Raw genomic sequence first — 72,089 nt, 5'->3', positions numbered from 1 at the left:
CCAATCTAATGGTCCATGGCAATAATAAACCTGTGGAATGAACCCAACCCCACGACACCCTAGCAATAATGAACTTATGAGATGAACCCAACTTTACAGTACCGTAGCAAACCATGCACTATAATATAATAGTGATCTGAAACACTGGTACTATATGATACAGCAATTAAAAATAACCAATACAGTATCCTTAAAACAATCTTCTAAGATCATATATATTTTTCCAAACAATACTGCATCATAAATCTTAATTTAGTATTCAAATTCAACAGCCTATTTAAATATTTTAAAATTTTCAAATCATCATTTCATGCTAAACCAGAAATACCACAGTAAAATATATTCACCATAAACCAATTTTAAACGCATGAAATTATAAAATATTTGAACATACTTAAAATCATATAATTTTCAATTTGCTTCTCAAATTAGCTATTTTCCAAAATGATTTAAAATCTCAATTCAAATTCCAAGATATTTAAATACCACAAGTCCATTTATGAACTCATTAGAATATAAAATCGTTTAAAATATTGTCAAACGTCACATAAAATGATGGCACATATATGTGAAATCAAATATTTATATATGCATAAACCAAATATTTCAATCAAATAGTTTATACATAAAATATTTGAAGCACATATATACTATACTATATACTCCAAACATTTTAAAATGATGTAATTACTCACAGTACTAAAGATGCTCACTCTTGCTTTTTTGCAGGATCGCCTCCAGGCTCAACTCGAAAGCCTATAATATAATAAAATATTTTTTAGGCTTCAATAACTAAATCAAAGACACTTGTATGACCTAAATGTCTTAAACTGATCTATACCACCATAAAACTACATAAATTGGACACCAAGCAGTCTAATTATACTGTGTATCCTTAGGACCCGGTATCCAAAATTGGGGCTTTTCACCCAAAAGCTAATCTTTCAAACTTGAACCTCCTAATAGGTCCTAATTATATCTAATTTCACTAATCCATCTTCAATTTTGTCCAATTTAACCAATTTTGTCTAAACACAGTCTCAATTTATCCGATATTTAACTAATTGACTCAAAAATAGAAAAATTATCAAACAACATCCAAAATTCACAAACTTTATATATACGGAAAGCCTAAGAGATAAGAAATACAATTGTGTGCTCACCTCCTCCAAAAGTTCCTCCGGTGGCTAGAAAATTTGGTGGAAATCTCGGCCTAACTCCCCATTCTTGTGTCTCTCAAACGGTGAAGAATTTGGGCAAAAGGAGTATGGAAATGAGTTTCGAAGGTCCAAAAAAATTGGAATAGGTGTATGGACCGGCCTAGAATGACCCAAAAACATGAAAATCCGATGACCCACATCGTCAACCGCCGTGAGCTTAGCCAGCCCGATCTGGGCATGTGTATCCACAGTTCACAGTGAAATTTCATGGCCAAGCTTGCCTCCATATGGGCTTCCTCCTAGGGTGGTGCGTGTATATAGTCGGTGGCCGGATTGAGAAAAAACGGCGATGACTCGGTTGGACGGTAAACGGGGTCAATATGACCCAGTTCGGACCCAGGAGTCTGGGGAGGAATTTTTTAGGGTTTGGGGGACAAAACTGATATTTTGGACTTCTGTCCTGTTTGACAAGCTTCCTAAGGCTTATATAGAGCATTGGCCCACTAACAGATAAAAACTTGGGACTATTTTGGACACTGATATAAACTGATGTTTAAAACTTCTCAGAATCATATTTTTATCCGTAACTCGGAATTTGATGTGTCCCCAGTCTATGAACTCGTATCGACGAACTCTACACAATGGTACCTCAATGAAACAAAAAGTATTGGCCATTGAAAAAGTCAACTTAGGATCCACATATAATTCACTTAGTCAAATTTGGTCAAACATATACAATAGGGTACTTTGGTAAGGGTTGTTACATCAAAACTATGTTTATTTGTTTTGTTTGCATTTTTTTTATTTTTATTTTTTTTTAGGTTTTTAATTTCATTTTAGTGGAATTTGGGTAAAACTTTTCATTTTTTTTTTTTGGTTGGTAATATGATAGCATATGATGAGAATATGGTTGATATAAAATTGAATTTTTAATAGTGGAATTGTTCTTATGTATGCTTAAGATACATTCAAATGTTGTTACTTCCAAAATTATTTGAGCAATTATCAATTTAGCATGATTTATATTGTACTCTGGAAAAGATTTGCATGAAATTATAGTACTTTAATTAAGTTGAAGTCTTATACTTGCATAATTGATGTTGGAGGTGAAATCCTAGAGTATCATTGCTAAGAATATGAATTAGTCCTTTTATTTTTCTTTTCTTTTTTTTTTTTAAAAAAAAATTGAGTTTGTGTCTTTCTAACTTACCTAAATCATTATTATGTCTTTAGGTACCCTTTTGAGCTTTATTAGGATGCATATAAGATGCAGATTTAGAGCTTTTTATTCATTTAATCTTATTTACCTTTTATATGAGCCTAAATTTTGATTTTTCTACCCTTTAATGAGAGCTTAAAGTTTAATGTATATGACTATATACTTTTTGATATGTATTATGTGGAATAATGTGGGAAATAAAGTTGGAAGATATGTTTTATGTATGGTTTTGGGCTTTGATGTGCATTCTTTGATGTATTCGAAAGTTTGATATAATATGGAAAATTAAAAGTTTAAGATACTAGTGATCATCATCATTAAAAAAAAAAAAAAAAAAAAAAAAAAAAAAAACAAACCAATTAAAAAAAGAAAAAAGAAAGAAAGAAGGAAAAAAAAAAAAAAAAAAAGAGTAATGAGCAAAAAAATGATGATGATGATCCAACAAAAAACTAAGGACTTGTTTGGCCATTAGGTTTTAAACAGTTTTCTGTTTTAAACAGAAAACCATTTCCAAAATAAAAGATTACCTATTTGGCCATCAATTTTCATAAACAGTTTTAGAAAACAAATTAAAAAAAAAATTAGAAAATATTAAATTGATGTTTTCTGTTTTCTATTTTTTAGTTTTGAAAATCGTTTTCAAACATCATTGACGAAACACCTTTATTTTCAAAAAACAAATAAAAATAATTTATTTTTTTTATTTTTAAAATAATATTTTAAAAATTGAAAACAGAAAACATGATCAAACAGGGCCTAAACTTTTGTGTTTTCGAAAAAACATGCGTTGCATTGAAAAATAAAGTGTGGAAGAAAGGTTGTATGAAAAAAAAAAAAAAGGTGATGCGGGGTTGACAAATGGAAGAAAAGAAATTTTCAATGAAAAAAACATAATGATTTTTTAAGCATATATTCGTTGCTATTTAATTGTGTTTTTTTTCTTTTTTTTTTCCTTAACTTTTTATTTATTTTTGCTTTTATATTTTGACTTTTATATTACAAGTTCAATAAATTCCTATTGCTTGAAGGTGATGTATTACTCTACATTAGTTGAGAGTAATTAATTATGTCAAGCATATGAACCTTATACTACAATTTTTAAATTATAATTGATGTAAATTTACTCAATTGCATGATATTAATTGCTAACGTTAATTTCATGCATATTTTGGAAGTAATAATTATATAATATGAAATATAAACTGTTAAATTGCATAATTACTAGGAAACTATTGTTGAATTGATAACGTAGGTAATCTTTGAGGCAAAATTATCATATTGTTAGCTTTGTTTTTAATGGTTTTTAATGTTTTGAAAAATTGTTTTCTAGTTTTAGTCTTTTTTTTGGTTTGCTAGGGACTCAAATATTAAGTTGGGGGTGTTGTTACGCATAAAATACGTCTATTTTATTTTTTATACTTAATATTTGTTATTTTCTTTGTGATTTGTTACTAATTGGAATAATAATCTATTGATTTCATATTTTTCTTATTTTTTAGATGAAAGGACGATTTTGCACTAATTTGGACTCTTTTTAAGAAATAAGGTATGGAAACATACATTTTATGGAGTTTAAATGGAGTTGAGTTGATGAATATATATTCCGGACAATGATTTCAAAAGCTTGAAAATTCGAAGATTAATTCTCTACTACATTATAAGTTTTATTTTTTTTTTACCTTTAACACTAGTCACTATTTTGATTAAATTTGAAGCTACTAGTGGAGTTTTTCAGCAATTCTTGTTGGAAAATTTTCTTGAGACATTAATGATTATCTCTATAAAATTCCATTGCATGCGAACCAAGGAATCAACACTAATTTTCATTTGAAGTAAACAAATTTTGCACAATATTTTTAGTGGCTTAGAAGATTTACTACTGAAATTAATTGAACCCAGAAGATTTACTGCTGAAATTAATTGAAGTAAAAATTGAAAATACAGTGGGCCCTGGGACTTACAATATGCTACCGGAGGAAGGATTTGGGTGAGAAATTGAAGCCCAAAACATGAAGACAATTGGAGCTCCATCACGAATTCAACCGACCTAGTTAGATAATTAAAGCCCATGGTCTACTTGGTGACCAAGTAACTGTAATTTCCACCTATTTTTGTATTCATTTATTATTTGGATAATAGTGGACATTCCCATAATTTAGGAGCTGGGATATTTAAAAATCCAATAGGATTTTTAATATTTTATTTTGTATTTTAGAAATAATAAAAAAGAAGAGGAAACCTTAGATCTATAATAAATGGTTGAAATTTACGCCACAAACAACACTGGTACTTCTTTATTTCACGCTACCATCATCACTCCCTTTACCATTGCTGACTTTTAAAGACCAATCTTCAATTGAAATGATTTTGAAGAAGTTTTGGAAAACTAAGGAGGAAGCAAGAAGAAGGAATTTTGAAGGATGCAATCACCATCTACACTAAAGCTATCGGAATTCAAGCTTGGAATTTTTATGTTTGCCTTCTAATTCTTCTTTGTCTTTTTATTTTTTTTAATGAATTCTATGATTATGGACGTGTTTTCTAGTTTAGTTATGAACTAAATTCATAACTAGGACTTGGATGAAACTTTAGTTTTGATGAATTTTGATATTATATTGGAATTTAATTTCTAATTGATTTTAATACAAGTTTATAATTCATCAGTGAGTTTCACGCTTCATTCTTGACCTCTTGAATGTATGATTTATGCCTTTTATTTCTATGTGAAAGCTAGGTTATTAGGTAGATTAATTATGATGAATTACATATTATGGCTAGCCAGTTCAGTTCTTGGTCACTATTAAGTGAGTAATATGCCATGTGAGGCCTAATCTTGGATTTAAGGGATTGCACAATTCTTAACTAGGTCAATGGGTATGTGAAAGCTAGTTAAACCTTGTCTAATTGCTTCTATATTAATGTGAAAGCTATTCAAGATGCATATGAATGAGGTGGGGTGAACTTATATTTATTTAAATTCCAAACATGCAAGCTTAGTCTGGTTTCCAGATTAATTAGTGGTGACATCCTATGTTCTAGTGTTTCCGTACGTTGGTCTTCTTCAGTTTTCAATTCATTTGTTTTCTTTAGTTTTAAGTGATTAATTTAATTGTTTTAGTTGCCAACAATGACATAGCTTTAATTTAGTTAATATAATAATTGAATCAAAACTAGTACAATTATTCCTTATTCCCGGTGGGTTTGAAACTTTGTTATCACCATAATTATTTTATAATCATATACTTCCAGGTGAAAATTGCACAGTATCCACTTTTTAAAGGCCATCCTAAAGTTACGAATCTTCATGCCGTTGCAGACGATATTCTAAATCAATTTTAAGGTTGGCAAGATAAACTTCTCTCATTTGTAGGTAGATTATGTTTAATCAATTTGGCGATCACTTCAAAGTTCGTGCAGTCGTTCATGGTTTATTGATGGCCTTTTTTACAATACTTTAAACATATGCAACTTTTTATAGACAAGTTGTATTCATAATAAAAAAGGCATCATGATGAAATCCAAGTCATGCTGTAACTATCTGAAAGTGGGATGCCTTAGTATTAAAAATTCAAATTTGTTCAAGTTTGCATGTAAAATCATGACCTTTCAAGCTTTTTGTCTTTGAATTTATTCAATAATAGTCAATCATATTAAAGACTTACAGTCCAAGATTTTTAAAAATTGTTTTTGGTATCATATGAAATCATTCTAGGGTTTGTTTTTTACATTAAAATCGGTTGGGTAGGCCTTTGCAGAGTTCGGGACCCTAATTTATCAGTTTTATCTTTTCTATAAAGTGATGGTTAGTGGGTATTACTTTTGTTCTTCAAAGTTGCTTTTTCCAAGTTATCTAGTTTTATTAAGGAAATATAGGTAGATATGAATAACATGGAAGCCCTTTGGCCACTATGCTTCCTTTGAAGCTCTTAATCTGTGGCAATCTCAAACCTAGCCTCAAATCTTATCCACACCATCGACAAGCTGGTTTGGATGGATTCCTCATATGGTGCAGTTACCATGACATATAAAATTTTTTGATGCACCCCCATTGGTCTCTGGATTATCCTCGCTTCCTACTAATGAATCATATTGTTGGAAATTCTTCTTGCCTCTAAATGTTGCCTTTGTTATAAAAGTTGTGAGACTTTTGATCACTTATTTTTGTCCAATACGCCATAGCAATATAGGATTTTATCAGCTAACATTTCAGCCTACACCTGGATTCATCCATACCACTCGAGCTTTTTTGAAGTGCATTGAAAGCCAATCTTAGTTAGCAAGTTTATGATATTTGGATAGCTTCCATTGTTGCGGGTTTTGTTTCTATTTGGTATGTAAAGAACCAATGTTTACATGCTAACTCTTTTATTCTTGTATCTAGAGCTTTTATATTCATTTGTAGGTCATTGAATGAAGCAAATAATTGAATTTCCAATTCTATGAAAAACTTAGTTTCACGCTCATTTCTTTTAAGGAAACTTAGGTTTGAAGCTCACCTGACTAAAGCTTCTAAAATTTTGTCGATGGTATAGTGACAAGATTACCCCTAAGGTCTTCCTTGGACACCTAAAATGATCCATTCTAAGGAAGCTCACCAAATTTTATACAAAAATCAAGCAGAACCTTTTATAATTTTGATGTAAATGAACAGTGTAAGAAAAAATATCATAAACACTTCTAGTAGATTTCCACAAATCAAAAACATCAAATCAAGGATTCCAAACATAAGTCCTGCAAAAGAAAAATAAAACAAGGAGTCATGTATATTAAGTTAACCCACCAGAATAATCTAAAAGAAGTATAGGGGTTTAAGCTAAATAGAAACACCACAATTAATAAGAGTATTCAAAAAAGAAAAATCCATCAAGTAAAGATATACAATAGTGATGAATACATCCAGTAAAGATATACGAAAGTGATGAAGATACAAAGATACTGATAATGAAGAATGCCTAGATGTAGTGTGGACCTGTTAGTTGAAGCATAGGATAACAATTTAAAACCAATCTATGAAACAAGCTTAATGAGTAGAATAAAATAATAACATGAAAGTAATGATTTGTCAAAAAAAAATTTTTTCCCAAAATCTCACTTTCACTATTTGAAAGTCCCTTGTTTTAGAAAGCAACTTTTACAAAACCTCTGAATTTCTCCAAATATGTCGGAAATATCATTTGAAAATATTTGTAACTATGATACTTGCCGTAAACTTATGTACTTAAATAAATGAATTTTATATCAAAAAATATACCATAAAGAAAAATAATAGTTCCATAATCACAGTTCATAAAACTCTCAGTGTCTCACAGATATTACAGTGCTAGAATCTCTCAACTAGCTTCTTCATCATGTGATAATAGCAGAGAATTTAATAATATATATATATATATATATTTATTTATAATCATAACTAGATCTATAATCGTATCTATATTATATTTGTAACTATGGTATTGTTTGGCATACACTATCACAAATCCACATGTCACATGTACCATAGCAAAAAAAGCATTTATTCATTTGTTTCCATATACTCAAAGTAAAACTTTATATCAAAAATCTTTTATACATCAAATTGTTCAAATCCATAAACAAATAACTTAACTACAAATACATTTAGACTTAGAAACATCAAAAGTTCTTATTAGTGCAAAAAGTTTCAAAACTATACTAAAAACTACTCATCTGATAGAATACCAAGAAACTTGTAGATTCCATTAGGAATATTGGAAACTTTTTGATTCCATAGAACATCAAGAACCTGTTGATTCCATGTAATACCAAGAAACATATTGATTTTGCAAATCAAACCATGAGATTCAAAAACCCATTTATCTAATAGTCATTTTAAAGCATAAAAAATCCTTAATATTCAATATTCAAATTCTCAAAACAATTTAAATGCCAAGGTTTATAATCACTCCATAGCAAATTAAAATTTAGAAACATTTAAAACCTTGCTAAAAATCATTGGAAATTATAACTTTTATATATATATACATATATGTAAACATATATAATTATGCAACCATAATTCATCAAAATTTCCATAAAACTTTAAAACCATGAAAGATTAATATAACATGCACAAAATATTTATGAAAAGAAAAATCCTCTCACAGATAATGGTGCAATCATGATTTGCAGTCCTATTGCCTCAAGTCTCCATCCTAATGCCTAAAATATTTCTGAAGATCCAAAAATTAAACCAAAGACTTTAGAGCCTACCAAGTGTCCTAAAATTAACTTTTACAATGTTAAGATTATCAAAATTGGATACTAAAAGGTCAAATTATATTGTCAACCCTCAGGATATTGTCAACCCTCAGGATTCACTATCCAAAATTAAAGTTTTCCACCTTAAGACCAATTTTATTAAATCAAATCTTTTGTTGGGTCCTAGTAACATCTTGAAACATAATTTGAACTTCAGTTTAGTTCTAGATTGTCCAAATACAATTTAATTTTATATGATGTTTCATGAATTTACTCAAAAATAAAAATTTATCAAATGACGTTCAAAATTCCTAAATTATATATCAATAGAAAGCTCATGAGATAGGGATCATATTAGTATATTCACTTGGTTCAAAAATGTCATTGGTGATCAAAAAACTCACCAAAATATTCGATCAAACGTCATATTGATGCATCTATCAAACCGTTAGGAATTTCATTGAATAGAGGTCGAAAATGAATTCAAAGGGTTTGAAATAGGAAGATGAGGCGTATGGATCAAATAGAGTTAGTCAGAAAATGGAAGAATTTTGGCAACCTAATCGAACCACCATTACCAACTTCGTCAACCTGATTTGAGCTTATCCATTGGCGGATTGGTTGGAAATTGAGTGGGTAATTGGCTAGGCTAGGTTGTGTAGCTTTACGGTGGCTGAAAAATGGTCAAATTCGGAAAAACCCAAATTGTAGTGTATAGATAGGTATGTTGGTTGACCTGATTATAGTGTGAGTCCTGTACTCATGTGTTTATTAGGATTTTGAAAATTTCTTGGTATTTTTCAAATTGTTTACTATGAGGCATGCTCCTCAATATATATATAGACCCTTAGGTCCATTAAGCGACAAAAGCTTTTACTAGTTTTAACATAGATAAAAATACTAATCCTCATAAATTTTTAAAACCATAACTTTTTAACTCATAATTAGGTGTGCCATCAATCTACAATCTATGCAATGGTACATGAGTCAAAGTTGAATTCCATTTTTAAAGAAAATTCAAACTTAGTCCCAAGTAAAAGTCCAAACTTGGTTTACCCTAGTCAAACCGCTAAAAGAAATATTAAATTTAAGGTGTTTTCTTGGAACAGGTTGTTATGAATGAAATTTTCCTTTTTCGAGTTGTATCAAAGCAAACACTAATAGCACTTCTAAAGGTTGTCTTGGTCTCACCTAGGATGGTGGTATTTTCAAAGGTTATTATGGTTTTGTCTTTGGTTACTACATCATTCTACTTGGTATTTCCATGGCATTTAAGGATGAGTTACTATCATTGTTGCTTGCTTTAGATATTGTAAAATCTAATTTTTGGACTTAGCACTGATTGGAATGTGATTCAACTTACATAGTTCATCTGTTGAAGATTATTTCAACTTTGGTGCATTGAAAGTTTAAAGCTAGGTGATTAGCCTATTTAAATTTTGTTGCCAATATCAATTTCAAAATATCTCATACATTTTGTGAAGGGAACTCTTTAGTAGATTTACTATCTAGAGCATCTACTGGTTCCTTTTTTAAGCTTGGATTCACTCCTTTCTAAATTATTGTTTAGATGCTTATGCTAGGATTTGGCAAGGACTATAGGGGTGGCAATTTAGGTCATGATCACAATAACACAATTAAAAAATGACATGAAGTTAGCAGATTTTAGTTTACTATAAATTCGTTGAGGTCAAATTCGAATCAACTCGTTTAACAATATTATTAAACTAGTTAATTTTAGGTTAACTTGCTTAGCCCAAAGTTAACCTAAATTGACCCATTTAACTAAATATGTCAATAAACGTGTCAACCTAACTTAACACGATTATAATCCTGTTTAAGTTATAACTTGAATATATTAGATTTACCATTAATAAAAATTTAATTAATACTTTTTAATTACTAAATTACAAAATTATTTAGAGTGGTATTATTAATTTTCTTTTATTAATTAAGAAAACAAAGCATAAAATTTATTAAAATAATATTCAGTTACTTAATTATAATATGTTTCATACATATATGGATTTATGGACACCGAAAAAATAAAACTTAATATGTCTAAGAGTAATGGAGAGGTAGAAAATTAATAACATGATTATTGATAAAGTTTTTTTGTATTATTTTTGTAGAAGTAGTATTAGGTTTATTATATATATATTTAACTATTACATAAGATTGCCATATTATCATATCATATATTATATTAGTGTAAATTTGTATATATAATTATATGTTGATCCAAATTGACCCATTTAATAAATGGGTTAGATGAGTTGTGTTAGGTTACCTATTTATTAGATGGATCGAGCTGGGGTTAAAGGTTCCTGACGATTAATAAACGGGTTGACCTGAACATGACTCACCAACATGAATGCCTCCCTAGCAAGGAGTTGTTCTTTTAGATTTTTTACATAATTTTCTGTTTGTTTAATGTTAGTACTCTTTTTCCTACCAGGTGATGTGAAATTTTCACAAGTATATGAATTGTTCATAATAATATATAAATTATTATCCCATAGAGATTGGTTACCACTAATTACTAACATAGTCTAACTCTTAGGGTTATTAAGGAAACCCAATAAAGAAGAACTTAAATTAAATTAAATCAACCTATGAAGTAATAAAGCTAAATTAAACAAGTTCTACACCAATTTGAAGAAGAACTAGGACTTTATATGCCATCGATATTTCTCTAGTTTGAATTAGTTTGCTTAATTTCAATTGTGGCTATCCTAAGTTTGCCATCATAATTATCAAATATGCTACTTATCTCTCTCTAGCTTAAATAATCTATTGAATATTTACCATATTAACAAATCTCTTTGTCTAAATTGTTTAATGAACAATCCTAATAAGCTCCAGTTATTTAAATGGCAAAAACTTAGTTTGTACCTCTCAGTCTCAATCTAGTTTAACATTTTATTAATAAACATGTGAACAAATTTATATTTCTCAATGCCAAACTCATGCAATCAAATTATTCACAAAGTTGGCCAATCTAAGTAAAAGCATTAAGAATAGAACTAAAATTGAACTAATAGATAACAAATCAAATAATCATCCATAAAATAATTAAAACTAGTTCCACACGACTACATCGAAGCCACAGTTAATTGTTTAGTTACATATGATTGAAAGAAGCATAAACATGTCTATAATGTAATCAGCCATTCTAACTAACAAATGAAAATAAAATTCAATGTTCAACAAGCATTTCATAAGAAAGGAAAACAAGAATACTAAGATTGAAGAAAAAAGCTTGAAGTTGTAATCCTTTCGAATGTCTAAACTCCTTCACACTGAATGCTTGCAATTGTTCTCTTTGTCTACGTGTATTCTTCTTCAAAATGTTTAGGATGATCTCCAATGATGACCTTTCTCTTTTCTAGGGTTCTCTCATGAATTATCAGACAAAAAAGCTACTAACAATTGAAGTAATACTATAGTTCTAACGATGGTGTCACACACTCTTGCTTTGAAAAATTACTGTGCACAAAAAAGGACTAGCCCTATAGCTATTTTGTTTAAGTGTTGTGGCACTCTAGCCTTAGGAAAAATAATGTTGTTTACTTCTTATAGAGTGCTACAGTTTTGACAAGGGTGATGTGGATCTCTACTAGTTTGTCTAATGATGAACATTTTTCTAGCTAAACGAGTGCATAAAACTTGAAAATAAAACATAACACACATCAAAATAATAAAATACACTCAGGAACATGCAAATTACGTAGTTTATGTCAGGACCGGTCCAAGATCTCTTATCAGAATCCTAGACAAATCCTGATCTCAAAGAAATCGTACCGAACCTCCCTATGGAAAATACAGCAAAATCTCCCTTATGGGTTAGACTTACCATTCCCAGCACAAAAAACACTCCTAATGACAACACCTTATTCCTCCCACCTTACTATAATCTAAATCCACAATTTCTAGCATTTTAAATAACCAACAGGGAAAAAGTGCAATATTAATTAAATAAATCAAGTACAGTATACAGAACATCACATTATCTACGATTAAGAATAAAATTCTTTACAAAACAATATAGAAAATTTACAAGATCAAAGGAAAAGAAAGAAAATTTTCTTAGAGTGCAGCAGCGAACGAAGACGTCGAACTCGCCCCGGACGATCAACATCTATTAATCTGAGTTTAGATGAACGAATTTAAAAACATAAGACACTAACCATCTCAGTGGGCGACTATCTACTATAACAATAATAGTCATATAATACTATAATAAATTTGACTAATTAATATATAAATGATTCATAAATATTAGGAAATAGCATTTTCCCTCAAATCCTTACGATTCGCTCAGTTGAAAATGTTCCTGTTTTAAAACCTTTTCACAAAACCCCATAAGTTGTACCCGAAGAATTTAGGAAATCCATAAATAAATAAATGCAAATAGAATACAAATATTTAGAATTTAAGATTAACATTGTGAATAATTTAATAACAAATTATTAAATCTAGAATGAAATATCGTTAAGCAAAATACAATCATGAATAAATAATAGTATTCACACTAAAAGAATTTAGCACAAATCAATTAACCAATCAAAATTTAGCCCAACATTTAGTTCATCCTATAATTATCAAATTTATTAATTAAATCAAGGAAATAATTAAAGAAATATTAATAAATACAATAGAAATAATATGCAATGAATCAATTTAGAAATAAAGGGGTTTAACGAAAAACAAAATTTATTCCAATAAGTAATTTATAATAGTTGCTCAATAAATTAATAAGCTAATGAGAGATGCCATAGGAATTTTTTTATAAATCTTAAATTTATATAAACCTTGAAAACATGATAAAATATATTTTTGGACACCAATTTAAATAAATAATAAAAACACAATTAAATACTTTTAAATTTAAAATACAATTTTGAAAACATTTAATTTTGATAATCGGGTCGGAAAAATAACTTGAGCACACACTATATACCAGTGATGTCCGATGGTGTCTAGCGTCCTAAAGCACCGTCTAACGGAGAGGTTATAGAGAGAAACCTACATCCAGGCTGCTCTGACGTCCCAGCGGCACCGATGCTATAACCTTCAATCCTGGCCATGGAAGAGGACAGCTATGGTCAATATCAAACTTGCATGCCTTAGATTCAATGGCAACCATGAGAGAGTATAAACCTGCGCGCTCATAACAATCCGCCCACGCTCTAATCACATCCACAACTACAAAGCACCGGTACTGCATAGTACATCTTAAAAACCATATATATATATATATATATATACCATTTCAAATTTTCATAAAACAAGGGCTAACGCCCATCAATTCCAATTCATTAATTAATCCATCATCTTAAATCCAACGGTGTATATATATATACATATATATACAAAATTTTCCAATACCATAAAATAATTTTCAAAATTCATCTCGATGCGTAATAAATTTATTTATTTATTTTTCTTCAAATCAATAAAATCAATCCACTCAAAAATAATATTTAAGGCCCATGAAATTTACATATTCTTAAAACCATGCAACAAATTTATTATGCATCAAAATGCCAAAATTTTCTCAACAATAATTTAATAAAAATTTTCTGCACATCCTCCAAATTTCAATACAATTGAAATTGCATTAAAATTCACATTAAAATCCACATATTCATAAATTCATATAAATATTTTTTTATCAAACATAAATGTCCAATACATAAAACATATCTTTAAATTAATCAATTAATACAAATATACATAATTTAATGCTCGAAAATAAATTTGAAGGTGAGTCACTCACTTCAAGTAGGCATATTAATCTAGATCCTCAACGGGATCGGTCCCATGACTTACACATGCTTCTTTCTACGATAGAACCTTTGGTGGCCAGAATCTCCCTGAAATCTCTCGGACTTAATATCCTTGAATCTCGCAAACCATCACGAATTGAAGGAAACAAATTCAGATTTGGATTCAGGGAGGTTCAATTAATGGGAAATGGTGAGAGGTGTCATCAGAAACTCGTCGGAGGTGGGTTTGCCAGCGAGCTACCGTGGTCACCGGAATACGCCACACCGTCGACAACACATCTGGCAGCCACTAGATGTGGTTTTTGGTGGGGAGGTAGATCGGAGGATGGATAAGCCAATGGGATCAGTGGTGTTGAAAATGGGTAGCTGGTTTGGGAGAAATCGGTCAGAGAAGGAAACGGGTCACTCAATAGAAAAACAACCGATCTGGGCGCATCACTGGTGAGTTTTCCATGAAACTCAGATGGTCGGATGGAAATGAAGGGTGGTTTTTCGTGGTCTAGCACGTGTAATGGTCAGGTGTCCGAAAATGGGTGAATGGCGAAAGATCGGTTCCTCCCTCTCTCTCTTTCTCCTTCTTTCTCCTCTCTTCTCCCCCTTTCTCCCCCCTTCTTAACCAATCAAAATGCCTCCTGTGGGTGCCACTATGCACTCAAGGGTTGGCCAGATTTTGACACGTGGCGACACTATGCACACACTCACACAGCTCGATGAACAGTAAATGTTATCTCGGAAAAATTTATGAGTCCGTAACTTTCAAACCACATGTCCAAATTAGGTGTGCCCCTAGTCAATGAACTCGTATCATCGAGTGCTTTACAACCATATAAGAGTCAAATCCAAATTTCACAGGAATAAAAAGCCAATCCCGATACTCTCGAACAGTTCGAACCTCAAATTGTTTTACTCATAACTTTCAAAGCATAGTTCTTTTTTCAATGTGCTACTAGTCTACGAACTTGGATCGATGCGTACTTCACAACTGTGCCTCGATCAACCCAGAATTCTATCCGAATCACAAAGTCAAAGTTTGACCCTTCTTAGTCAACGATGATCAAACCAGTCAACCTCGATCAACGAGAGAAAATTCCGATGTACTTTGGGATGGGGTGTTACAATTTAGAAGGTTAGTTGAGTTAATATAAAATCAACTCATCAAACTCCTCCAAACTTAGCATTTTGCTTGCCCTCGAGTAAAACAAAACACTAATCAAAACTAATAAGACAAAAAAATTTCAAAAATTCCAAAGCACCTTTTCATGCTAAAACATAAATACCAACAGTGAAATATATATCACCATAAATCATTTTTAAACACTTAAAAAGATAAAACACTTAAACATGCTTAAAAATAAATAATTTTTTATCCTCATTTCTCAAATCAAATATTTTCCAAAATGATTAAACCATCAATTTAATTGTCAAAATATTTAAATACCAAGATCCATAAGTTCACTATGAAGTCATCCAATTTAAAATATTTTAAACTCTTATCAAAAGTCACATGAAATGATAACATATATATGTGAAAGCCAATATTCATATATGCATAGAATAAACATTTAAATCAAATCATATATAAATATTTAAATCAAATCATGTATAAATATATAAAATATCAAGATCATATATTATACTAGCATGCCCAAAATTATTTAAAAATATAACCACCCATAAGTATCGTTGATGCTCATTCCTGCTTCTCCGTAGGTTCGCCTCGAGGCTCAATACTAGTGCTTGTAATATAACAAAATATTTTTTAGGTTTCAACAACTAAACCAATGGTCCATACTATATGTCATGAAATAATTTGTACAACTATAAAATTATGTAAATTAGACACCGAATGGTCCAATTATACCGTGAACCTTTGAACCCAATACCCAAAATCGGAGTTTTCCACCCGAAGGCCAATTTTATGAAATTGAACCTTCCAATGAGCCATGTTAATATGTAATTACACTAATTCAGCTTCAATTTTGTCCGATTTATCCAATTTAACAAAATTCAATTTTATCTGATATTTAACTAATTGATCCAAAAATTTAAAAATTAATAAACAATGTCGAAAATTTAAAAAATTTATGTCAATAGAATGCTCAAGAGATAAGGAATACATTGGTGTGCTTATCTCAGTCTAAAAGTGTCATGATTGCTGAAAAGTTCCTCAAAATGTTTAGACCAACTTCCTTTTAATCAATCTCTCAAACCGTTGGAGGATGCTAATTGATTCAGAGAGTCCAAAAGTAGTGACTAATGGGTATGGGCTAAGCTAGAATGGCCATACACTAAAAATGCCAAACGGTCAGCGCTGCTTCAAAAGGGTGATCGAAAAGCATCAACCAATGGTTCAGCCTAAAAATGTGACAACATGGTTGATGGTAGATGGGCTTCCACAATGATTGGTGCATGTGTCTTTAGGGTGGCTTAAAAATGATCAAACAACTTGACCTGGTTGGTGCTCAGACAGGTTTAGATCAACCCAGTTTAGGGACTCTCTTGGGTTTGCTGGGTTTTTTACAGATTTCAGGTCTTTTTGGAAACTTTTACTATTGTTTGATGAAGGCATGTTTCCCCATGCCTATATCGGACTTTGGATCACTAGCAAACAAAAATTTGGAACTAGTTTGGACATTGATATAGTACCAATACTCAAAACTTCTCAGAACAATAATTTTTAACTGTAACTTAACGACATACTCTACACATGTTGCCAATCAATAAACTTGTATCGACATGCTCTATCTAAAGGTATATTGGTCAAACCAAAATATTGATACGAACCTATGACGACTCGCACCTAAACTCCGTATTATATTAGTCTGGATCTCAATTAAGTTCAAATTCTTATGGAAACCTTAACCCCTAACCAACCTCTGATTAAAAACCTTGGTGTAAAGAAGACGCCACAATAGGTGATGGTTATCCTATTGATAAGTTAAAACTAAAACACTCACTCTCTAATGGTGTTTTAGGTGTTCAAAGAGAACAAAACGAATTCTATCTTACAATTAATTTTCTGAATAATATTGAAGGTGCATTCTCGTTAAAAAATAACCCTTAAATAGGTTAAAGTCACAAAGCAATAAACCCTAGAAATCTAAGAGAAAACCAGCCATACAATGTCAATTTCCTAATATGGTTGAAATTTCATTAATTTTCTAATTCTAATTTTGATTAATAATTTCTTTATTTTGAATTAAAAATTAATTAATTTACAATGAAAATAATAAAATAATAACTTTTTTAAGTTGATTTGTCCAGCAAATAAATAAATAAAAACCAAATAAAAAACTAATTTCCTAAAACAAAAAGTCAAAATCAAATTAGAAAACTAGTTGACTAGTTTGACCACTAAACTAACTTTGACCAAATTTCAGCTTGCAAAGGTTCCAAATCAACTCCCATATGCCATGTAGGATGCCAAATACAGTAAAAACGGCCAACTATTCCCTCTATGCACAAATGCCCATTGTGGTTGTTTTTTATTTTGCCGTGACTTGATTATATAACCTCTTAATGATATTCACTGAATCTATGAAGTGTTGGATCCAATTCATACTACCCGAAGTTCATATTTACACGAAAACAGCTACTCAGGTCTGTATCGGCCTCTACCACTTGGATGCTTAAAACAGACTTCGTATCTTCGGATATTGATAAGCCTTTTGAGAATTGATAACTTCCTGTATAAAGGCAGCTAGGTTATCCTTAAATCTCTTGATTTGAGCCCTAGTGATCGGCTAGGGATGTCAATGGGGCGGGGCGGGGCAGGTTTTTAAAATCCCGTCCCCATCCCCATAGGGGATTTTTCATCCCATCCCCGCAATTTTCCCCGTTTTTTTAGAAGCGGGGCGGGGACGGGGATTCCCCAATCGGTGGCGGTGCGGGGACGGTTTCCCCATTTGTTTTTTTTCATATAATTGATATAATTTTTTTTGATAAATTTATATTAAAAAAATTTCTTCTATAAGCAAAATATAAATAAAATGACCAAAAATATAATAAAAATACAATAAAAGATATCAAAGTTCAAATTTATAATTTTAATAACATACATTCTCAAAAAATACAATATAATATAATCCAAATACATAAACATAAAATTTATAAAAATACACATGCACACATAATAAAGTTTTACTTCTCATTTCCTTAAGTCTCCATGAAAGAATGTTCCGTAAGAGTTGATTGCTACAAAAATAGACAAAAATATTAAATAATATCAAAAAATTTTAAACAATTTAATATAAACATTTTTTGTAATAAATAAATTCAATTTACCTCCTCGTCAATTTCTATGTCACTCATAGTAAAAGAACAAGCTCCAACATACGGTGAAGAAGATGAAGCTAACAAAAATGAGATTAATTAGTTAACAATAAATAAGCTCTTAAATCATAGACTTATGTACCGCATACTCTTAAATCCTAATCTAAAAGCCTAACTCATAATAGTTTTTATATGATATGACTACAAAAAGCTTGAATAAAAGTTGGTTCTTCCAAATACTTAATATGCTAAAACATACATACCCTCTAATTCCCTAGCAGCGCAACTAATCTTTAGCAATTGAACTTATATGTATCTTCAACACTAGGAATTTTTTTCCCCCTTTTTTTTTTTTTTTTTTGTTTTTTGAGAAAGAATTTAATGAAAATACTGAAAGCAGATTTCCATTTTTATTTCTTTCGTTCTTCTTTTTTCCCAATTATAAAATCATAGACTTCCTAGGTATTAAGCTGCGTTAAAGTAACAAGCCACTTAAGCAAGTTTGAGGGAAAAATTTTGCATCAATCCAAACAAAGGCTTTAGCAATGCAATTTCACCTTCTAAAATCACATCCATAACCAGCAAAAAGAAAATGGAAAAACCCATTGCAATTCATATCAGTTTCGACCTTTCCTCAATATTTCTCAGCAATCAAACAACACGTAAGGAAGCAAAAAGAAAAAAATGGCAAACCTTCGGTGGTGGCCACGGCTGTGAAGAAGAATCGGCTGAGAGAGCTGAGGGAGACCGGAGATGGTGGTGGCGGCACTGCTGGAGCTGACTGCTAAGGGAGATCGAAGATGGACTGTCGGCAGCACTACAACTACTGGAGCTGGACTAACTAAGCAGAGAGATGAGAGAGCTGAGGGAGATGGTGGTGGATGCTCGAGCTGAGTTTGTGTGAGATAGTGAGAGGAATGTGTTTGTGTGTGTTTAGGGTCGGCTCGGGCTAGGAGAACGGAAGGAATAATCAAATAAGTTTAATTTTAATTTTCAAAATATTAAAAAAAAAAAAAAAGGTAATATATACGGGCCGGGGTCTTTAATACCTGGTCCTGGCCCATCCCCGCTTCAGGTCTAAAAGAGTAAGCCCAAGCCCGCCCCGTCACCTCGTTTTTGCGGGGAAAAACCGCCCCGTTAGTGGCGGTGCACCGCGGTTTTTGGGATGGGCGGGACAAATTGACATCCCTATGATCGGCCCATACTTCATCTATATTGGATCAGTACCCAACAGGTAATCGATTATGCGGGCGTGAGTAGATTCTCATCAAATATTGACCATATAAAAATCAAACTTGAGACCCAAAAATGGTCTAATTGGTCAAACTTGATCAAAATTCATAATTTTGGGGCATTTTTCGTGATGAGATGTTACACTAGTAAAAGGAATCAACTAATCAATCATAGGATTCCAAAGCACTCATACCCTCTTGCATAATGGAATGATTAAACTCTAGAAATACAAACCACTATCGTGCTAAACCAGGCCTAATGCTCACTGCTAAGTTGAATTATGTTACCTATATCAATTGATTTAGCCTGCTTAATTGCATAAATCAACATAGCTCAATTTCTGGTCACGTCACTCACACTGGTAGTCAATATCAATCTAGTAGCCACAAAATAATACCATGCCTTAGTGTAATGATGCCCAATAGCTTCAGTATGAAAACTAATAACTCCATCCTTTGAACCATTCAATTTTGTCCCTGGAACAGTTAGACAAGTTATACCCATTCCAAGATCTAACTCATTCTCCAAATAAGCATTATACTCCTCATTAGGTATCTCTGCCAAGTCAGAAGATGGTTAACACTGGTTCTATCATATGCACATACTTCCCACGCCCAAAACACCTTATTATCTTGATGCTTCAGGAAGTCTCTCATTGAAGGTAACATACCAACCTCAAGCTACTTATTGAATTTTTGGCAACCATAGTTTTTTAAAAATTTGACTAAATGTGATAATTTGCTTATCTAAGACACTTCTAAAAAAAGCCTTTCAGTGACTATTGGTTTTGGTTGTAGAAATCCATATATTGGTTATTAAAAGTTTTTAGCAACCAAAAAAACATGATCACTGCATGGTCGCTTAAACATTGTAACTAATTGTTTTTAGTTACCAATAAATATTGGTCGTTAAAATTAAAAAATTTTAGCAACTATATTTTGTTGTTTTGATGACTAAATTTTAGTCTCTGAAGATCTTTAAAAAAATAACATTTTGACCAAATTTAGTAACATAAAACTATATAAGTGACCAATATTATAGTCACTAAAAACTACATTTTGAGACCAAATTGTTTAGTCATTGACGATCACTTAAAGCAACCAACATGTTGGTCACTTAATGACTTTACGTATTTAAAATATATTTTTTTTTTAACCACAAAAAATTTGTCATTGATACTCTTATTTAGCAACCAAACATTAATAGCTAATAAAATTGACTTTTACTAAGACTTTCGGCAATCAAAATTTGGTCAATAGAAGCCCATTTTTTAGTTTAATCATTTTAAAATTAATATTAATAAATCTTAAATTAATCAACTACTGATAATGCAAAAATAGACAATATGTAAAGTAAATTATTAATTTTTTACAATTCAAGATATTTAAATAATATTTATAAAAACTATAATTGACTTTGATCGAAATAATTGTTGTCACATGATACAATGATTTAAACGTATACAAATATATATATAATAAAATCTATCAACAAGTGTGGTAAACAATATAGATGGTAGTGGCGAGAAGAAATGTAGGTAGAACCATGGACGCAAATGTTGCATTGAACTTGTAACTGCAATAATTTTAACCACATGTACTCCATTGCATCAAACTTGAGCATCATCCTTACATTTTTGAAATCTAAAAAAATAATAACTTAAATTAAATGAAACCAACCTAGTATAACAATTGGCTAACAATTATAAGGTAACTAAAAAACTCTAACTATGTTACAGTGTCTAAACTAAATGAATATACATTATGAAAACTAAAACCTTAAATATATAATTCCAACTATCTTATGAAAAACCCTCTAAACACACATGAAAAAATGCTAATTACTGTTGACGTTACAAAAAAAAAACTAATGTCAAATAAAAAAGTGACATAAAATTTGAAATTCAAACCAATATAACATATATATAGAGAGAGAGAGAGAGAGAAATATAAAGACAATGTGAAAAGCTATAAAATTATCATTTAATTATCCAAAAGTCTTTCTCTACCCATCAATCCTAAATCTCCATTATCTCATAGGTGCACCTGGAAACATTGTGAAGTTTGACAAAAAACTCTGCATACCTGCACACCTGCATACGGGAATAGGGTAAGTATTTAACGCAGCTCAAACCTCCATAATAACTTAAAAGAAACCTTAGAAATGATATAATGCTTTGGTCATTTCCCACTTTTCTATAAGCAAAGTTTATGAGCCTCATTCACTTTGAATGGCCTAATTACAGTTGGAATGATAGCATTGCAAAATTAGGGGGAAAAAAAGAAAAAGCAAAGAAGGTAAAAGAGTAACACCTTATAGACAATCATCTTATCTAGAGACAAGACACTAAATAATAAATAAGGTCATTTTCAAATAAAATTTTAAGGGCAAATCTCCATTATGCCCATTATAGAATTTAATCTATAAGATTAAGCATGTCAAACAACATTTTATATCAACATCCAAGAAAATCACTTGCCAAAATAAAATTTCATCAGTTAAAGCATCTCCAGTACACCTTCTGTTTGAGGTATGTGTATTCCTTTCCAGAGGAAGAGTGCTAAAGAAGCAATGCAATTCTTTTAGAAAGTTGAAAGAGAGTGTTCTTTGGCTCTCTAGAAAAAGAGCCAAAAACACTCTCTTTTGCCTTACTTTAATAATAAATTTCATTCTACAAAACATCCACTACTATGTTCATGTAATTATCAAAATAAACAAGAAATCCATGGAATCTAGGAACCTCAGCTTTTTATATGTTTACTAGGCCAAGAGAAATAATGAACAGAATATGAATAGAAAATATATTACTTACCAGAACTGCAAATAGCATTGTTAATATCATAGGCAATGTAATCACAAGAAAATAATGAAACATATTCAACCATCAGATAACCATGCTGTAAATAGATGTGAAATGTCCAGTGCTAATAATTATATGTATCATATGAATGTCTATTTGTAAGTTTATACAGGCATGATGGAAAAATGAAAATACAGATTATATATATTGAGGGGGTAAAAAAAGTAAAAAATGAATTTAATGAATTTTCTTCTTCTTTGGGAAACCTTAAAAAAAATAAATAAATAAATAAATAAAAATAAAAAAATAAAAAAAAAGGGGAACAAATTGAAGTATGCAATGTTCTAAATCAAAACATTTAATTGAAAATAAATAAATAAATCAAACTCGCCAGACTCTGTCCTTTAGTACAGGCTCGTTCATCATCTAATGGGCGAGAAGATGGCATTCTTTGTGTGTAATGCTTTCTATCCTGCTTTCTTGTTGACTCCACTTCATTAACTGATCTTCCGAATCTCCCTCCATTATTTGCTGTTTTTGGCTGTGAAGGACCAGATCTCTCATGCAGATCTTCAGAGGATGAAGTCCTAGCTGCTACTAAACCTGATAATTTAGACAAGTTGGCTCTACTTGAAACCATAAGAGGATGAATAGGTTCCCTCCCAGGTTTCGTTCCTCGCTAATGATTTAGTGGTCCTGAAACTGAAACCCTCTTATTAAGATTCTCTGGAAAATATTTCCTTGCATCTTTATCAGCTTGTTACTGTTTAGCTGGATCAATCAGAAAAACAGAAAGAGCTTCATCTCGACGAGGGTTGAAAACTTTACTTAGGCTCTTTGCATTGGGCTGATCTTGTCTTTTCTGTAATTAGAAAACAAATTAATTAGAACTAAGGATGATGCAAATTTAAAAATAAAAGCTTTGACATTCATATTTACCCCAAAATTAGCAATGAAACACAATAAGATGGAAGCAAAGGCAAGTCCGGTTTCACAGCTTGCTTTTAGGATTTTATGCTACCATTCAGTGAAACTGTCTAATATAATAGCCATGCTCCTCTCTGACAGCCAAACAACTTTTATACCAGCAATTAGGGGAAGTATTACTATGCTACGAGCCAATACTTGTCTTATAATTATAGAGGTCATACAAAATCTACATGAAGCCTCATCATAGCTTGAACAAACCATGCAACTCAAAGACACTATGACTCAACTCAAAAGCCAAAAAAGCCTCAACCTTAACAAACAGTGCTCATTCATAGCAAACACTATGTTATTTTCAATTTTCCTAAGAACTTTCTATTTGGTGTTGATTACAACATAGAAGAAGGAGGGGGCAGGGGGAGAGAGGTAAGGAGATAAAACAAGTAATACATTTTGAAATGAAAGAAAAGCCCTCTTCTTTCAAATCTTGATCCAATAGGAAAGTCGATACGATTGTGAATATGAGAATAGATCAAACAATAGAAAACCAAAACATTTTATTCTTTAATTCTCAAATAACATAAAAATAAAAAAAAATTAAAAAAAAAAAAGGCACTGGGCATTCATAAACAACCAAGTGCAACAAACACAGGAATGGCAAAAGCATCCGATGAAACAAACGAAACTACCTCTTTGAAGTACCCTCCCAATATGAATATGAGAATAGATCAAATAAAAGAAAACCAAAACTTTTTAATCCTTAATTCTCAAATAATATCACAAAAAATCAGTGCGCATTCGTAAACAACCAAATGCACAACACAGGATCGGCGAAAGCATCCGATGAAACAAAGGAAACTAACTCTCTGAAGTACCCTCCCAATAGGGCATTGTACATGTTAGCTGTTGGCTTCAAATTCATTTTCTCCAAATCATTAAGCATTCCATATGCACCATCAAACTACAATAAAAGGAGTATATAACATTATATTGAGGCATGATTTATTTATCAAACTTAGTTCTCAGCAAAAAGAAACCAAGGCATATGTGTTTGCACACATGGGAAGGGGGGAATAAGTGAAAACCTTACATCTTTCATTTTGATGCATAAAGTTATCATAAGCCTGAATGTTTCACTAATTGGCTTTAAATTCTGGTGACAAATCACTGAGTAAACACGGTGAACCTGAATGGTTAAATTCGATCGAAGAGATATCAGTGCAAAAAAGACAACTACGAAAAGAAAAGTTAAAAATAAAAATTTATAAATGTCCACATGAATACAAAAAAGATAACTAAAACTCCAACTGGCAAGTCATCAAAAGTTATGAAGACTGGGTATTAAAATAGTTTATTTTTTCTACTTCTCTTATTACTTCAACAAAGTACAAACTACTCTAAAATTCTCTGCATTGGTGGATAAGATCAGAAAACAGAATAGATAAAAAAAAATGGGAAGGTTCTAACATTGAAGTGGGATCTGGTGGATGGGAGACAAAATTTTAGGGATTTAGACACTATGTAGTGCAATGTTCGGGGATTTGCGTAGAGCTGAGGATTTGGGTTCGAAGTTCTTCACAAAAAAAAAAACTCATAGCTTTGCCAAAATTGGTTTTAGTTTTTGAAGCCTACTCAAAATTGCTTGGGAGTCTCAAGACATAATAACAAAAAATGCGAGTTGCAGAGGGTGGGGAGATGGAGAAATAGAGGGAGGAAAAGGAAAAGAGAGAAGTACAGAGGTGAAGCACACCTGAGAGGCAGCGAGAGCGGGATTATCCGTCGGAGAGAAGAAACATGGAAGAAATTCGTCAGCTGCCGTAAAGAAGGGGGATGACATTGTTGGAGTGATGAAGTGCAGCAGAGTCTCAAAAAAGGTTAGGGCAAAATGTTGTTTTGACTAGAAAGGAAGCCCAAATCAAAAATTGATTTATTTGGCAAAAATAAAAATTTTATATTTTATATGATAAATAAATTAATATAATTTTTTTATATATAATATGGACTTTCAACAATAGTATTAATTGACTTTGTTAATTTACTGAAATAGTATCCATGTTAATCTAATTAATTAAATGCAAATTTTAACTAATATATTTTTTTTTATTTGGGACCTATTAGCCCTTGATCTTCTCTAACACCACAAAACTTCAAAAAATTTCACAAAATAAATTTTATTAAATAGGTCGCACCGCAAATTTTTCAACTCAGAACAATTAGAATATTTGGATCACCAATTTTATATATTTGTGTTTAAATATATATGTCTATGTATGTAGAGATGTGTAATAATAGCTATAATAATGACATGTTAAGTCCTATACCAAAAGAATTTTAATTTTTAATCATGTATCAAGTAAGACCACTTTATTAAGTCCACTCTTTCCCAAAACAAATACATTATATTTTAAAGTAAAATATTCCCTCCCTTTCTCTCTTTCTATATATATAGTTTTTCATTATATGGATTAGAAAAATCAAATTAAAATATTTATATAAGAAAATAATAACAATGCCATTAATGTTTTTTGAATGAAATTTATATAGTTTGCTTTCCTGACAAATATCTTACTTTATAATGAAAATTATAGTGATATGAAAAATATTATTTATAATCAACGATGACCATCGTTAGGGATGTTCATTCTAAGTCCGAAATTTTTTTTAAAAAAAAGACCAATTAAATCGAAACCAATTGAAAATTGAAAAAATTAAATACTATCAATTACTTAGCTAAACTGATCAAAATGTTGGCAGTTGTTATCCCTATTGAATTTTCAAAGCCAATAATTAATTGAAGCAATAAAAAAATAATAGAAGAATCGAAAATGACCAACCAATAGTTGGATGCTTTTTGAAATGCCAAAAATGATTTTTTATAGAATAACCTACTGATCAAAATTTTCAATTAAAAAATTAAACCGATTAAATATAATTGTTGAATTTACCCTTACCCATCATTAGTGACATATAGACATGACAACTTAATAGGCTACCATTGAGAGTTCAATTTCCCATAATATAAGAAAAATAATAAATGCAATCAATTAATATATATAAACCAACTCAGCATGGGTCCCACTAATCAATAGTGGCGACAAATAGTGTATCTTTATCTATATGGATACATCATGATGATATCATTTTTTTTTTCTTTTATAAATCAAAAAAGGGGAGATTTCAATATTAAACGTAGTTGAATTTAAAATTTAAAAGTTTTCATCAATGATCATTGCTATTTAAACCATCCTAAAAGAGCATTTAAGCAAATGATTAAATACTAAGCTACATAGTTAATTGGTAACTTATAACTTCCACATGTTAAATATGGCTTCTACGATAAAGTGAAGAAGAGTTCCTATTTTATCAAGGTTATATATAATATTGTTTATATCCGTAGCTATATTTAAAATATAAATAAATCTATGTATGTATATATGTACGATAATATATACACGTCCACACATACATATATAGATATATATATGAATTCAAATAAACAAGTACGGATTACAAATATATATATATAGAGAAAGAGAGAGAGAGAAAAGTAGTTATATTTATTTATATTATATTCTAAATAATAAAGGACAAATCTCAAATGATCAATTTTTTATCACTAAAAGGTATTATATTGTATTTTTAGTAGATTTTTTTAATTATTTATGCTATCACTTGGTTGCTCATGTTTGGTTACTCATGTTTAGTCGTCAAAGGTGTACTATATCATCATTTTTTTAATTTCAAAAAATTTTAACTATCAACATTTTATTCACTCATGCAGCATTTTAACAATAAAAGCTTTTAGGTCCCCTCGGGTGTTATATTCATATTCTATCCCAAAAAAAAAAAAAAAATCTTATATTAATATTTTTTTATATTATTTTAATTATTACAACTATATATAATAATTATGTGCTCACCAAAAGTTGCATCTAGCAAACAATTTATTTGTGCTCTTTTTAAACAACCAACCTACATATGCTCACCCATTATTAGTATTAGTGACCAATTCATTAGCCACTAACACAAAATTTTAAGTGACCAAAGAATGGTCACCAATCTCATGCGTTTATATTTATTTTCATTTTTAATTACTTAGACTATTAATAACCAAACTATTAGTCAGTGATAATTAATTTCAGTGACCAATACATATTTAGTCACTGAAAATCTTCTTCCCGCTAAAAAAAATGCAGTAAAAATTTTCCGCTCTCACATTGAGTAACCAAAATTTAATTGGTCAATGAAAACTAAGATTTAGTGACCAATCCTTGGTTGCTAAAAATGGTACCTTACCTTTTTTCCACTATGAGATACCGAAATTTTTAGTGACCATAATATGGTCATTACCTTTAACTACCAAAAAATTTTGGTTGCAAAAGATTCAGTCACTAATTCGCTTTTTTTTGTAGTGAGAATTCAAAACCACATCTAGATTACTTTATGATGCATGATGGAATTATTGTACTAGTCTTGGGTTGTTTTAGTCATAAATTTAGCTCTATCATAGGCTTGTGAGGTGGAAAAAGAACCATTCTTTCTTTTATAAACCATGAATGAATTCAAAACAATAAACCAAGATTCTTCCACAACCAACCAACACACAAAATGATCCAAATATGTTTGTCAACAATGTACCATAATCAAACCTACCAATAAGTAAAACCAGAAGAACCTTTTAAGAAAATTGAATATCAAGAATAATCAAATTCAATTCAATTTTAGTAAGAAAGGAAATAAATAGAACATGTCAATGACCCATCCAATCTCGAAAAGCTTCTTGAAAATTCCTGAAAAGCTTAAAGAAAAATTGGAGGAATTGGAATTTTCTGAAGGTTTCCTTGGTAAAGAGATGGAGAATGAGTTCTAGGGTCATTAATGCTTGAGGCATTGAGTGAGATTTAAAATTTGGTTGGCCAATAATGGAGTTTTCAGGTGGATTTTCGGCAGAGAGTAGCTAGGCTTTCACAATATAAAAGAGAGGTGGAGAAGAATAAGAAAATTTTGGAGCTTTTTTCCTTCTTTGTTTATTATGTTTTAATAAAATCAAATCCCCGATACAATGTCGTAGCCCCCAGGCAATGGAACCACAGCTCTTAAGTTTTTGTCCTAAATTTAAAATAAATAAATAAAAACAACAATAACAACAACACCATAGCTCTTAGAGTGTAATGCTACAACATTTAAGTCTCTGGATTTGATGTCAAAAATCTCATAAGAAGCATCGTAACTCTGTAAGTACATAGTTGCAGCTGTTAAAGCTTGGATTTAAGTTTAAAAAATTTCATTAGAAATGCCGCAACTCTCAAGCCTAAAAAGTATTGATAATAGCTCCAAATTTTGTGCACCCCAACACATAAGCCTTTAGTTTTCTACTATAAAAATCTAGAAACAACTGCTGCTGCTCCACAAATTCAAATTTGCAACTTTTAAGCCCCTGCTTATTTAGTAGCTTAAATCATAACTTTTCTTTCTAGCCTAAATCCTTCAAACTTGTTTCAATTCCTATGGATAAAAATGAAAAAATTAAGGGAAAAAATTAAAAAATCAAAATTAAAGAAAACTAAGAAAAAGAAATAAACTAAAAACAAAGAAAAATAAAGAAATTTAAAAAACTAGGTTGTCTCCCAAGTAGCGCTTGCTTTATAATCTTCCATATGACTCTTCTTAATTTCACTTAGGCAATTCTAGAGTGAGTGCAAAGCCTCCCTTAATGTATGGCTTTAAAAGTTGACCATTGGCTTTAAACTTCTCCTTGGACAAATTTTCTCATTACACGGTGCCATGATAAAATACCTGAACAATTATAAAAGTTTCAAACAATTTAGTTCTAAGTTTACTAGAAAATAAACAAAGTCTAGAATTATGAAGACACTTTTTGACCAACTTGAACTTCCTTTTCAATAAATGACAATCATGCCATAATTTAGTTTTCCCTTGTAAATTTTGGTGTTCTTATATGCATTGAGCTTAAATTCATCTAATTCATTTAATTGAAGGAGTGTTTTCTTCCTTGTAGCTTGCATATCAAAATTTAATAGCTTTGTGGCCTAATAAGTATGATGCTCCAACTCCACGAGAAGATGACAAGCCTTTCCAAACACCAGTCGGTAAGGAGACATTCTTAAAGGTGTCTTGAATACTATTCTATACACCCATAATGCATCTTTCAACTTACATGACCAATCATTTCTGGATGTATTGACTATCGTTTCCAAAACTTGCTTCATCTTTCTATTAGAATTCTTCATTTGCTAGTTGGTTTGAGGATGGTAAGGTGGAGCAACCTTATGGTTCACTCCATATTTAGCCAAACAATTCTCAAGTTGTTTGTTATAAGAACCACCGCCATTTATAATGGTTGTTGTTGTACCAGCCTTGTGAAAATGTTTTTGCACAGGAATCTCGCTACAATATAGGAATCATTGATCGCCAAAGCAACATCCTCCACTTATTTAGACACATTATTCACAGCCACTATAATATATTTTTTGGAAAACGACGATGGGAATGGCACCTATGAAATCAATTCCTCAAACGTCAAGTAATTTTTCCTCTAGTATATTGATTAGTAGCATCTTGTATCTCCTTGATATGTTGCCCATCTTTTGACATCCGTCATAAGTAATTATAAAATTATGTGCATCCTTGAAAAGTCTTGGCCAATAAAACCTTGATTACAATACCTTTGCCATTGTTCTAGGCGATTCATTATAGCCTTGATAATCTGAAGAATGACAATGCTTCATAATTTCCACCATCTCCTCCTCTAGAACATATCTCCTAATGGTGCTGTCAGAACAATGCTTGTACAAACATGATTATTACCAAAAATAATGCTTCACATCAAAGAACAACTTCTTCATTGTTCCCATGACATTTCAAAAGGTAACTTTCTACACACTAAGTAATTAACATAATCTGCATACCAATGGTAACTATTTTTTTTGACAACCAATAATTGCTCATCAAGAAAATATTCACTAATCTCACCTTCCTCTTGTACTATATCATTCTATAATCTAAATAGGTGATTGATAACTAGATTTTTTGTATCTTTTTTGTCAACATTTATCATGTCAAACTCTTGTAACAAAAAGAACATCAAATCAATCCTGGCATTGACTCATTCTTCTCCAATAAATACTTGATAGCTAAGTTATCTATCTAGACTATGAATTCAAAGCCAATCAAATATAAGCAAAACTCATCATATAAAAAGACAATAGCAAGCATCTCCTTCTTTGTTATGGCATAATTCAATTGAGCATCATTATGACCCCTGCTTGCATAGTAAATCACATACAATTTCTTATCTTTCCTTTGCTCCAAAACTACTCCTATTGCATAGTTATTGTGTCACAAATAATTTCAAAAGCTAGTGTTTAATTCGATGAAACTATAATCAAAGCCAATATTAGCTTCGTTTTCAATGTCACAAAAGATTTCATGCACTCATCATTAAAATCATGAGGCACATTTTTAATCAAAAGATTGCATAAAGGCTTAGAGATTTTTGAAAAATCCATTATGAATCTTCTATTAAACACAGCATGTCCTAGAAAGCTTCTAAATCTCTTAACTAATGTTGGCAGTGGTAAATCAGCAATTGTCTCAATCTAAGCTTTCTACACCTCAATGCCATTCTCATAAATCCAATGACCAAGCATAATTCATTTCTAAGTCATAAAATGACATTTCTTTCAATTAAATACCAAGTTAGTATCTTTACGCTGCTTTAATATTAATGCCAAATGTTTCAAAACACTCATCAAAAGAATTTCCAAACTCAAAAAAATCATCCATGAATATTTTTATATACTTATTCACCATATCATTAAATATCAATATCATAAATCTTTGGAAAGTCGCAAGTGCATTACATAATCTAAATGGTATTCTCTTATGAGGCTTTAGGTATCATAAGCACATCTAAATATCATATTCTCCTGGTTTTCTGGTGCTACAGCGATTTTATTATAAAATAAATAGTCATCCAGGAAGCAATAGTAAGAATGTCCAACAAGTTTCTCTAGCATCTATTCAATGAAAGGTAATGCAAAGTTATCCTTTCTTGTACCATTGTTCAATTTCCTATAATTGGTGCACATTCTCCAGCCTATAAATCTCATTATAAAGATTAACTCATTCTTCTCTTTTGGCACAACTATCATCCCTCTTTTTGTAGGCACCACTTAAACTAGACTTACCCATAAAATGTCTAAAATTGGATAGATTATACCAACCTTAAGTAATTTAAGAACAGGGACCTTGACAACATCTTAAATATTAGGATTGAGACACCTTTGATGATCAATTGCTAGTTTGTGATTCTTCTCCATCAAAATCTATTAATATAAATAGATGGACCAATGCATTTTGTATCTTCAATAGACCATCCAATTGCACCCTTATATGTTCTTAATACATCTAACAATTTATCTTCTTGTTCTCCATTAAGTGATGCAGCTATAATGACTGAAAAACTTAAATTTTTACCTAAATAAATATACCTTAAAGAGTATAAAAATCTTTTTAACTCCACATTTGTTGATCCTTCTCTTCCATGTCTTATGTAATATCCATCTCAAGTTCCATTAACGACTGAATAACTAATTTATCAACCTCATATTGAAACTCATCCTTAAAAATCTTCTACAAAAACTAACCGAACTAAATATACTGATACGAACCTAGGTCGACATGCGCTTAAACCCATATTATATTAGCCCGAATCTAAATTAAGTTCAAGTTTTAATGGATTGACCTAAACCTCCAACCAACCTATAATTAGAAACCTTGGTATAATGAACATGCCACAATAGGTGATGAATATCCTATTGATAAGTCAAACTAAAATACTCATTCACTAATGGCGCTTTAGGTGTTCAAAGAGAACAAAGAATTCAATCTCATAAATAATCTTCTATATGAATAATGTACTGAATATTATTGATAAAAGAAGCCCTTAAATAGGCTAAAAAGTTACAACATAAAATCCTAATTAATTTGGTAAAACCGGCCATCAAAGAATCGGAAACCTAGTTTGGCCGAAATTCACCTTCTTTCCTAATCTAATTTAGATTAATTAATTCATTTATTTTGAATTAGGAATTAATTAATTTACAATGAAAATAATAAAATAATAACTTTCTAAGTTGATTTGTCCAGCAAATAAATAAATAGAAACCAAATAAAAGACTAATTTCCTAAAACAAAAAGTCAAAATCAAATTAGGAAACTAGTTGACTAGTTTGCCTACTAAGGTATCTTTGATCAATCTCTAGCTTGTTTGGGTTTCAAAAAAGCATCCATATGCCATGTAGGATGCCAAATATGATTAATAATGAGTCCCACACATTGCCCCTTAATTGGAATAAGTCAAACAAGAAGAAAAGTCAAAGCTAGTGGCTAAACAACACATTTTCGGCCAAATTGAGATGCTGCCCGGACAAGTCTTTTTAGATGCTTTTGATTCTACCTTGGCTGGATTCCATGTCCTCTTAATTATATTCATTGACTTTATAAAGTTTTGGAACCATTCCTTGCTGCCCAGAGTCCATATTTGCACGAAAACAGCTACCCGGGTCTATATCAGCCTTCACCACTTGGATGCCTAAAACGGGTCTTGTATCTTTGAGTATTGACAAGCTCCTTTGAGAATTAATTACTTCCTGGATAAAAGCAGCTAGTTTATCCTTAAATCTCTTAGCTTGAGCCCTAGTAATTGGCCCGGTCTCCATCGGTATCGAGTCAGCACCCCAGTGGGTTGTCAGTTGTACGGCTCGGGCAGATTATTATTATTGAAAAATAAGGAAAATTTTTGTTTTTACGTTCTTTTATTGAGTACCTTAATGAGCCAATGATAAGACTATGATTGAAAATAAATTGGCTTTTAGATAATGGATTTGTTTTTATGTATGTTTAAATGCCTAAAGCTATATTCACATCTTGTAACTTTCAATAAATTCTGAGTACATAATCAATAATGCATGATTTAGATTGTGTTAGAAGAAAGTTTGCATGAATTAGAGTACTTCATTATTGAATGAACTCTCGAACTTGCTTGATTATTGCTCGAGGTAAAATCATAGTTAAATGCATTTCTATGAACATGATTTAGGCCATCTTTATTTAACTTTGAGCCTTGCAAGCCTATTTAAAATATTATTTTTCACTTGTACCTTATTTGAGCCTTTAGGATGCATAAAGATGCATTAGAGCCTTTTATTCATTAAACCACATTTACTTACCCTTTATGAGCCTTAAATTCTTTTTTTCTTATCTTGAACGTACTATAAAGAGAGCTTTAATTGAATTGATATGAATATATGCTTGTGAGCTTGTTGAAGTGTTGAAGAAAAAAAACAAAAGTGAAGTTCGGAGGCTAAGTATTTGGTGAATTTGTCTTTAGCATGTATTTTTATGTAAATTGGAGGTTTGAATGTGTACAAAAAAAATAAAATAAAATAAGTTTGTGGGTTTGGTGGAAAAGAAAAAGAAAACAAAAACAATTGTATTAAAAAAAAGGTGCGATTTGAAGAAAAAATCAATAAAAAGGAGAAAATAGAAGATTTGTGAACTTATATTGAAAATTATGTGAAGATAAAGAAAGAAGAGAAGTTCTAAGAAAGAAACAAATTTAATAAGTAAGTTATTCATTTATATTTAATTTTAGCTTTCTTTCTTTGATTTATTATATCCTATCCTTTTCTTTCTTCTAGCCATACCCATTAGTCTTAACAATAGAAGTGATCAAGTCCTAATGATTTCAGGTGGTGTGTTAGCTTACATTAATGTATAGTGATAATTAAGTCAAGCATATGGTAGTTTAGTTTAAACAAACCATTGACTATACAAGCTTTTTCCCACAAATATTGCATACTTTGACAAAATAACCTTATCAAACTCGAACACTAAACAAAAATCATATGTACTCAGAAGTGATCCAGACACCAGATTCTTGCAAATATCTGGAACATACAGCATACTGTTCAGAGTCAGGTTCTTTCCAGAGGTCATCTTCAAGACTATCTTGTCCTCTCCCTAGATTTTAGACGTGGCAGAATTGTCCATGAACAACTTCTCCATTTTTACTTAGTTCGAAGGAAGTGAACAATTTCTTGTCTAAACATATGTGATGGGTTGCACCAATATCAATCCACCACTATTTAGGATTTGATTCCACAAAGTTCACTTCAAAGACAACAACACTCAGATCGATATCATCGACCTCTCATGTAATTTTTTCCACCATCTATGCCTCTTTGTTCTTCTTCCTTTTTCAACAGTCTGCAGTCTGTCGCTCTGTGACCCCTCTTGTCACAGTTAAAGCATTTGCCTTGAAACGTGGCCTTCTTGGAGATCCCTCTTTTAGGCCCCAACTTGAAATCTCTTCCAATTTTCTTCTTATTCTTGGAGCTTTCACCATGCTTCACAATATTGGCCTTAACCTAGTCCTTCAAAGATCTTTTATCGGATTTTCTATTATCATCTTCGATACGAAGTTTACCAACAAGAGCCTTCATGTCCATTTCCTTCCTCTTGTGTTTAACATAATTCTTGAAGTCTCTCCAGCTAGGAGGTAACTTCTCAATCATAGCAAGTACTTGAAAGGTTTCATTAATTATCATCCCTTCAGTTAAAGGTTTTGAATCCACCATCATGAATTCCAAAAATTGGCCTATAACAAACTTTTCGAAACCAGCATTCTCAATTTTGTATTTGCGGTCCAAAGTCTTCCACAGCTCTTTTGGTGTTTTCGTGATACAACACACACCGTACAAAACATCTGATCGGCCATTCAAGATATAATTCTAACACAAATAATCAGAATGCTTCTTTGCATCCACCACCATGAGTGTTTCTCTATCACTCTCATCATTGCTCGGAGGTGCGTCTTCAGTCAAGAACCTTACAAGGTTCAGGGTGGTTAAGTAAAACAACATCTTCTGTTGTCACCTCTTAAAGTGTGCCCCATTAAATTTTTCTAGTTACTCAACATGATTGGCAGGTATAACAACTTGTACAAAAGATTAAGTTAGCACTTGTGTAGCAGGCATAGTTAACCTCATATCAGAAATCATATTATCTCCACTTGTCATTTCTGTAAAATCACAAAAAACATAAACCAATAAGTTGTTGTTCTTTAAATCCCAACACACTAATTAAAACCAACTTCCAATAGGAAAACATAATAATGTGACTTTTCAAGGGTTCTATATACACCATAAAATTTTTGTATACACTGATAAAATTTCTATATACACCCATAAAATTACACACCACAAAATTACTTTATACACATGCAAAATTGCTTTATACATCCACTAAGGCTTACGTCATCACTACATCATGATGACATCATCATCAAAGTCATGTTGATGCAACAGTCAACAGATGTGGTACTGCCACGTGGCACTATATGCTGATGTGTCACTGCCATATGGCATTACACGATAATGTGGTGCAGGCCACGTGGCACTATGTGTTGTTATGTCACCTGCCATGTGGCATCCAAAGTTGAAGTGGCATTGCCACATAGCATAACGTGCTGACGTGTCAACCGACTTGTCTGATGTTTTGGCGCTCAATTGACATGTCATGCTGATGTGTTGTCTAGCACGACAGCTGATGCCACTTGCTAGCAGCCACATGGTCATAGCATAGACCAACATGTGTAAACTCGTGGCCCTTTCTTGGGCTGACACGTGTTACCAATGAGTAGACTATACTTGACCATCTTTTGGGCAGACACGTGTCCCACTCATATCACAACACATGGTGACATTTTAGCATGACACGTGGTGGTTCTCTCTGTGTGACACGTGACCTTGCGAGTGTGCGACATATGGCCTTGCCACTGTTCGCCACATGTCACCGCCTCACTTTGCCTTGTGTCACTGCTTTGTCCATGACACGTGGTGTACCCATAATAGTTGGGCCAAATTCTATTGGGCCTTGGGTCTTGAGCTGAACCGTAGCTTATTCTAACCACGGGTTAGGATTTGAAATTAGACCAGATCCAATAGTACTTAATTTAAGGCCCATTAAGCCAGAACTTGACCCGTTTACCTTATTTGTAACCTGTCTTCAACCTTTAGTCGGGATCGATTTTTACATGTTTTCTGGTAATAAGGTCAGCTGACCCAGTTCCAATTTTTTCACATTTTTTCAGTATTCCGACAACTAAAATTCACCCGAAAAACACCCAAAAATTCATAAAATCATAGGTAAGCAATTTTATGAAGATAATTTTGATAAAACAAAAAATAAACATATACCCAAAACAAATTCTCATCCATGGGTGTGAAGGAAAAATTTTATTTTTATTTTGATTATTATTATTTTTTCAAACCAAAACATACAGGGAAAAATATATCCACATCTAGAACATACAAATAAATAAACAAATAAATAAATTCACACAACTACATATATATAAATATATATAAAAAGGGTCATCTTAAGCTTGTTGGTTAATTAATATGTGTATATATATATATATATATATATATATATGGAAATGTGGAATAATAAAAATTGGAAAATTAAGAAATGAAATTCAGAACCTATATGCCTTTGATTTGATGACCTACTTATTAATCAATCTGTCTGAGGCCTGTGTAATAACACAGTTTTCTTAAGATAATTTTTGCCCACCAGTGTAAATGGATCTGTGACGATCGTCTCCTAGGATATAACAGATACTAAGGCTCGAACACGGCACCATCGATGATACAAACCTAAATCGACTTGCTCCTAAACCCATATTATACTAGTTCGAATCGAAATTAAGTTCAAATTCTTATAGTGACCTTGACTCCTAATCAACTTGTGATTAGAAACCTTGGTATATGATGAAAACGCCATAATAGGTGATGGATGTCCTATTGATAAGTCAAACTAAAACACTCAATCTCTATTTGATCTTTTAGGTGTTCAAAGAGAGCAAAGAGAAGTCTTCTCACAAATAATTTTTGAATAACAATCTAAGCTGCCATTTCATTGAAAAATAAGCTCTTAAATAGGCTAAAGTTACAAAAAATCAACCCTAAAATAACTAGGTTAATTTTAGCCAACATAGAAAGAAATTAAGAAAGTGCCGAATTTTCTTCCAAGTTTCCTAAACTATTTTGTATTAATTAATTCTTTAATCTTGAAATAAGAATTAATTAATTTACAATCAAAATAATAAAATATCAACCTTTCTAAATTAATTTGTCCAGCAAATGATTAAGTAAAAGCCTAAATAAAATACTATTTCCTAAAACAAAAAGTCAAATTTTAGATTTGGAAAGTAGTTGACTAACTTTTCAAACAAGCTGTCTTTGTCTAATCACCAACTAGTTTAGGTTCCAAATCAGCTCCAATATGCCATGTAGGATGCCAAATAGGATTAGAATTGGTTCCCATATGTTTCCCTTGATTGGAATGATCAACGTTTGCTTGAAATGCAAGTAAAGTCCTTCCCAGCTCCTAAACCACTAAAACCGACCATGTTGAAGGCTTGTGCACAAATGATGATCTTAGATGCCTTTGCTTCTGCCTCGACATGATTCCATGACATCTTGGTAAGCTCAATCATGTTCATAGGCTAACAAAGCAGTCCCTTGCTACCCGGAGTCCATAGATGTACCAAAATAGCATTCTGGATCCATCTCTGCCTTCAGAACTTGGGTGCATAGTACGGACTTTAAATCTTCGGGTATTATCATACCTTCTTGAGATTTAATGACACCTTGTATGAAGCTAACTAAATTTTTCTTAAAGCTCTTAGCTTGTTCCCTAGTAATTGATCCCGTCTTCAGTTGCACTGGATCAGCACCCTAACATGTAGTTGATTGCACGAGTACAAGTGGATTCTCATCAATCGAAGCATTTCTTTTCGAAGTTTCAGTAGCTGAGTTTACCACCCTCACAATGCAAAACTCAGAAACTCTTCTTTGTATGCAGTAGGACTCAAAATCATGTGTCTTTTTGTTATGCCAAAACCATTTTGTCAAAAACTCACTTTTCTTCCAAAACAAACATTTGAAACTTGAAAGCCCACCCATCAATACACATTAAATCCCATTAAAGACAAATCATTCAAACCTATTAAATGAAAAAACGTTACACCTATAACCTAGGCCAATCCATTTAACTGCCTTTAATTTAAATCCTATTTAAATGTTACTTTACAAGACAACAAAAACTTAACAATTACTAATCTAGAAGGTCTTAACATCGATGAGTACTTCACCACTTAGCCCAATCCACATAGCCACTAGCATCTATAGTTCCTTTGAACAAATTCAAACAATAATAAACTTACACTTGCAACAATTCATCAACACCATCCCTCCTCCTCATGGCCAGTGACTTTGGCTCTCATGTAAGCCAACAACAACCCCGTTTAAATCTCACCGCCAATCTAAATCTTCAGACCTTAAACCTATGCCCCAATTCAAATACAATCTATACAACTCCCTCAATTTAACTCACACTCACAAGATTTAGAAAAAGTTTTTTACTTTGATTCTTACCAAGGCTAACATGCATGAAGGATTTTAAACATAGAGCTTGAAGATTCATAATAGTTTTTTCCACTATGGTTACCTAAAATCACTTCAGGCCTTTGATATTCAACTAGTAGCAAGAATGGAGATGAAATAGGTAAGAAAATTTCAAACTAAATCCTCACCAAAAATTACAGCATCTCTGGTGGTAAAGATGCAGCACCAAAACATGGATTTTTGGTGTTTCAAATAGAAATTTTGTTATAAGAGTTCAAAATTTTAAAGATTGAGTAAGTAAGAAGCAAAAAAGTGAGCCTTATTCTAATCCCCACTCTTTATTTTACCATGGCTCTTGAAAGAAGAAAAAAGGGAAGAAAAATAAAAAAGTAGCATTAAGTTTACTGGTGATATATAGGGAAGAAGAGCATTTTCATCACTTCCAAAAATCCCTTCACATCAATTTCTTAATTGCCCTTAATATAATCTATCTTATTATTTGGGTCTAAGGCGACCTTCATCTTTCCCATATTTTCCTCATTCCAGTTACCAGTTTACTCTCACCAACTATAATTAAATTTCTAAAACTCAAGGGCAAAATCATCAATTCATAAACTTAAACATCTAATTACCCAATGGATGGTTCTTTTCACAATATAAAATTTAATAATCACATTACACTTTATACGTTCTCCTATTTAATTCATTTTTACTACATATACTCAAATTTATACCTAATTTACCTTTAAATAAAACTAAAGAGATACACTACAAATTTTTACCATTAATTCCCTTTGAAATTGATAAACAACCTTCAATTGACCTAATTTCTAAATCTATTTTAGAGAAGTTTGTTGATTAGCCAATCACATTATAGTCTGTTGTCGCAACCAAAGGTTCTATGTATTTTTTATTTTGTCCGAATTATATAATTTGGATAAAACCGAATAAGTTTAGTATATGGAATCCGGACAGGTTCAAATTGTTTGGATGACTATTTTATATATCGTTCATTTCTATTGATGAGAATTTATTCGTACCTGCACAACCGACAACCCGCTGAGGTACAAATCCAATATAGTTGAAGATCGGGTCAATCCCTAGGGTTCAAGCCAAGAGATTTAAGGACAACTTGACTGGATTTATACAAGAAATTATCAATTCTCAAAAGGGCTTGTCAATACCCAAAGATTCAAAGCTGTTTTAAGCATTCAAGTGGTGGAGACCAATATAGACCCGGGTAGCTATTTTAGTGCATTTATGGACTCCGGACAGTAAAGAATGGATCCAACACTTTGTGAATTCAATGAATATTACTAAGAGGTCATGCAATCAATACAAGGCATAAGCTAAAGTAACTAAAATGGTCATTTACGCCTGGAATAGATTCTTGGTCGAAATTGCTGTTTTACCCGTTGACTTTACTGTATTTTACTTATTTGGCATTTTCTCTTTGTTCCAATCGAGGAAAATGTGTGGGAATCATCATTAATCCTATTTGGAATCCTACATAGCATATGGAAGCTGATTTAGAGCTTTTATAAGCTGGAAATTGATCAAAGATTGCTTAGTGGTCAAACTAGTCAATTAGTTTTCTAATTTGAATTTGACTTTTTGTTTTAGGAAACTATCTTTTATTTTTTTTTTATTTGTTTATTTGCTGGACAAATCAACTTAGAAATTTATAATTTTATTATTTTGATTGTAAATTAATTAATTCATTTTTAAAAATTAAGGAATTAATTAATACAAATTAGACTAGGAAATGGTGTGAAATTAGGCAATTTCCTTATTTAATTCTATGTTGGCCGAAATTTCCTAATCCTTTTAGGGTTTTATTTTTTTCATTCAAAGCCTATTTAAAAGCTTATTTTTAATGAGAAATCAGCTTACATATTATTCAGAAAATTAATTGTGAGAAAAAATTCTCTTTGTTCTCTTTGAACACCTAAAATACCATTAGAGAGTGAGTGTTTTAGTTTGACTTATCAATAGGACATCCATCACCTATTGTGGCATCTTCATCATATACCAAAGTTTCTAGTCACAGGTTGATTAGGGTTTGAGATGACCATAAGAACTTGAACTTACTTTGTCGATCTGAGCTAATATAATACGGGTTTAGGCGCAAGTCGACCTAGGTTCGTATCATCTATTAGGATTATATAATTAATATGAAACAGAATACATCTGGTATATAGAACCCAGACAAGCTCAATATTGTCCAATTATATAATCCAAATAAAACATATATTTTCAATATACAGAATCCAAATGGGTTCAAATTATTTAAGTTATATATACTGGATGACTACTTCAAATATCATTTGTTTCCATATGGATTATATAAACCAAATGAAATTGATATGTCCAAACGGATTGAAATCATTCCAAATGAACTTGATATGTCCAAAACGATTGAAATCATTGGAGTTATACATACCATACAATTACATGTACCATTAAAGCAATTATTTTCTCTTGTATATAGATTTTGTAACTATTTATAATGTTTGGGCGATTGTAACGAACAACTTCAAAATACATATGATAAAAATTAAAACAATTGCTATGGACAATAGTTAAAATGAACACTAAAATAATAATAATAATAATAATTAAATCATGCAAAGAAAATAAATAAATCAAAAAAGTTAACTACTTACATTTTCAAAGTTGAAATGAGTAATTTACTAATCATTTTTGTCTATTTGTTCTTCTTTGATCGCTAAACACCATTGTTTTTACAGTTTATTATTTTTCTTAAAGCTCCATCATAATGTACGGAGTAATTTATTTTTATTCTTTTTAGGTGTTTAGGTATAGCTATGACCTTTTAACAAAGGATATTTGTGAAATATTAAAAAGTAATTAAAAATATAGTGTGGTTACTAAAATTTATAATGTGGATAGAACTTCCTTTACCTAATTCAAATTTTTATTGGTCCACATTAAATTTTTTCCTTTCTAATTTAGTAATATGCTAGTAATTTAGTGGGTGTAAAAACACAAAGAAAAGTAATAATAAAATTAAACATTTGATGAATTTCTATCATCCAAAAATTTTGTTTGGACCCATAAAAATTTAAATTAGATAATTAACCTTATATTTGAAAATTTTAGAAAGTTACAGTATGCACATTTTTATGAAAATTGATAGAAAATATTTGAAGTCCTTAAATGCAATTCACATACAGTGTTAGGGAGCTAAATGCCAGGAAAAGAAAAAAGAAAAAGTTCAGGAACAATGACTGCTAAAGTTCAATTATCCAAGATTTTATTTGCTACAAATTCTTTTCCTTGTAGTACAATTAGTATCAATCCCGTATGATGCACGACATATATAACCGTAATATATCATTTTAACAATTAATTATATTTAAATCAAAATAATTAATCATATTTAAATCAAAATAATTAATTATATTTTTTTTTATGAGTAAAAACTAAAAATCATTGGTTGTTTGTTATCAATATTACAATTTTCGTTGATATTGTTTGATAGTTTTGTAAAAATCAAACAATTTGAATCTCTTTTTTAATGGGTGAGAATGAAATACCTCACTTCCACTGGCAGACCTATCACTCTCTATTGATATTGTTTTCAATTTATCCACCACACTTGGTATAAGATTTTTGTTCAGAACTTTCCGGAATGTCCCCCATCCGAGAATTGTCCTCACCTAAATAAGCTTAACTTCGGAGTTCTTTTGAACTCTAAAAGCTAACTGTTTTTAAAATGTCTCAACGCTATGAGAATGACTATCATTTCTTTGAATCATCCCCTGATCCACATTTGGATGATGTGATATTGGACATTTGTAGCATGCCATTACCCTGCACCCACCCACACAGATTGTCACAGTGAGAGTGCTACTCTATAAAGAAATTAAAAAAAATATATATATATATATATATATATACAGTCCGTCTATGGTGCGGACGGTTCTCATACGGACCATAGTATTGGTGACAGTTTTTCATAGTATTGGTGATGATTTTCTAAAAAATCGTCGTTAATACTATGAAAAACCGTCACTAATACTGCGGTCCTCATGCGAACCGTCCTCACCATAGAATTTCCATATATATATATATATGATAATAAAATAATAAAAATTACACAAAATAAATCTGACAAAGATCAAATGATTATACTAATTTGCAAAGAACAAATAAATTAAAGATTCTTAAATTTATTGTAACAAAAACGACTTTAAATATAAATTTAGTCAACTAGGTAAGATAATAAAAAATAACAATAACTTTTTTAAGAATAAAAAATATTATAACAAAAATTGAAATTAAAGAGAAAACGTTATTTAATAGTTGTATGTCTGGTTGATTCGAAGTTAAAAGATCACTTGCTCTATTGCTTATTTATAGATAAATAAAATTTGATAAGGACATAAATATTATTTTAAATGTAAATTTTTTTCCAATTTCTAAAATCAAGCCGTTGTCTCAAATTAAAGCTTTTTTTCTTTCATTATTTGAATCAGTGTGAAAAATGACCATGTATGATAACTAACCTTCTTAATGGAAATATTATGTGTCTAACTTTATTTATACCCTCATTTATTTAAGGAAAAAAATTATTTATTTATTAAATAAATAATTAGTCTTATTCAAGTTTCATTTGTTATAAAAATAATTATTATTTCAAAAGGATATTATTTACCTTATTCAAATTCATTTATTATCTTTCAAAAAAGAAAAATAACTTTATTCAAGCTCTTTTAATTTAATTCCACAGTTAATTGCTAAATTTATTATTACTATTCAAAAATCATAATTTGGATGTTTTAGGAGGAAAAAAAATGTAATTTGGGAGATTTGGACCAACATGTCATAATAGTTGGCGTATTTTATGTTTTTTTTTTCATATTTTAAAATCCAAATAAAATTAAATACAGCCTAATTATCAAATATAATATTAACCATTCATAAATGACATTTAACTAATATTTATGAAGTAATTGGAAAAGTTTTTAATTAGTTAATTGAAGAATGTTTCCCTATAATTTATTATATAAATCTCTGGGATTAATAATATTCATTTTATGAGTGAAAATTTTCAAATTTTAAATTTTAACATTTCAGTATCACAATTGATATTTCAACATGATCTTTGCTTACCTATATTAATTACTTATTATAATAATATGTACAATTTGAATTTGAAATTTGAAATTTGAATATTTCTATATGTAAATTCTCATTTTAAATTAATAGGCTATTTACTATTGACAAATAATATTCATAAATAATTTATGTGACACAAATTTTTAAATTTTAAATTTTAAATGTTAAAGTTTAAAGAGTCTTATATTAAAAATTTAAAATTTTAAACTAATGACCATTCAATATAGATAATTAATTTTATAACTCATGAAAATAAAAAATTTATATAAGCCAACATTTTCAAATTTTAAATTTTAAAATTTCAGTTGATGATTAACTAATTTATGCATATATAATGCCAAAAGTTTATATAAGATAGTTTGTTAGGTGAATTGTATAATGCAGTTTTCTTTTATCTATTAAAAGATGATATTTTTTTATAATTTATCAATATTTTATTTTATTATATGAGAAATGCTTTTTTATAATTTATTATTATATTTTTCATTTGGTTAAAAGATAAAATTTTTTATAAATAATGAGATCTATATAAATGATAATTAATTAATATTTAGAAGTAATTCTATACCATATTAGATAAATAAATTTAAATAAATTAATTAATATTATATTTTTTTTATATTTTGAAAGGGGAATCAAATAAATTGACCCACAGTAAAAACTTTTTACTGCCTATTTGTGCTATATTGTGATTAACTCTTTAACTTTTTTTCTTCCTTTTTTATTGTGATTAACTCTTAACATGTTCGCCACCTGTATTTCATGATGTGTAGCTGAAAGCCACGTGCAAGAATGGAAAATTCAAATTCTAGCCCAAAAAAAAAAAAAAAAAAAAAAAAAAAAGGAATGGAAAATTCAAAGACATTAATAGTGGATCTTATTCCTAAGCACATGCACGCATTAATTACGGCAACTACACTGATAAACATATTTACCGAAAAAACTACACTGATGCACATTGGTTGGTTGGAAATGTTGTTATCATTATTGTTGTTGTTGTTGTTCTCGTTTTCCTAAAAAAGGAAATGTTGATACAAGGATTTGTATGAATGGTGATATTTTTATATCATATATAAACTCAATGCTAAATTTGAAAATAGTCCTTTATTTTGTGTGGTTTATCTTTATGTTTTTAGATTTTTCTAAGGGTTAATTATAATTTAATACCTTCCAAAAATTACATTTTTGATTTTTAAATTTTAAATTTTTCGATTTAAATTTTTAAATTTATATTTGCTATAATTTAGTCTAATTAGTTTTTTTGTTAACGATTATTAATGATTCTACCATATTCAATTACTATTAAAATATAATTTGTTATAATTTAAATCTTTTAGCTATTAAAAAAATTCTATTTGAATATCCTCAATCATTGATTGTCATTAACCAAAAATTCAGTTACATTAAAATCCAATAAATTAAAATTTAAAGGTCAGATTTAGTACAGTTCAAAATTAAATATCAAAAGTTAAATTTTCCTAAGTTAGATGCACTATAATTAATTAATTTCTTAACAACAACCATAATTTTCCTTTTCTTATTATTATTATTTTTTGGGTTATAAATGCATACAACCATTTTTTATTATTATTAATTTTTTTTCCCTTTGAAAACAAGTATAAAAATATAAAAACAAATAATAAATGAATTTCTTTTGTAAATGAGAAAAACATTAAAAGAATTATTTTGAGAAAAAAGGGTAATGGTTTACTAACATTTTGGCAAACAAGGCAAATTTGAAATTAAATATTAGGGGCCATATTGTAATAATTTTAAAATATAAATATATCAGTAGGGGGAAAAAAAAAGCAAAAAAAAAAAAAATTATTATAAGATCAATACGGCTACATTTACTAAAATATTCATCAAATTTATTTATCAAATGATATGACAACAATCAATAATAATTTAACATGTATCATTTGAAAAAAATTTGATAAATATTATTGTACCTAAAGCACTATTGTTGTAAGATTTATCTTAAGCTCGTTTTCCTTTGATGAGTTGCAAAGTTTGTTAAGAAATTTCTTCATAAAACTAAAGTTTTATGGTATTCGTAGGAAAGAAAAAAAAAAAACTGTTTTATGGAAATTGGTTTTTAGAGAATTAATTTCATTTTCAAGTTATTAATTAGTTTTTCGGATAGGATTGAAGATTGAAGAGCATCCCCAATGGGTTAGTGAATTTTTATGTATGTGGCATAGAGAGCTTGTTGTCTATGTAATAAAAATATTTACTAGATAAACACTCAATCCAAAAATCATTCTCCATTAATTTTGTCTAATAAGTCTCAATTAATTAATTTTGTGTATATATAGATATATTTAAAAAAAATAACAATAGATAATAATCTATTTATCTTTTTTTTTTTTAAATATCTTGATAAGGATTATTTTGGTGAGTTACAATTAATTAATCTTTTAAAATAGACCGTATTCTTAATATCATCTATTTTGTTTTTAAAAAATTAATTTGATAAAAATTGATAGACAAAGCCATTAAAAAATAACAAAAATATAGAAACTCACATAGCAATTAGAGATACTCTAAGAATCAGTTTAGTATAAATTAGTTTTATAAAATGAGAATAATAAATTAAATTTTGTATTTTTGGAAGTTAAGAACATGTTTAGCAATATATTTTAAAACATTTTATGAGGGTAAAAATGGTAAAATTATGTTTAATAAATGCTAAAGATGATATATATATATATATATATATATACCTATAATAAAAAAAATATTCACCATTGAAAAGATAAAAATTATTCATATTTTTTTCTATTTTTTTTTTGTTTGAAAAAAAAAAATCTCATGGTAATATTATAGACATTAGGCTGTAATCCTATGCCATTTGGCATTGCGGTTTGCATCCATTCGAGATAATATCAAAATTTATCAAAATTCGAATCTCAATTTTTAAATTGACAAGTAAAAATAAAAATAAAAAATTATTCATATCTATATTTAATATATATTAAATATGATATATACTGCTATAAAAATATTTTTTTATTTAAAATTGACAAGTACTTACCATCCATGTCCTTTTACATGTTTTCTAATTTATCTATATTTTAGATAATGTTTCTTATTTTTTTCAAACCCTGCTGCTTTTTTTTTTTTTCTAAACTAATTTTCGGAAAATATCTTACTCTTTAACTTTTTCATATTTTTAAAATCACTTCCATATGGGTTCACATTTTCTACACCAACAGATTTACCAAAACACATGGAGATTACACTTTTCCAAATAATCTTCATATTCTCACAACTTTAATACCGACCAATCAAATCTCGCTCAAAAAAATAACACTGATCAATCAAGGAAAAATGGTTATTTTCATTTGGGTCCTTGAGGTTTTCCATAACTAGGATTTAGTCCCTCAGGTTCCAATACTTTATTATAATACCCTTACAGATGATTGCCGTCCATCCTAGTGTGTTCTCTATTGTCGCATATAAATCGATAAACATACTTTTAGATGTGATTTATGTAAAATTAAATTTTACAATACTTTTTAATCCAAGCATGTATATATATATATATATATATATTGATTATTGTGTGACTAAAAAAATTAAAAGTATAAATAACTAGTAAAATATATATTTAAAGTTTTAGTAAGGAAAATATTTATTAGTTATTTGTAGCATCATTGTAGTTTAAAAATTTATTATAGGTTTGGATTTTTCTTTACTAAATAATTTTATTTAGTTAAATTTTATTTTAAATTTTATAAATTATGTTAAAAATTTAATTTTTAGGTCTAATATTGATATATGTTTTTAATTTTTTGAACATTTCCAATTAGAAAAATAATGTTTGTCATCGGTATAGACTGTCACTATCCTACATGACAGTGGATTCTATGTGTTTATATAAGTAAAAACAGCCCACATAGTAGTGTATCTCATGTATATATATAAAAGTCAAATATATATTAAATCCACTGGTATGTAGGATGACGACAATCACCATTGATAACATATAGTGCTACTCAAAAACTGAATATAATTCAAATTGGTTTGAATAAGAGAAACTAAGAATGTTGAGGAGGTGTCATAGAAACTTCCAAGTTAGTTTTTATCTCAACCTACATTGTAGGGGTTATTTGTTACTAGAGCAAATCTTAAAGGATCACTATGAAAAGTAAATGATGTTAGAATACAAACATATTTATTAAATGAGTTAGTATTAGATCCTATGGTTTACCCTTATTTCAAAATTTACTTTTGATTTGAAACATTTCATAAACATCCTCTGCTTTTAGCATTTTCTGTGACATAACATTTTGTCTCTTAGTTGGTAGTATAAAAGGTTATAAATATCTTTAATTTAAAAGAAAAAACTATTTTGTGTTTTATTTTTTCTATAATACTAATATAATTCATTTACTTATGTAACTTTTTGCATTACAATTTTAGTACATAATTTGCATATTTTTTTTTTTCTGATTTTCATTTTTTTTCCCAAACTCATTTTCTATCATATATAAAAGCATATAGAAAATTAAATATGTTTTACACATTTTAATTAATTTAGGGAATTTATGTAATATATACAACTTTAAATACTAACTTTTACTTAAGTATTAATTTAGACAACATTAAAATCTTGTGTTTATTGATTTGTTTTGCATGTTAAGGATTCAAAAAATCAATGGCTACATTTGGAAAATAATAAATTTAATCTCTTATTAATTAAAATACAGAGAATATGGTTGTGTGTGTAGATCTTGTTGATTATAATGTTGCATTATCGAGTGTTGCTATTTTTTATCACTAATGATGATCACTGGCTTAATTATGTAGTAAATTTTAATTAAAAGCATTCAATTTTACTATTTTCATATCAAAATCCTAAAAATAAACTTCTTAATAGTAATAATTTGAATTATTATTTGACATATAGATTTTATCGGTGATCATTTTTTAATAATAACAAATAGTATTTATCTGGATAAAATATGTTATTTAATTGTTTTAGCACTAAAATATGAAAGAAAAGACAAGATCTAGGCATAATTTTTAGCCAAAAAAAAAAGAAAAGAAAATCTTAAATTTTTTCTTTCCATTTTCTTTTTTCCAAAACATATTAAAGCATATACATATATACATATACATATATATTTTACTTTCTTTGGATGAGTAGGAAAATACAGGTAAAGAGAAAATGGAAAAGACGACATCTGGGTAGATCTGAACTCATGAAAGAGGAAGAGGAACGATTCCTAAAGCTTTTTATTTCTTTTTGTTTTCCTTCATTTTATAAAATTAATATAATAGGTACTAATTTAATTAACATACATTTTTCTATTTATTTTATACATAATATATGTTACACGTTTTCCAACAAATATATGACAAAATTTTCGGCCTTTTTAAAATTTTTAATGATGTTCAATTAGCATCATATCCATCTTGAGTTATATTTAATGAAAAATTGTTATAGGTACTGGGTGTTTTGGAAATGTTTCAAATTATAGGGGTAATATTTGAAATAATAATAAACCACAAGGGTGTATGATATTAAATAATCCTTTTAAAATGATGTGACGAGATGGCTTGTTATAAATTTATTGGTTGAGAAATTAATAACTTAAGTATGGGTACTTTTTTTTTTTTTTTTTTTTGAGAAAAAAAAAAGTGAATTTTTAAAAGAATAAATATAATTAAATATAAATCAATTAAATAATAATGCTTATTAGTATTTTGATACCTACAACATTATTCATGAAAAGAAAATTAATAGAGCGTATAATAGGAATAATGCTATAGGTAATAAAAAGTTTACCAATATGTTTATCAAGATTAATGTTTGGATTTTATTGAATTATATTTAATTATATTTTATACATAAATTTATTATATTTGCTAACGAATGAAATAATAATATATCACTTTACTAAGACCGTTTTCAACAATGTTAATGCCTCATTTGATAAGAGCAAATATTATTTAGGCTTTTTCAATTTTGTTATATTTTTTTTTAAAATTGTATTTTTAAAAAATTATTATTAATTTTTACGAACTAATTTAAATGATTAAAAGTAAAGAAAAATTAGTGTTTTATAATTGAATGATATAATAATAAAATAATTTTAGTTTTTAACTGTTAAAATTAATTAAATAAACTATTATAGAGAAGTTAATTATAATTTTCAAAAGATTGAGCCTAAATGTGATTAGAATAAAACTGAATGTGTTTAAATTAAAGTTTGAGCCTTGCTTTAGGTAAAAATAATAATAATAAAACTGAAAAAAAAGATTATAAAGTTTTCGAATCAAAAGTGTGGCCTACTTTATGCCCAAAAACTACATGATCCATAGTTATGAAGAAATTAAAAAAAAAAAAAAGAAAAAAAAAAAAAAGAAAAAAACTACACGACCTTTGCTGGGAAGATGGGTCAGAAAACTGAGAACCGCAACGTCAAAACCTCAGTTTTATTTTCTCAAAAGTCAAACCCTGATACTCAATCTGCCATTATCGATAATATTCTTTCTCTCCGAATTCCTCTCGAGTTTCCTTCAAAGGAATCGATATGGGACTCTTTGAAAGCACCAGATGGATCAATTGGGAGCTGGAGACGTACCCACTACCCCAAGACTTGGTCTTTCTTCCCTGTTTTGCTTTCCTCTTTGCTTCACTGCGTCTCTTTCTTGACAGATATGTCTTTGAGGTTCGGTTCTGTTCTTCACTTGCTCCATTTTGATATTATTTCTCTTTCATATTTTATTGTTGTTATTTTCTGGCACACAAAGTTGTATTGATGGTATTATTTAGAGGACAAATTTTAGTTTTGCATGCTAATATGAAATGAATGATAATTTTTTTTTTTGCAAAAGGGTACAGAGTATTTATGAACATTTCTCTGTTCGAATTTCAGTTTCTGCTATTCTTTTTGCTGGCTTATCTATGATTATAAGTTTTTTCTCTTCTAACTTATTTATTTATTTTTTGGGCCATGTATGGTGTTAAGAAAATGGGAAAAAAATTTTGAAAGGAAAAAGAAAGAGGGCAAAAAATGTGTATATATATATATATATATATATGAGGGAAAAAAATTGAAATTTTCTTGTCTTTGATTCAGCCATTCATCACGCTTATGTAAAGAACTACTGCTCTTTGACTTTCCTCACAATATCTTCCAAAAATCTTTAATGGATGTTCCCTTTTTCATCCTTCTCTCCATATCTCCGTGTTATCTCTCCTGATCTTCATCAATTTGGCTGCAGGTTTTATATTGGGGTGAGGTAGAGAAGGGAAAATTAAAATCTGATTTATGTGTTAAGTTTTCTCTATAACTTTTTTCCTCAGTTTGTTTTTTATTTATTACTTATTTATTTATTTAATTTTTTTGATAAAGAACTAAACAAAGAAAATCAAATCAAAATCCCTAGCACTTTTTTACCATTTTCCTCATCAAAATTCTGGAAAGTTTGAAGTTTGGATTAGGGAAGAGGAAAATTGGTTATGAGAAAAGTATAAAAAAGAAATGTTATATATGTATAACATAAAATAATTTGAAAATACAAATGTTCTTACATTTTCATTGAGACATGTAAAGATTTTTTTTTTTTTTTTTTTTTTTTTTTTGTGCTTTTATTTTCCTTGTTGGATTCTTGATCTCCAAACATTAGCTTAGAAGAATGTGTTTTGTACATCTAGTTAATGAAGTTCATTTTATAGGATGATAGTGGTTTGTTGTAGGTAAAAAAATGGGAAGATGGAGAAATGGGTCTTGTGTGAGCTAAATTGGGAATTTCCTGTTCATAATGTTGAGGAAAAATTAAATGACATTGTGCAGCATGCTGAAGAAAAACAAGCTTAACAAACAAAGCATACCTCCTCAATAATTCACTTTTCTACCTCATCTCTAACCTTTACCGGGCAGTAAAGTTCCTCACAATTCCAAATTTTATTGAATGTGAGCTGTCCAGACTCCAGTCACTTTTCTTCAGACAAAGCTACTTTAGCCAAGTTTGGGATCCTATTTGAATAAAGTTTTGCAGGCATTGCCTTTCATTTGGCCCCAGTTGGAGCTGCTAGCCTGGTAGTATGATTTCCTTAGCTTGTTATTTTGGGTTTGAAATGACTTGGTGCATGTTGAGTTGTATGGAGCCTAATCTCCTACTATACTGTAAGTTGCCTCCATTATTGTTGCTATGCATGTATGGGTTTCGAGCTGAGCATTCTCACTAGTATAAAGATTACTAGGGTTCCATTTTTGAGTTAGCGAGAAGAGTGTGATATAGTTTTGTGTCTGTTAATTCTGTTATGAAGGTGTGAGTATCTCTTGTACAATTCTTTGATTATAAGCAGCAAAGTGGTAGTTCTCAGGTGAACCGTTGTAAATCTTGTGTGTTCTTGTTTTCCACTCTATTTTTATTGCTTTTGTAAGCAAAAATTTAGGTTTAAATCCCAACACATGATACATTTGTTTTAAAACCAGATTTCAACTAAAGGGTCCACAAATCTCACAGAATGACCATTGCTAATGAGGTAGTGAAAGAAAAAATCTGTAGCAAGATTCCTTAAATACTTGGCAATTACGAACCACCAAGAAATTGTACCTCTGTTCAATTATAATGACCAAACTTGTTTGCTCCATCAGTTTACCCTAACCAATTCATATCAGACACCAACCAAACCAATCGAGACTTATTTGTTAGAATTGCCTACGGCAACTAACTAGTACCAGCTTCAAGCATATGGGATATGCAAATGTCTTTTCATTTTAAAGATGATCTACTTTACATCAATAATCTCCTTAATCAATTCTGGTTGTACTCGATTTTCCATTTTTTAAAATAAAATGTGTTTTGTGATCACATTTTTTGTTGTCTCTGTTTCGCATCCATCGTTTATGCAATTTACTGGTTTTGTTTTTGTTTGAAATTTGTTTATTATCCTCCAGGTGCTGTGGTTTAGTTTGAAACAGACGGTTATGTTTGTTGCAGGCATTAGGTAGACACCTGCTGGGACATGCCTCGCAGAAAGTTGAGACTCGTGATAAGAGGAAGAAAATCAACAAATTCAAAGAATCTGCTTGGAAATTTGTCTATTTTTTATCAGCAGAGCTTTTGGCTGTTTCGATTACATACAATGAGCCTTGGTTCACTAATACCAAATACTTTTGGGTAGGGCCTGGCAATCAGGTTTGGCCAGATCAAAAAATCAAGTATGTCGCTTAACCCAGCCCTTAACCCAGCCAAATTATTTTGTAGTGTCAATAAGTAATGGAATTAGTACTCATTTGGGTAATGATTCCACATGAATTTCTTTTTTGGGAAAAATTTCCAAGAAATCATCTAATTGGTGCTTCTTTTACAATCACCAAATAGGTGATTTCTAGAAACAAAGTTAACCAAAAAGCGCTTCTATATTTTGTGCCAAACACTAAAGGAACCACTTTTATATTCTCAAATATGTTTTTAGACATTTCAAAATCACTCCATATGGACACAGTTTGGTTTTGATAGTTGACTAAATGTTTAATTTTGTTCTTAATACATCTTTTGTTTGCATTATTAACTAATCTTTTCCTATTGACCAGATTAAAATTGAAGGGATTATACATGTATGCTGCTGGATTCTACATGTATTCAAGTTTCGCTTTAGTTTTTTGGGAAACAAGGCGTTCTGACTTTGTGGTATCAATGGCTCATCATATAGCAACTGTCATTTTAATCTTGTTGTCTTATATATTTAGGTATGTTTGAAAGGAATTTTTAGTTCGTGCTTTTGCTTTCAAATTAATTTTGTTTGAAATTACTTTCCGCAAATCTTGATCATGTAGAACAAGCATTACAATTTTGTTCTTAGTAAAGTCATATCTCTCTATTCATGCCTATTATATGGATCTTTGTCCATGCTTTCTCTATCTTCCATGTCTGGATAACCTATTTTGGGCTCCCCTCAGGTTTGCTCGAGTTGGTTCAGCCATTTTAGCTATCCATGAAGGAAGTGATGTGCTTTTAGAACTTGCAAAGATGTCAAAATACAGTGGCTTTGAATGTATGGCTAGCTCGCTCTTTGTTGTTTTTGTTTTATCATGGACAATACTCCGGCTTATTTACTTTCCATTATGGATAATTTGGAGTACCAGGTGAGTCTAGTGTTCGGCAATAAGTTCATAAAGCAAACAACCAAAAAAAAGAAAAAAAAGAAGGTTCAGAATTTAAATCATTTTTGGAATTATAGACTCTAAACTGCTAAAAAGCTATGCTGAAATTGTTCTCTCAGAACCTATAAATTTCGCATTTTGATTTGAAGACTAAAATACATGGTTCCTTGCATTTGTCTTTAAGAAGAAAGTAAAGAAAAGTTTTGGGAAAGTTGCTCTAGAGGCAATATTAGATATCATAATCTGGCAAATGTTTTTATTTTTTTTTTATTTTTTATTTTTTATAAAAAATGTTATTCAGCATCTATAAACGTGAAAATTACCTAACTAGCACTAATATTTTGGTTTTATACCGTATTGTAACCAGAAAGGAAATGACCAATCTTCCACACAATGGTATAACATGTTTCCCTCATATTGCAATTTAGTCCTTGCTTGTTGCTATGGTTTCACTGTAATTTTGTTACATTATTAGTTCAATCTTCTTCTTCCTTCGTTTCCTCTGCATCTCCTTCCCACTCTGCCTTGTTCACGTGGAGAAAACTCAATTCAAAATACAACCATTCTTATTTTTTCTGCAAAACTTGCATAGCATAATTTTATTATTTATCCAACTCTCTACACAATCTTTTTGCTGCAAATAACAAGTAGCAAGAAATATCAGTCTGATGGATTGAAAGTTCATCAATAATTTGGGAAAAAAGTTTGACTTAAAAATTATATTGTATGTATCAAGTTGACTAGTGTTTTTATCCCATACCTTATCATTTAATAATTCTTAGTCGTGTTCGTAAGGAGCATTTTTTTAATTAATTTTTGCTTCAAATCTTCGTGGCAGCTATGAAGTTCTTTTGACGCTGGACAAGGAGAAGCATATGGTGGATGGATCAATGTATTATTATTTGTTTAATACTCTTCTTATTTGTTTGCTTGTTTGTCATATCTATTGGTGGGTTTTGATGATTCGAATGCTCATAAAGCAAATCAAAGCAAGAGGCAAGCTAAGTGATGATGTTCGATCTGGTAAGGGGGGAATGATATATATATATATATATATATATATATATATTTTTCTTAAGAATTTGATCAAATATCAAATTGAAACAAATAATATATAATGGAAGAGTCACTAATATATATATATATTAACCACAACAATAAAAAATGAAGCTGCTAGAAGCTTTTTGCTACAACAAAGTGTTGTTACAATTATTACCCAAAAAAAAAAAAAAAAAAACCAAAAAAAAAAAAAAAGTGTTATTACAATATAAGTAGTGGACAATAATTATAGGTATGGCTAAAGTTAATTCTTGTGGCTAAAAGTTAATCGTGGTGGTCGAAAATGATTTTACTCACAACAATTGGTCATTGGCTAAAAAGTCCATGCCAAAAGATCAAGTTTCTTGTAGCCACACTTCGTGTTTTCTTTGCCTCCAAACTAGAAGTTACTCCCAACAAATTATTGTGTGTTGCTGTGACCTTCTGTTACTTGTATAAATCCCGTTTGCTCATTGCAGACTCTGAAGACGATGACGAACATGAAGATTGACAATGAAAGAAGATGGACGCCCTGCTGATGTGTATAGTTCTACTAAATTTTTTGCACAATTGCTAAAGAGCTATGTTCCTTTGACGGGTTTCCACAATGCCATTGTCCTACTTTTCTCATGAAGATGAACCTTGGAATAAGCATGCTGATCATGTTTGTTTCTCCTCATACTCTCATTGTTTGGTTTGGTTGTATGCTTTGATTCGTTCATGACAAAGGGAATGTAAAAGAAACTTGTAAAAAGTACTTCCAGGAATTGGAATAGAGGATTGCTTGCTTTGAATTCAATTACTGAAAACTTAATTTTAGGAAGTAAAAACAAACATGTACTAGGAATGTAGTCTTGGATCTTTAAGGAAAGCATACTGCACTTTTAACCTTTGCATAACCACATGGAAAGGGATGCACCAAAAAAGACTCAAAACAAGCAAAGGTTGGATGGCTCAAAAGCACTCAGCATTCTAGTTCCATTGTAAAGAATGTTTTACAATGACTTAGCTTTTCTAACGTTCTTAAGACTAGCTCTACTTGCACTCCAAGTATCTATTTCTGGATTGCCATCGGTCGGTGTCCCAGCATATGTTTTTCTACTGAACAAAGCATTCATCAAGAATTAGGATAATCATTTTTGAAAAAGATTAGTACATATTAATTTGAGGATGGTTATTTTAACACGAAAAAGGAAATGGCTTCTCCTCTTTGATATTTCTTGTGATTCTGCATTTTTTCTCCACTTTAGCGTTTTAACTCCTTGAACCAGTTCTTCAAACTTAGCAACTGAGTTTAAATGACTACTCTTGATGAGCACAAAAGTTTCTGGGTGGGCAAAAGCAGCACCTGATTTTGACAACCTGATGCTTAATTTTATACAAATAATTATATTGAAGCAACCTTAGATTCTTTTTACCTTCAGCAAATGGATAGGGCATGGACCCCTTTGCTAGATATATGATGAAAATCCAATAATTTATATAAAAGCAGGATGTGCTATTTATTTAGCGATCTTATTAAATTATCATATATTCCAAAAGATTAAACTAATAAAAAATATTCTTAACTAACGTATGTAAAGTTAACATATAAATTATTATCACATACACATTCTCCTTTACATGTAGACTTATTGATATCATAAGCAATCCTAATGAGTTTTACGTGTAAACATACTGTGAACGGGTAATTACAATATTTTGATTCTATATTAAGTTATTATATATTTTAAAAATTTAGATCATTTTTGTTATAACTTTTAAAAAGCTAATTCTAACTTTTTAAAATTCAAAAATAGCTTATAAAAGTATTTAGATAATTTTTTAAAAATGTTCTATGTACAAACTAAAATTGGTAAAGTATAACTTTTTAGGAAGTTCTTCTGAAATTTTTTTTAAAAATGTTCTATGTACAAAACTAAAATCGATGAAGTATAACTTTTTAGGAAGTTCTTCTGAAAAAGCAAAATTAAAAGTTATCTTAGACAAATATAAACTAACATAAAAAAAACAAAATTAAAAGTTATCTTAGACAAGTATAAACTAACATAAAATTTATTATATATAAATTCAACACCATATATTCAACTAAAGTATTTCAAATTAGAGTTCTTCAATATATCACAGTCCAATTTTTTCTATCTCCATACAAATCAGACAAGGCAAGTCTTTTGCTTTTTTGCATTTTGTTTTTACTTTCAGTATTTATTTCTTTTTATTTCATCTTTTAAGATTATATACATGCATATAAATTGAGGTTTCTGAAATTTATGTTTGGACAAGGGAAGGCAGATTCAGGAATAGTGTGAAGCGGTATGTAGGTATATGGTGTTGTGTTCTGAATCACACCCCAGGTCACACACATATTGGGATGAGAAACCTGGTTGGAAAGCAATCCCTCCTCGAAACCCACAAGGCGATCACCCACCCAGTGATGAAAATATCGTTATCGATGAAAATATCGAGGGTATAATTTTATGGAAATATCTATGGAAATGTCGATATCGATGGAAATATCGATAAAATTACGGAAACTATAAATATTTAATTTAGAATATAAAAAATTTAACTTCTCTTTAATTTAAAAAAAAAAAAAAAGAAAGAAACAACTAGAAAAAGTTACTTTCTCATTTTGCTATCAAATTGGAAAGAATTGCTTACTCAAAACCCCAACCTTTATTTCCTACCCGTTCTTAAAAAGAGGACAGCTAAAAGAACAACTAAAGTAGCTAAATCATAAACATTCATGGTTCATAGTCCTATTAATGTTCTAGCAAGACACATAAACCCAATTTGATTGAATATTTTGATTTAATCCCACTGTTAATTACAATATAATATGACAAATTATTTTATGCAACTGATTCTACATCACTTTAGGACAACTAAAGTTACTGAAACATAACACAAGACACATAAATCCAGTTTGATCAAATATTTTGACTTAATACCATTGTTAATTACAATATATATTACAAATTATTTAATCTTCCGCAGCAATTACATTCAGTTGACCAACTTATTCCACATCATTGGTTCTCACACCTCTTTAATGGAGTAACTGTGAAGTTGTCTTGTAAAGCTGGCTGTTGTGTCCAAGAAATAGAGAATAAATGACATTAGATGAAGCATACATAGATATAGGACAAAAAATCCGGAGGAAGAAGGGGGCAGACAAGTAAAATGCTCGCAATCCGAAGGACCAAAATAAGCTTCCTCTATTCAGATTTCTTGCAAGTTGCAACATACTCAATGGACTCTCCTTTTCCTTGCCATGTAGGAATAGTGGCCAAGAAACTTATATAGACGTAATAATAGACTGTACATTGCAAATAAAAGCAACAAGGAAGCATAGCGAGATGGAGAAGTATCTAATTGAAGAGAGAGTAAGACTCTTATTGCCATATATTAATTGTGATGTTGTGTTGCCGGAGTTCCCTGTACTACTTACAAATACAACAATTAGTGAACTAATAATTTAAAGGATAATTGCCAAGATCCATAAAGTGATTTTTGGACAACAAAAACAACCTTTTTAAGTGGTAGACTTTGAAAAATATAAAATGTCAACCAATTTTACAAGCTGCCAAAACCAATAACAAGTAACTGAAAAAAAGGAAAACCAAATTTTCAAATGAAAAGAAATAACTTTCATGTGGGAAATTTGTCGAACAGTTGGTATCCATGTTCTACAAGAACCAAAGTCAATAGAGCTCCAAATCTGCTTCTCATTCCCATGAAACAAGAATAAAAAATCGAATTGAATACAAATACTAACAGCCCATTTGCGAACTAATAATTCAAAGATTACCAAAAAACATATAAAATTTATTGAAGAATGGAAGGCACCATCAAGCAGCTTGAGTTTGAAAATGGAGTTCTCCTACAAGACATCATGAAGCTATCGAAGAAGGAACCACCAATAATCCCCTTGAAGAATTCGAAAAGGGAAAAAGAAACCATCAGCAACTCCATGTGATTTGATTTTGAAGATAGATAGAAATCAAACACGGTACCTTCAGCATTTGGTTCTTCAAAATCATGAACAGGAGATCCAAAACGGTTGAAGTTGGCAAGATACAGAGCTATTGTTCTTTCTGCATATTTAACATTTCCTACAATAAAGACCAAAATGGTTGGAAACCATAGTTTGTTGTCGAGAAGTGTTAGAAGGAAGCAATAACAAGCATCAACGACCTGTAAAATGAACCCGAACAAATTCCTCAGCCAAGATTCATTGTCCTCCAAAGCAAAAGAACTAATGGTATCAGGGCCACCATAGTCCTTGGACCGACAACTCAAATTTCTACCGACAACCGAAATCTCCATCAAAATTCCATAAATATCCATTTGAAAATGGAGATTTCTGTGGATATTCATCGACACTCTCGACATTCATCGACACTCTCAACATTTCCACGATAATCCATACAGAAATTTCTTCCCCCCCTCTATCGGTGTCGGTACTCGCCGACAACAGATATTGTCGCCGGCATTTCGACCATATCGTCGACTTTTTCTTCCATGCACCCACCTTGGTGAGTCCCTGATCCGCAAGGTAACATTTTTATTAAACAAAAAGTAACATTTTTATTAAACAAAAAGTCAAAACCACAGCAGAGCACAGGGCACTATTAATTATTTTGTCAACCAGGAGTGCCGTATACAATATGCATATAATTTGTACATGATAAGAGACTGTATTGTCATTTAGATAATATAATTTTAATTTTAGTGATAAGATAATATTATCCATCCAAGTGTAGCTGTAATTTTTATTTTTCCAACGGTGTCAACTTTTTTCACAGCTCAACAAATAAAAAGAAATGGTTCTGATGTTTTTTTCAAGGTGCACTTATTTAATACTTCTATGGTTGGGACAACTTATTTTTCCTTTGGAAGACAAGTAGTTGCGCATTTTGGGTTTTCATTCAGGCTCTTTATAGTTGATTTTTGGTTGATTGTGTGATTCCCCTAATTTATACTTTCTAATGTGTGGTAAATCAACTTTTTACTGAGCATGTTGTTTACCAACTTCACTAAACCCGTTTACAATGTGAATGAGGTATCCTACAGTACAATTGGAACAATTTTTGACTGTTTGTGATTGTGGCCCCCTTTTTTTTTTTTTTTTTTGGGTTTTGGCTAATGAAAACGGTGGAAAGCATTCATGTCTTTGACTAATTGAAAATTATTTGTTACTCAAAACAACAGGAATATATTTAATAAGAGGACCTAGTTTAGGAAAAATAATTTCTGAATTATACCAGTTATGTGATCCACAGCTTAATGCTGTGGAGAATTTAGTTCAAGCTCTAGATGGAGAGTCAATTTGCAAATTTCCTTGCAGTCTCTTCAGCTTGAATTTTTGAGAGCATATACCACGAATGGAATAGGAAAACGATAGACAAACATTAAACATATAGGAAACTTGAGGAATATCTTTAGAGTTAAAAGAAAAAAAAAAAAAAAATGCAACAGCAAAAGAAAAAAAAAAAATTGTTCCACCAGGATAAGGTAAAAAAGATTTATGCAGAAAAGGAAAATAGGAAAAAATGCAACAGCAAAATAAAAAAAAAAAATTGTTCCACCAGGTTAAGGTAAAAAAGATTTATGCAGAAAAGGATAGGGACTAAAAGATATTCCTCAAGTTTCCTATATGTTTAATGTTTGTCTATCGTTTTCCTATTCCATTCGTGGTATATGCTCTCAAAAATTCAAGCTGAAGAGACTGCAAGGAAATTTGCAAATTGACTCTCCATCTAGAGCTTGAACTAAATTCTCCATAACATTAAGCTGTGGATCACATAAACTGGTATAATTCAGAAATTATTTTTCCTAAGCTAGGGCCTCTTATTAAATATATTCCTGTTGTTTTGAGTAACAAATAATTTTCAAATAGTCTTGTTAAACATTAGTCTAATGAAGTAATTATCTGGCCTATGTTATACTGAAGTGAGTAACCATAGTGTATCGACTAGTAGATGTTGCAAATGCACATCCCGATGCTCGCGGAAGAGAAATTTTGGTTGGAGTTGCTATATGCATCTATCCACGAGGCTTTGAAGATTGTACAAAAACACTACCCTTCTACCCGAGACTTCCAGAAAAGTATAGTTTTTCCTAATTATATATATATATATATATGATGGTGCCATTGTCAACCTCATAAAAATTGCAGGTGATTTTCCATCCAGAGCCAGAAATACAATTTCTACTAAATAAATTCAACACAAATTAAAGCAACCATAAATTACAAAAGTAAAAAAGTCTATATCGTTATAACTCAATTTGAAATGATCACTTTCTTTGCTCCGCAGAGAACATCTAGTCTAGTAACTAATTTCATACCAAAAATGGTTAGACAAACAAATTCTTTTAAGTACAACTCAGATCCATTCACCTAATATCCATACCAAAACTGGACAATGGCAAGCACACTGTAGGTGGAAGTAGACTGAATCAGCATCACTAAATTGTAAGGCCACTGCAAACTCTTTTCAGAAACAAAACAGCTACACTTCATTAATGAAACACCTCTCATCAGCAATATTTAAGGATGCAGCAAAGCCACACAACTGCCATGGATGCCAACTAAAAAGTTGCAAATTAGGCAACTGTAGGGAAAAAAAAAAAAAAAAAAGAAGTAAATTATCACAGGACTAAATAGTGCATACATAATGTGTAGGTAAAGAGGATAGTGGTCATGAATGAACAGTGCCTCTGTATATATTAATCATCAAGGTAATAGTAGGACCCAGCAGATTTTTGTTCCCTGTCCTTGGTAGACTCCAGTTTATTAATCCTTGGGCGGTAATTAGTTGGGTCCCTTCTGAATGTGATATCCAAATGCTGCATCCAACAAAAAACAAAAGAAATTGTTTTCATGTAAAAGCAGAGACGGACACTGAGGAATTATAGGAGAAACAAAATTTGCAAGGCTTACAGATAAGAAGAGATTCATCCCAGTCAACAATGACTGGGGAGAATTTGCAGTACAATCAATTGATGGCCTCCCCTCGTACACAATAACTCTATCTGCCAGATAAGTTGCCATTATAAAATCATGCTCAACCACAAAGGCAGTTTTCTTTGCATGGAGGATAAACCTTTTTATGACCTTGGAAGCAACAATACGCTGCTCCGAATCAAGATAGGCACTAGGTTCATCGATCAGATAAATATCAGCAGGCTGCACAAAATCAAAACATACTTTGCGTTAAACTACTTTAATACCATTCTATTTTTCTTTCTCCATATATCCATCCATGCATTAAAATCGCAATTTTCATGTTTTGACACCTGATGATGCATGGGTCCTGACTAACCATGGAAACCCAAACACAACATTATGATGTATTCAACCATGAGGTCACTTGCCAAACTGGGATCCTTTTCAACAGTATGCTATACTAAAACAAGACCATTTCTTTTCCTGAGTCATCAGAATGTACTGATTTGATGAAAGTTAAACATTGCATTTGTAAATGACAAAATTATAACTTAAAACACTACTGCACAGACGTAAACAATCAAACACTTTGCACCACTAAATTGAAAGAAAAAACTGATAGTACTACAACGAAGATCAACAACCTTTCCAAGGCATAGACACAATGCAACTCTTTGCAGCTCCCCACCAGAAAGATTGACAACTTCTTGATCCATCAATTGTTCAATAAGAAGAGGCTTCATCACATCTGATATAAACTGGGGATGAGTATATGAATCTCGGATTTTTTGAATTAGCAAGTGTCTGACAGTAGATGGAAACTTGGGACTGATTTTCTGGGGCTTGTATGAAACATTAAACTCAGGTATTTCCACATCGGAACCTTCCACAGAATCAGGTTTCAACATACCAGCCTGCAGATTTAAACAATATGGTCATTGAACTAATTAAGGTTCAATTGATACCTTAACGATTTAAAACATATGAAATTATAGAGGAAAGAAAAACAATGAAAAGAAGGAATACCAGCATACGAATAAAGGTTGTCTTCCCTGTGCCATTTTCTCCCAGCATGACAATAATTTGCGAATCAGTAAATTCACCCTCAACTACACGAAGCTTAAAATTTCCTTGAGTTTTATTCATGGTAGGGTATTTGTATCGTGCATATGTTTGAACTTCCTCAGCATTCTCCTGAGGAGTCTCAGCAACCTGAAAAAAGAAAAAGAAAACAATATATATATATATATATATATGTGAACAAGTATTTAGCAAATAAAACCATGGGAGCAATTAAATCCACAACTACAGTCTACCTTGAAGGTAAGAGATTCATCTCGGAATCGAAGATTTTCCGTGGGAACAAATCCAGCCAAGAAAATGTTGATTCCTTCTCTGACTGAGAAGGGAAGGGTTACAACTCCATAAGCACCCGGTTTCCCATATAAACAGCAAATGAAGTCCGATAAATAATCTAGAACACTTAGGTCATGCTCCACAACAATTACATAGCTGAAAATTACAAAGATAACACCTTTACTTTATAGCACAAAATACAAAGGAAAACATGTATATTTAAAAATGGAAATTTATCTCTAAGTAACAACATAGAGAAATATTTAAGGACAAGTAAAAGCAGCAGAAAATCAAACCTATTAGGCCTGAGCAAAGATCGAATAACTTGAGCTGCTTTAAGCCTCTGCTTCACATCAAGATAGCTTGAAGGCTCATCAAACATATATATCTCAGCGTTTTGTATGGCAACAACAGCAATGGCAAATCTCTGAAGCTCTCCTCCAGATAGATCTCCTACATTACGATCTATAACCTGCTTCAAGTCCAGATCAACGCAGAGTTCTTCCTTTACATCTCTCTCATCTTTTTGGTCAAGCACCTGACCCACGTTGCCTTGAACTGCTTTTGGAATGTGATCAACATATTGAGGCTTTATAATTGCCTAAAAGTATAAGGCAAATAAAGACAAGAGAAACATTAGCAGGAAAACAAAATTACTATATATATGAAAAAAACAAAGCAATGTGATAGTTTACCACAAGCCAAAACTGCATTGCTTTGGAACCACAAGGCGATCAATCAATGAAATCATGTATGCAATTATTCATAGCTTATTATCAAGACTATTAAGGTAATAAAATATACTACAATTCCAAAATCTCAAACTTGCATTAAAACAAAACTAAAGGAAAGTGAAACAAAAAGCCGGTGTACTGAAAACCGAAGTAATAAGTAAACATAAGAGCACTAGCTGAATCAGGTTGCCACATATAATAAAACCACCAAGTCCTGTTTTGCAGTAGCTACAAAGGATAATAAGAATAATCCAAGTCAACCATGCTAAAAGGTTAGAGAAACAAAGAGAAAAGGTTATCTCGTTCAACCCAAAAAAAAAAAAAAAAAATACTAGCGGGATAAACCAGGTACCATATTTAGGTCATATATCTACATGCTGAAAATTACCACTGAATAACAATATAAAACTGAAACGAAAAGAAGCATTTGCCCTATGAAAGAGAAAATCAAATACCAATATATTCCATAAATTTTAAAGCTATAAGCATCATAAAATACAAAAATTTTACAGGTACCTTCAAATTATCCTCCAGGATACGAGTAAAATAATTTTGGAGTTCCGATCCTCGGAAATAGGTCAAGATCTCCTGCCAGTCTGGAGGATTCTGAAAAGAAATGGTGAAAAAAAATGTAAGAAAGAAGATGCATAAAAGAAATTCAGGACTAAGATGGAATATTACATTGAAGCGCCCTAAGTTTGGTTTTAGTTTGCCAGCCAAAACTTTGAGGGCAGTTGACTTCCCAATGCCATTAGTTCCAACCAAGCCAAGAACTTGACCTGGTCTTGGGACTGGTAACCTGAAATTGTAATTTTATGTTGCTCAAACCAAATAAAAGCAAACTATATGAACTCTGCAGAAAAAAGCCAACCAACCTGTGTAATTTGAATGTGTTAGGACCATAACGATGGGTTGTATCTTTGTCCAAATCTTTTGGCAAGTTAATAATCTGTATTGCTTCAAATGGGCATTTCTGAATCCAAAGATCACATTTGGTTAGATCAGTTCATCCTAATAAAAAGGATGTAGAGGAACAAGTAAAGAAAATATCGACCATATATTTTTCTACAGACCTTAACACAGATACCACAACCAATGCACAGCTCCTCAGAGATGAAAGCAATTTTGGAAGCAGGGGTAACCTCAATACATAGTTTACCTGTAATATGGAACAAAAAAACAAAAGTTATTACCACTAAGAGGCATTTGGATTTGACCAATCTGTTGCACTTAATACCACCTATGGAAGCCCAATTGAGTAATACATAAATATACATATATATATGCTAACAAAATAACAATGATTTTCAACATGTGAAACAACTAACAATGAAAAAACACTTACCATGCAGTTATTTTTATTCATTAGATATTTCCTACGGAGTGCTTAATTACAATTTAAGAATTGTGATACAGGAAAAAAAAAAAGAAAAAAAAAGAAAAGAAAAAGAAAATGAAAAAACACGAACAAGAAAGATTCATCTAAGATAACTGAATCAATTCATAATCGCGAAATTGTATTATCCAATAAGAGACATAAAAATAAATAAATAAATACCAGTTTTGACGACAGGACAGCTTTTTTTGCATTCTTGGCGGCACTTCTTGGGCTTACACCTATCTGAGCTCACTATGGCTATACGCGTTAACCGATCCGCCATCTCTCTTCTTCTTCTTCTTCTTCTTCTTCTTCTCAAACTGTGTCTGTCACCAATTTCATTATGATTTCAAGTACAAATTAATCAAAATTACTTTTATAAAAATGAAACAATATATTATATTAAACAGACCGCTATGAGATTTAGAAAATTGAGATTCCTCCTTCTCCTCTTCTTCCTCCTCTCCTGAGATGACGAGAGAGAAGGTATATGTGGAAAGCTGACTGCACACGCACAATCCACACGACACCTCCACCAGTTCCAAAAGCAGAGATTTTCAGATGGAAGCCAGCCAACCCACCTCCTTCTACCTAGGGTTTCTCTTACCGGGTTGAACCAGGCACCGGCCCAACTTTGTTTCCTTCAGCCCAAAGACCAACCCAACTTCGTTTGCATAACTATTACAACAAAACCAAACTTTAGTATAATCCAATCGAAACAAAATCTTATTGGCAAATGATTAACTAAATTAAACTAAAATTAACCAAACTTCCTCTTTTAATTATATGACATTATAATTATCCAACATTAAACACTTCAGATATAATAAAAATTGAATATTTAAGGATAAGATCAGTAAATAATATATGATAATATTATTTACAATATTTAATTTTAATTTTTATATTTTAATATTAAAAATGTTGCATAAGAAAATGAACTCTTTAATATCAGTCTATTGAATTATCATATAATGTATAATTAACATTGAATTTTTTTTTTTAATAAAAAATTGAATATTTTTTACATTTCCATTTTTGCCTTTATTTAGTATAGCATCACATAATATCATGCACAATAAAGAGTGTATATATGTATATATAGAATATGTATTCTTAAGGCCAAGCTAATATCAAAGGCCTTCAATGAAGCTGTAGAAGCCAGCAGAAGGATAATATAATTCTTTGGCATAAAGGTTTCATACACATTAAATGCTCCTTCAGCTCAACAGAGATGAAGGTGTAACTTCTCCATATATTCCTGTAGTGTATTACGCAGACAAACTTCACCCCAACCCGTTCACCACAAATAAACGATGTAATAATAATAATAATAATGAAGCCAAAAATACACTTCTATTGAAGTTTGAACAAAAACAAAAACAACATAATATAGAAGCCAAAAAAAAAGAAAAAAAAAACACTTTTTTCTCTTTTTATTTATTTTATTTTTCTGTTTATTTGTTGAATTTTGCTTTCTGGAGCAATATATCTTACAGATTGAGGAAATTAAATCAATCTTTGTATTTGGATTTGATTTAAACAAGTCTGAAAGGTAATAGGGTATGAAAAAAATAGATAGATTTGGTCTATATGCGTCAAGCTTTAGACCATGAAATCCAAGCTACGAATATTTTCACCTATTCTTTGAATATTGTAATTTTCTTACAATAATAACCGATAACTCTAATTGATTATCTTATAGATATAAATATAAATATATATATATATATTATAGTTTTATTTTTGTTTAAAAAAAGAAGAAGAAAATTTATGTTAAAGTATTAACTTCAATGATTTTGTGTACTGAATCAAAATCTACAAACATTATATTTATGGTGAAAGGTTTAAAAAGAACAAATCAGAGCTACACATGGACATTAGAGACATAATATCACACAAAAATAGAGACAAAAAATTTCTAAGCAAAGATATACAAACTAGAGCGCATTCATTTTAATCTCAAAAATGAATGCATAACATATATAGTTTAATAATGGATGAATAATGAGGATGGTTGAACCATAAATTAGTTTGGAATTTTATCAATTTAATATTTGATCATTTAAATATTATTTTAATTATTGATAAAAAATGGTTAATTATTAGAGAAGAATGTATTGTCTTACATGGTTTAGAAATAAAAAAGCTTTCAATATTCACAAGTGTAAATGGGATTTGTTAAAAAAAATATAAATGTAAAAGTCTCAAAACAGAAACACAACAAGCATCTCGAGAAGCTCCTCACCTACATATTTAAACTTCTCCAACATTTGAAAGGATCTCACCTTCTACGCACAACTACAACACAAAAAGACTAACTAGTTAATTTACCATATCTACTAAAGATAGTTTAGTATTCTTAGTTGAAATTTTATTTATAAAAATCTTTTGATTCAAAAGTTTGAAGTGGCACGCCTGTTAAATGTATATAAATATTGTGTAGATTTGGCATAATTAATTACTCATTTACATGGCTTAGTTGTGTCATTAATGAGATTGACTTATTTATTGAATTATGCAGTACAGCCCTTCGACACACACTCTTTGTAATGTTCCAGTTGACCCATTAAATTGGAAGACTAGCTCTCTTTATAGGCCCTCTTGATTTACCTATATTTTTGTTATTATCATATTTATTATTAAATTATTACTTTTGGTGTGAGTTATAATTGATGGTAAATCATGTAACTTGTACATGACTTTAGTCTGTAAAATGTTAAAGTTTTATTAATAGGGCAAGAGTTATGCCACGTGTCAATTGCTAGCCAACCTGTGAGTGCACAGTGGCATCCATGGGAGCCAATTTCATTGGTGGAAAAGGGAGGAGGAGGGAGAAGGAAAGGGAGGAGAGAGAAAAAGAGAGAGAAAAGGGGGGAAGAATTGGCCACCGTCTGTTGACCCATTTTCTAGCCACCCTTTGCTACATGTGCCACTCCACCATGAAGCCCAAAAATCATGGCCAGATCTCCAGCGACGCGCTCAGATCGGAGCTTTTTCCGTCGGCGGTGCCGTTTGCTTCCACCCTCGATTTCTCCCAAACCAGACCTCTGTTTGCCTCACTGTTGATCCCATTGGCTTACCCATTACCAGATCTACCTCCCCACAAATTTTCACGGCCAATGGCGGCTCGCCAAAGAACCCATCTCCGGTGAGTTTCCGATGACATCTCCTACCCTTTCCCCCTAATTTGACCTCCCTGAATTCAAATCCTAGGTCCTTTTTCCCCAATTCTTAATGATTTGTGAGATTTAAGGACATTAATTCTGAAACCTTTTCGGTGAGATTCCAACCACCATAAATCCGATCTCCGGAAGGTTCTCTCAAATGGTGAGGAATCTTGGCAAAAAGACCATGGAAATGAGTTCAAAGGGTCCAAAAATGGTGGGATAGGTGTATGGATTGGCCTGAAATGGCCGAAAAATGGCCAAACAGCAGGAAAACATCAACGGCCATCGCAGGCTTCAAACGGCCGATCCCAGTGCGTCTACAGATGGTTTGGCCTCATAATTGGCCGGTAAGGTCATCTCGAGGTGGGTAACAAGAATGGCCGGCATGTGCATCAAGGTGGTGGCCTAATTTGGACAAAATGGCGATGACCCGGTTCGAATCCATGGGTTTTGAGAGAAATTTCTTGGGTTTGGGTAACCAAATGGGTATTTTGGAACTTGTTTCCTACTGAGCACACTTTCCAACATTTATATAGAGCCTTGGGTCACTAACAGATAAAAATTGGAGACTAGTTTGAACACTAATATAAAACTGATACTTAAAACTTCTCAGAACTATAACTTTTTATCCGTAACTCAGAATTCGACATGCCATTAGTCTATGAACTCGTATCGACGAGATCTACACAATGGTATCTCAGTCAAATAAAAAATATTGTCCATTAAAAAAGTCCACCTAGGACCTACATACTGTTCACTTGGTCAAACTTGTAAAGCATGTGTATTTTGGTACAGGTTGTTACATTCAACCTAAAATTCTTGTTCATCATTCCAACACACATCAATTCATTTTCATGAGGATCAATTATAGTGCATGTCATGTTTGAGGAGTGCAATGCATAATTGTTCTTAAGAATTTGACCTATACTAAGCAAGTTCTCACATAAAGAATGTACATAAAGAACATCATGGATAGTTTTGATACCTTTGGTGGTGTGTATCACTACATCTCCTTTTCCTTTCAATTCCATCAAGGCTCCATTTTCAATTTTGAATTTATTATGGCTGCTCCTATCCAAGTTTGTGAACCACTCATGCTCGTGAGACATATGGTATGTTGCTCCCCTGTCAATGATCCATCTTTCATCATTATTGATGCTACTAAAACAAGTAGTAACAAACAACTCTTCGGATTCACTATTAGTTGCATTATCTTTAGCAACATTTGCTTGTTGCTTATCCTTCTTATTAGCCTTGCATACTCTTTCCACATGACCCTCTTGTTGGCATTTATGGTAAAATGCATCCGGCCTCCACCAACACGTTCTTGGATTATGACCTTTCTTCTTGCTATGGTGACAAGGTTCACAAGACTTCCTCTCGGGTTTACTAGTTTCAACTTTCTCTTTTAAGACCATCGACTTGTTCTTCTTTTGATTTTTTGTCTTTTAATATTAAGAGACAAATGCAGCCTCCATTGATTCTTCATGTCTAATCCTCCTCCCTTGCTCCGTAGCTTGCAAGGCATTCACCAACTCGGTTAAGGAAATTTCATTTAGGTTCCTTAACTCCTTCAATGAAGATATCTTGGGTTCAAACCTCTCTGGTAAGGAGACCAACACTTTCTCCATAATTCGTTGGTCACTTAATCTTTCACCTAGCACCTTAATTTGATTTACTACATTAAAGAGCCTTGTGGTGAACTCTTTAACCGTTTCTTTATCTTTCATCTTGATAGTCTCAAACTTCCTCCATAGGTTACGGATTTGCATTTGCCTTGTCCTTGCACTCCCTTGGAACTCATCTTGAAGTTTGTCCTAAGCTTTTTTAACTCTCTCACATGCCATTATCCTTGTGAAAATGTTGTCATTAATACAAGAATGAATGGCGGTGAGAGCCTTGAAACCTTTAGCTAATTCCTCCTCATACCATTTCTCCCCATCTCAAGGGCTTGGGTTCTTAGGGATTTATGGTGAGCTCCCAAAGATAATAAGCCTTCAAGTAAGCTTGCATCTTGATACTCCAAATATTGTAGTTCTCCCCATTGAAGATAGGAGGAGAAGGAGATGAAAAACTTGAAGAAGCCATGTGAATGTTACTCTCAGATATGGAGGAATATAAAAATAAATTTGTGTTTTCAAGTCTCTCTTCACTCTCAAGCAATGAACCAGCCCAAAAAAACCTCCTAAATCTCACAAAATATGCCTTGTCTGATACCACTTTGTTGGGGTGAAGATGTTATAATCAAGAGTAAGCTAGCTTGAAGTGTTAGCAACAAACATGCTTTTGATGATGCTCTTAGGAATGGTTGTGTGTGAGTTATGTTTCTTAGGTTTTGGTTATAGTGTTTTATGGTTTTTAAGGTTCCCAGAATGTTTCAAGATGTTGAAGCAGAGAGAAGGAGAAGGAGAACACGTTGGTTTTGAAAACTAAGGCTTAGATATTCAGCCATCTCAATCATTCAACAACATAAACATGAAATTACAACTAGTTCACACATGCCAAGCATATGAGCTTACAAAATGAGTAAAGCATTTGAAATTTAAAAATAAAATGGTCAACACCTAAATTTTCATACACAAAAGAGGTAGAAACCAGCTGCAACATGTCTATTCCAAATATAGCCAAAAGGTGGCACAAAGGTTTGAACTAAGTTCCTATTGTTTGACTAGTTTGGGTAACCAACCAAACTAACTTCACCTACCTAGTTACCCTTTGTATTTACTTACATAACTCTGTTTGAGGCATCCTTGGTCATCAAAAAATATTGTTCCATGAGATAGGAATGTTCTAGAACCGAATCATGGGTCAAATAGCTCCAAAATTAACCCAAACTCTGCACATTGGCCCATCAGATATAGAAATCTAAAAATGGACTTTCACATGTCATTTTAACCTGAAATTTGGATCATAGTCTTCTCTATATGTTTGTAGACATTCCTCAGCATCTTGAGATATAACACAAATAGTGGACCTATGTTGCTGGAAATTATGAATCTAGCACCATAGCCATTTCAAACATAATGTTCCTACTCTTTTGTGCATAGTTTTGTCTATACTTTTGCATACA

The 72,089-nt window shown here is 30.9% G+C and overlaps 4 protein-coding genes across 11 annotated transcripts; 1 reads left to right on the top strand and 3 right to left on the bottom strand.

Annotated features, from left to right (window-relative positions):
• Positions 1–21,473: 21,473 nt before the first annotated feature.
• LOC112491226 (pentatricopeptide repeat-containing protein At4g21880, mitochondrial) lies at positions 21,474–25,549 on the bottom strand. Of its 2 annotated transcripts, XM_048474441.2 has the most exons (4): positions 25,370–25,549; positions 24,710–24,805; positions 24,483–24,580; positions 21,474–23,554 (listed from the first exon to the last, which is right to left on the bottom strand). In XM_048474441.2, exons 1-4 carry the CDS (start codon positions 25,454–25,456, stop codon positions 23,521–23,523), a joined length of 315 nt encoding a protein of 104 aa, XP_048330398.2. In that variant the 5' UTR covers positions 25,457–25,549; the 3' UTR covers positions 21,474–23,520. The 2 variants fall into 2 exon arrangements, with proteins under 2 accessions (XP_048330398.2, XP_048330399.2); XM_048474442.2 differs by lacking the exon at positions 24,483–24,580.
• A 25,038-nt stretch (positions 25,550–50,587) lies between these two features.
• LOC107418913 (ceramide synthase 1 LOH3) lies at positions 50,588–56,228 on the top strand. Of its 2 annotated transcripts, none has more exons than XM_048474455.2 (6): positions 50,588–50,944; positions 53,207–53,446; positions 53,822–53,977; positions 54,188–54,373; positions 55,230–55,414; positions 55,909–56,228. In XM_048474455.2, the coding sequence occupies exons 1-6, from the start codon at positions 50,667–50,669 to the stop codon at positions 55,938–55,940; spliced, it is 1,077 nt and encodes a 358-aa protein (XP_048330412.2). In that variant the 5' UTR covers positions 50,588–50,666; the 3' UTR covers positions 55,941–56,228. The 2 variants fall into 2 exon arrangements, with proteins under 2 accessions (XP_048330412.2, XP_048330413.1); XM_048474456.2 differs by having other exon boundaries at positions 50,664–50,944; positions 53,226–53,446.
• Positions 56,229–58,429: 2,201 nt separating this feature from the next.
• Positions 58,430–60,830, bottom strand: LOC112493515 (uncharacterized). Of its 2 annotated transcripts, XR_007241632.2 has the most exons (3): positions 59,627–60,830; positions 59,446–59,544; positions 58,430–59,359 (listed from the first exon to the last, which is right to left on the bottom strand). XR_007241632.2 is itself a non-coding variant. In XM_060814580.1 (2 exons), the coding sequence occupies exons 1-2, from the start codon at positions 59,822–59,824 to the stop codon at positions 59,331–59,333; spliced, it is 408 nt and encodes a 135-aa protein (XP_060670563.1). In that variant the 5' UTR covers positions 59,825–60,829; the 3' UTR covers positions 58,430–59,330. The 2 variants fall into 2 exon arrangements, 1 of the variants encoding a protein (XP_060670563.1); XM_060814580.1 differs by having other exon boundaries at positions 59,446–60,829.
• Positions 60,831–61,625: 795 nt separating this feature from the next.
• Positions 61,626–66,429, bottom strand: LOC107407649 (ABC transporter E family member 2). 5 transcript variants are annotated; one of them, XR_001580665.4, is made up of 13 exons: positions 66,262–66,428; positions 66,030–66,175; positions 65,545–65,630; positions 65,347–65,444; positions 65,153–65,270; positions 64,988–65,077; positions 64,034–64,338; positions 63,698–63,893; positions 63,408–63,593; positions 63,026–63,295; positions 62,376–62,621; positions 62,107–62,281; positions 61,626–62,023 (listed from the first exon to the last, which is right to left on the bottom strand). XR_001580665.4 is itself a non-coding variant. In XM_025069835.3 (13 exons), the coding sequence occupies exons 2-12, from the start codon at positions 66,130–66,132 to the stop codon at positions 62,162–62,164; spliced, it is 1,818 nt and encodes a 605-aa protein (XP_024925603.1). In that variant the 5' UTR covers positions 66,133–66,169; positions 66,262–66,429; the 3' UTR covers positions 61,626–62,046; positions 62,151–62,161. The 5 variants fall into 5 exon arrangements, 2 of the variants coding, with proteins under 2 accessions (XP_024925603.1, XP_015870444.1); XR_007241032.2 differs by having other exon boundaries at positions 61,626–62,007; XR_007241033.2 differs by having other exon boundaries at positions 61,626–61,949.
• Between the last annotated feature and the right edge of the window lie 5,660 nt (positions 66,430–72,089).

Source organism: Ziziphus jujuba, chromosome 2, assembly GCF_031755915.1.
Source record: "Ziziphus jujuba cultivar Dongzao chromosome 2, ASM3175591v1".
Lineage (NCBI taxonomy): Eukaryota > Viridiplantae > Streptophyta > Magnoliopsida > Rosales > Rhamnaceae > Ziziphus > Ziziphus jujuba.
Note: the sequence above shows the minus strand (reverse complement) of the source record. Positions and strands in the feature narration are given on the sequence as shown.

Excerpts from the sequence above, each read along its gene's own strand:
- LOC112491226 (XM_048474441.2), bottom strand. The coding sequence starts at position 25,456 with ATGTCATCCCCCTTCTTTACGGCAGCTGACGAATTTCTTCCATGTTTC. Across the intron at positions 24,806-25,369 it reads CCGCTCTCGCTGCCTCTCAG|GTTCACCGTGTTTACTCAGT; the intron begins GTGTGCTTCACC and ends TTAACCATTCAG. Across the intron at positions 24,581-24,709 it reads TATGCATCAAAATGAAAGAT|TTTGATGGTGCATATGGAAT; the intron begins GTAAGGTTTTCA and ends CTTTTATTGTAG.
- LOC112493515 (XM_060814580.1), bottom strand. The coding sequence starts at position 59,824 with ATGTCGAGAGTGTCGATGAATATCCACAGAAATCTCCATTTTCAAATG. Across the intron at positions 59,360-59,445 it reads TGAAGAACCAAATGCTGAAG|GGGATTATTGGTGGTTCCTT; the intron begins GTACCGTGTTTG and ends GAATTCTTCAAG.
- LOC107418913 (XM_048474455.2), top strand. The coding sequence starts at position 50,667 with ATGGGTCAGAAAACTGAGAACCGCAACGTCAAAACCTCAGTTTTATTT. Across the intron at positions 54,374-55,229 it reads TGGATAATTTGGAGTACCAG|CTATGAAGTTCTTTTGACGC; the intron begins GTGAGTCTAGTG and ends TCTTCGTGGCAG. Across the intron at positions 55,415-55,908 it reads AAGTGATGATGTTCGATCTG|ACTCTGAAGACGATGACGAA; the intron begins GTAAGGGGGGAA and ends TGCTCATTGCAG.
- LOC107407649 (XM_025069835.3), bottom strand. The coding sequence starts at position 66,132 with ATGGCGGATCGGTTAACGCGTATAGCCATAGTGAGCTCAGATAGGTGT. Across the intron at positions 63,594-63,697 it reads ATGAATCTCTTACCTTCAAG|GTTGCTGAGACTCCTCAGGA; the intron begins GTAGACTGTAGT and ends TTCTTTTTTCAG. Across the intron at positions 63,296-63,407 it reads CAACCTTTATTCGTATGCTG|GCTGGTATGTTGAAACCTGA; the intron begins GTATTCCTTCTT and ends TTAAATCTGCAG.